This window comes from Eucyclogobius newberryi, unplaced genomic scaffold (genome assembly GCF_026437365.1).
Source record: "Eucyclogobius newberryi isolate DKJ021-1_F unplaced genomic scaffold, fEucNew1.0.hap1 SCAF_18, whole genome shotgun sequence".
Classification (NCBI taxonomy): domain Eukaryota; kingdom Metazoa; phylum Chordata; class Actinopteri; order Gobiiformes; family Gobiidae; genus Eucyclogobius; species Eucyclogobius newberryi.
Genome location: NW_027315812.1, coordinates 31,113,312 through 31,185,400, shown reverse-complemented (window position 1 = coordinate 31,185,400; position 72,089 = coordinate 31,113,312). Strand labels below are relative to the sequence as shown.

Genomic DNA, 72,089 nt, shown 5'->3' with positions numbered 1-72,089 from the left:
TCACCCTCTATGCTAATATTGTGGACCTGATTGTGAACCACTCTGAGGAAACCCTGGTCTGTGGTGGCGATTGGAATTTTTGTATCCAACCTACATTGGATGTGTCAAACTCGAGAGGCACTGGAGGAACAACGTGTAGGGAGTTGTAAACTAGTGAAGAATATAGATTGACATCTGGAGGAAGATGAACCCTAGTGCAGGCCGGTATACACATTTCTCTAATCCACATGCAATCTATTCCAGAATAGACTAAAGACAGATCTACAATCACAGAGGTAGATATAGACAAGTGCACTTAAGCAATCATGCTCCTATCTGCATTGCTGTAAACTTGGAGGAAAGATGAAGAAACACATTGGGAGCTGAGGTGGCAGTGTTGGAGATGCAGGGTGCAATCAGAGGATTAAAGAGCAATAAATCTTCAGGGAGTTACGGGTTCCTCTCGGAGTGGTACAGAGCTCTAAAAGACACATTTACGCTTTTGATATCTTTGAACTGGGCACTTAAAAAATATGCCAGGATTATTTTTGTATTTGTGTTTAGTTGATGTCCACAATATCAAATACTTTTTATGTTTGTTTCTAAATTGCTGGGGAACCACGGTCATGGTAGCATAAGGGGCCGGTCCAGTCCATCAAGTCCAGGGCCAATGTTTTTCTCCCAGTCCAGCCCTGCTTGCAGCATGTGAAAGGCTTTTAGTCCATATTTATGCATTAGCAGTATGGAACAGGCACTTGTAATATGATTTCTGATATGATGATATCAAAGACGTGTTGGGTGTTGCTACTCAAACTCAATATGAGCTGACTATTTTTTACAGTTCAAGCTGAATCAAATGAGTGCATTGTATTCACAGTTCTTCAGTCACATTAGTGTGGACACAGTCATGTTAATGCTTTATTACACTCTGACCTGGGTTTTTTACCTGTGGCTCCTGATCTGTCCAAGTTGCACTGGTTTGGAAGTTTTCGTCGCAGAAGTTTGTTTTCTTGTTGTTAGCTCAACTTAGCACAACTCTAACCACAAAGGATTCCACATAACAGTCTCCTTTCTTTCTTCCACATGATTCCCAAAGCCACACGTCCCCGCTCAGACCTCTCTGTTCAAGTCAAGTCTGTAAAGTTTTGTGTGAGTCGGCACTAGGCACTGAGGAGACGCTCCAGCAGCACAACAGAGCTGAGCAGCATGGTGGAGGGGCAGCTGCTGCAAATTATTTGCCAGAATTACAAGTTGTAGTTCTGGCGAATATTTTAAACAATGCTATATTTTGATCAGAAGTTAATAAATATAAATTAGAAATGTTTTGCGGGCCGGATTAAAAAGTCTGTGTGGCCCGATATGTCTGGGGGTCTAGTGACACCCCTGCTGAACTGTGTCTGTTGTGTGTAAAATTGTCTTTGGAATTTCACTAGAATTTTCTGTTTATAGCTGAGATAGCTGCATTGTTGCCATTGAGACAATTAACAACACAGCACCTGCAAGGACAATGCCACAGCAATAGGAAGAAGAGGAGGTGGAACAACATGTCTTTTCAGATTAAAAAAACCCTTCCCTTATAGTGCAGAATGTGGATGTGTGATCTGTGCTGATGTGTCCAGAGTCATAACAGCTACCAAAAAGAGCAGCAAAAAGGACTGGATGTCTAGAAGGGCCTCCCTACCCTGGGAGAGAGAAAATGGTGGGGGTTTTGTGTGGATGGTATAGGCCACATGTTCAAGGTTAGTCTGATTAGGTTTGCTAGGTCTTAACATCTTAACAAGTTTAGGGTTCTTATAGTCAGACCTGTAGTATTGTACCTACCTTGACATGTATGGGCTGCATCAAGGCCATCGAGATCCGGAAACATGCAAACCCAACTGTAAATGTGGGGACCCTCCAAGCACCTGCCCGTCTGCTACATGTCCACTACCCGAGCGCAAATGGCTGTGTCCTCCCTAGGGTCCCGATGTAGGTGGGACATCCCTTTATTTGGCTGGTTTTGATTTGTCCCAATAGGGGCCAGACAGGGGCCTGCATTTCAATCAGCGTTGCTTTTGTTTCTAGAATGATTGGCAATGACTAAATAACAGGCCTCCTGCAGTGTGCGTCAGAACCAGCGACTCTGTGGAGCAGGACTGAAGCCGGATGAAAAGTACATGCCTCATGAATGAGTTGTGTTCCCTGCTGTGTTTCAGAACTGCAGATGTTTGATCGTTTCCCTGTGCTGAGGCATCAAAGAAACGCTGTGGTACAGCACAACAAACCAGCACCTTAGACAGACTATTTTCACACAAACAAGTCCCAAATGCTCATGCAAAAGATGACTAGTTCAATAAATATAATAATTGTTAAAACTAACAAAAGCATGTTTTACTCTCATAACCGGTTCCAGCATTTTTATCCTTTCTTTTCTTCTATTTTGAAGTCATGTTACATAAAGTTTTATGTAACACGACAAGTGTGTGGCCGAAAGTTATCGCTGCTTTAAGTGTTTTCAGCATCTCACCACTGTAGATAAGGATCAAAGCCCAGAACTTAATAAATGATAATTATTATAGTGTATTTATATAGCAAGTGTCTTGGCTAAAGACACGATGATCCTGGTGGGTGGTTCCAGTGGACTCCCATCTAAGAGCTCAGGAGATTGGGCATTGGCAAGCGGATACATACAACTTGTCTTCTTGTAGTATCAATCCTTTTCATTTGTATTTCATGACCAAAATGGTCCCATCAATGCCATTTAGGCCTAAGGCTTTATTTGAGATAATTAGCATGTTAAACTGGCATCTGAGGTAAAGGTCAACTAACTTTAAGTGTAGATTTCTGATGTGCTTCTATTAAGAATCTAGTGACACTAAACATCTTCTTTACATCCTCTTTATTTACATGTTACTGGAGATAAATTACATAAATACCATGAAATAAACATGTTTTATACTTTAATGTGGGGATTGGCTTCACCGTTTACTTGAAAGACGTTCGTTCTGCATCTGCAAAGTGTAAGAGTTTAAGCAACGGGCAGAGAAAGAGAGAATTGTCTCCGTATGAGATGTTGTTACTTTAAAATGTTCCACAGTATGCCATTAAACGTATCAATTCACCTTATTCACCGAAATGGAGGTTTAAGATTTGCCCAGGGTATTCTGATGCTAATCAGGTACTCAGTGAGGAGGGAGCGGCCGTCAGTTTACAATAGGATGTTGATAGCCCATTACAGGGCTGTTCGTTAACAAAGAGAATAGTTTCAAGTGAAACCAAAAACACCCTTTATCAGGAGGTCCCGCCAGGTGGCAGGGCCTACACAGAGTAGGATAAATATCTGAGTTCCCGGTCCTGATTCGCAGATAGAGAATGACTCTTGGATGGGAGTCGAAATGTTTCGTTTTTCCAGAGTCCAGATGACTACAACTGACTTCCAATACACTTCCAATTACACTGTTGATTCACTAGTAGTATACTTCTAGTCCAAACCCCCTTGTCATGCAATGCCTATTGTTAAAGGATGACAAGATAGACAATTCACATAATATAAAATATTTAAATATTATTTAAACATATTCATGAATCAAAACTGTGAATTGAACCTGCTGGATTTATTATGGGTATTATGCTAATTTAAACTTATTCAGCTTTCTCTTATGTCATAAAGCATCAAAAACACGCCTGAAGTGATTTTTCTGATGATTCCTGCATGTGTGAGTGAAGACCTCCGCACATATCAGTGTCACATGGCCTCTTCATACACCCCTCTCCTCACAGAGCAGCAAGCAACAGACAGAGCAAGAGCCAAAAAACAAACTTGAAACTGTGTAGAAAGGGTTCTGAAGGTAGTGGAGCTGCCTGAGTTCCAAGGATTTATACAGTATATATTTATCTCCAAAACAGTGTCCTGATGCGATGCAAAACCTTTCCAATGTTGGAACACTCCTGCACAAATAAGGATTACACAAACTGAAATGTTGCATTCAAACAAAAGGTAACTGTTAACTGGTCATTGTTTTGCGGTAACAATTACTAATACCCCTTTTTAAATCTTTAGGTTCTTGTTTGCTGAACTGAATTTGTATCCTTAATTGTTGCACTTTTAAAAAAATGATTCTTCGAACGTTGTGTGCTTTTATTTCTGGGAATTTTGACAGCGCGTGGGCTACAAAAGAGCATACACACACACACGAAAATAACACATGAATAATTATATGAATATAGCAGCATTTCATATAACTAATTACATCTAAATCACATCGCCGTGTGAATTCATATTTTATATATAATTAATTATTTTCAGGCAGCCTATTGGTATGTTTTGGGAGTCACAAAATCCATCATTTGCAACTGAAAATGATGACTGAGAACCAATGTGCCACAACACTTACCACGCATTCCACCAGTGTTTTGAAATTTCCTTCTTCTGTCTCCTGTTCTCAGCTTTGTTTTCATTTGTATATATATATATATATATATATATATATATATATATATATATATATATACACTAATCCCCAAACTCTCCCTCACCCTCCGTGGGTGGTCTCTATTTATCCCCCTTCAAGCTCGGGTCCTGGGAGCTTGAGGGTTCTTCAGTATCTTTGCTGTTCCTGCACTGCACTTTTCTGGACTGAGATGTCTGATGTTTTTCCTGGGATCTGCTGTCGCCTCTCCTCCAGTTTGGGGGTCACTGCCCCAAGTGCTCTGGTCACTACGGGCACCACCGATACTTTCACGCTCCAGGCCTTCTCCAGCTCCTCTCTGAGGCCTTGGTATTTCTCTAGTTTCTCATGTTCCTTTTTCCGGATGTTTCCATCCCATGGCACTGCGATGTCCACCACCACGGCTTTCCTCTGACTCTTGTCAGAGAGAAGGCATGCAGTAAACTCAGTCAGGATTCGAACTCACGTCACTGCTGCCAGCTGCACTTGGAGCCTGACATATGTGGACTGGGCCTTTACCACTCGACCAGCTTTCAGTTGTTTTATTAATTATTAATTATACATTCAACCCCCCCCCCCAAAAAAAAAAAAAAAAAAACGAAAACACAGCAAAACAAAACAAGGCAAGAGAGAGGAGACATCAATCAAAATAAGCAGACATCCGACTAAATAACTTTAGCGGCATGTTACCAGGTGTATTTTGGTAAAAATATTAAGTGTCGCTACATGCTTAGCTCTTATAAATAGTCCTAGCAGAACAAAACACAATGCTCCTGGTCTGTATGGACTGTAGCCTTCTGCCTGAGGAAAGTGGTTCAAATATTCCATGTCCAGGGTGAGACGGGTCGGCTGTGATCCGACCTGCACGTCCCGGAGCCCTGGAGACGTACAGGTCCTGCAGAGATGGAAGTCTGCAGCCGATCACCTTCTCAGCAGAGCACACAATGGGCTGTAGTCTCTGTTTGTCCCTGGCTGTGGCTCCAGCATACCACACGGTGATGGAGGAGGTGAGGATGGACTCAGTGATGGCCGTATAGAACTGCACCATCATCTCCGCTGGCAGCTTGGATTTCCTCAGCTGCTACAAGAAGTATATCCTCTGCTGGGCCTTCAAGATGAGGGAGCTGATGGTGAGCTCCGTCTTGAAGTCCTGAGTGATGGTGGTGCTGAGGAAGGGGAAGGAGTCTACGGTGGTAATGGGGGAGTCCGTCAGGGCGAGGGAGGGCTGGGAGGCAGTGACTTTCCTGAAGTCCATGACCATCTCCACTGTCTTTGGGGCATTGAGCTCCAGGTTAATACCACTACACCAGAACACCAGTTCACCTCCCTTTTTCAGGCAGACTAATTCCCATCCAAGATCAGTCCGATGAGGGTGGTGTCGTCCGCAAACTTGATCAGTTTTACGGAGTCGTGGCTGGAGATGCAGCAGTTTGTGTACAGGGAAAAGAGCAGAGGAGAAAGTACACAGCCCTGTGGAGATCGAAAGGAAATCAGTGATCCACCTGCAAAGGGAGTCAAGCACGTTGAGCTGGGAGAGCTTGTCCTGGAGCAGAGCAGGAGGATGGTGTTGAATGCAGAGCTGAAGTCTTTAAACAAGATCCTGGCATAGGTTCCCGGGGAGTCCAGATGCTGCAAGATGAGGTAGAGTGCCAGGTTTATGGCGTCCTCTACAGACCTGGCTCTGTAGGTGAACTGGAGGGGGTCCAGCAGGGAGGAGGTAAAGAACTTGAGGTGGGGCAAGACCAGGCGCTCAAATTGCTTCATGACTACAGAAGTCAGTGCCACAGGTCTGTAGTCATTAAGTCCAGTGATCCGGGGCTTCTTAGGAGCAGAAACAAGGATGGATGACTTGAAGCAGCCTGGGACAGGGAAATGTTAAAAAGTCTGTGAAGATGGGAGTCAACTTCTTTGCACAGTGTCTCAGGGTGGAGGGGGAGACACCGCCCTGTCCAACAGCTTTTTGGGGTTTGTTTACATCCTTTCTCTGAATTAAGAGAGTGGTGAAAAAGTTGGGAGGGTCCGGGGTTGGGTTTGCAGAGGTAACAGTGGTGGCTACGGTGGGGGAGGGGGTCTCAATCTTTGTGTTAAAGGTGTTGAGTTCTTCTGCTTTCTACAAGTTTGTGGTCGTCTGAAGTATGGGTGGATTTGGGCTTGTAGTTAGTGGAGTTGGAGCCTTCTCAAAACAGAGGCGTGGTTGTTGTCAGAGAACCTCCCTGCTAAATCCATACTTTGTCTCTTTGTAGCACTCTGTGTCATCGGCCCTGTGCTCCTTCTGCTGCCATAACTGCCTCAGTTTTGGTGTGAACCAGGGTTTGTCATTGTTGAAGGTGACTTTGGTGTGTGTTGGTGTAATGCTGTCCTCAGAGAATTAAATAAACGTTACAGTGTCCGTGTCCTCATCCAAACTATCTGTTACAGCTCTGAAAATGTCCCAGTCTGTAATGTCCAAACATGCACGTAGCTCCTCCACTGCCTCATTGTTCCACTTCTTAGAAGTCCTCACTACAGGTTTGGAGAGGGGATCAAGTGAATCATGACATGTTCTGAAAAGCCCACAGCAGCGCAGCTCAGGCCACGGCGCGAAAGGCGTTACAAAGAGTTTGGTAACAGTGATCCAGCGTGTTTTTCTGGATCACTATTCTGGTCGGGACTTTAATAAACTGTCTGTACTTTGGTTGTTCATGGGACAAGTTTCCCTTGTTAAAACACCCCAGGATAATAAACAAGAAGTCCGGGAAGGTCAACTCCACAATCTGATCCACAAGCGTGTGCTGTGCCTTCTGCACATTTGTGCTTGTTGGAATGCAAACAATGACCAGAATGAATGAGGCCAACTCAGGTGGAGTAGAATAGTTTGCAGTTAAAGAAGAGATATTCCAGCGCAGTGTTTAGAGATCACAGTCACATCGGAACACTAGGTGTTGATGAAGAAACAAACGCTGTGTGTCTTTCAAAAGATGCACGAGAGCACCGGCTCGCTTTCATCGTCTGTAATGTCTTACTCTGTTGGCCAAAAAAACAGCTAAATCTGCAGCAGATGCTAAAAAACTGGGAGTAGATCTGTAGGAGTGGTTGATCTGATGTTTAAGAACTATTCACGGGTGTAAGAGCACGCTGACACATGATTTACACATTCAAACAGTGTAATTTTTCCTGGCCAAGAAGGAGGGTCTAAGGACAGGGGACCCTGGGACATCAACCCTCGTCCGTATGGACATGCGATTTTGGGCATTACAAAAATAAATTGTATTGAATTGAATTGAAACAGACAAAACCAGTCACACCTAAACACCAGGGCATCTGTCTGCGGAGCCATCTTGGATTGATGATTATCACAATTCAATCTACTTCATAGCATACTTTCCCCTCATTCTCCATTTAAGTGAACAGAGTTCTCGCTCGACCTGAAGTGGAATTACAATGCTGATCCATGGATCCAAGTGGAAAAAGTGAGTGGGGTGGAATAACGTCAATATCCAAGTTACAGGTCAGAGCCGTGGAGAGATTACATCATTTTTGGGTAATAATTGTCTAAATGCAAAAGTGATATGTTTAATGCCATACAGTGGATAATTCGTAGCATCTCCATGGAGATAAGCAGGTGTCGGACCCATCCATCAGAAACGTTACATATTGTAAATGTCATAATCTGAGATGGAAAGGCCCAGCAATCAGAGAGAATAGCCCAAAACAAACACTAAGACTCTGATTTAATTCTGTATTTTTTTAATTCAAAGGCTTATCTTTTTTTCTTCAGTTTTGTACAGTGTAAAAGGTCACAAAATACTCAAGAGAAAATGGATCCGACTCATATAAAACAAACACGTAGAACTCTCATGCGTGGAGACAAAGACATAAGGATTCTGACCATTTTTTCCCATCTAATGGAATGTGGTGTGATATATTTTCATGACCTGAGCAGCAATAGAAAGACACTTATAAAGATGAATCAGAACAAATAAATAAAACATTGTATATATTATAATATGATAAAGAGATGACAAACTACTGATAATACAGTCAATGCAGAAGAATTACATTTGGACGTCACACGCCATAAGAAAATACTCCATAGTCATGGAGACCACACATCAGGATTAGACATAGAACATATTCATATATATATTTCACATAGATATTGTACAATTCCCTTTTTTCATAATGGTAAATGAGTGGATTTTGAGTTATGAAGGACCAGCAGCGGCAAAACAGCTCATCTTAAAGTGCTGTTTCAATCCATTGAGTTTCTTTTCTATAACCTTTATAAAAATAGATTTGCTGGGGTCAACGGTTAATCTGGGTCACAAACAAAACCATGTTATTGCTACAAAAGAATGAATAATTGCACAGGCCTTTAAGTTCCTGCCGTGTCAACGCTAACTTGTAGTATACATGTTTTTAATCTGTTAGTTTCACACACACAAATGGACCTTGTGTCTTGGAGATAGAAAATAGCCTTATTTTTGTTTTTTTAGACTATTATTTTAATTTTTTTCTCTTATCTTCTTGCTCTCGAGTCTTGTTTTGTTTGTTTTCTGTATTATATTAAAAAAAGAAGGTTTCATTTCACGATGTAGCTATAATTGTGCCACGGTAGTTGAAGATAGGCCATACCAGCTTGTCAATGCCCCATCTCATCAGATCTTGGAAGCAAAGCTGCCGTTATGTCCTTGGGCAAGACACTTCACCCATCTTCCCTCGAGATCATCATGAACGAGAGCGTGTTTTGAGAGTGAATGTGGGACAACGGACGAAAATGAGCCCCTGGCAACAATCTGGCGTGTTTACAGCATGTATTTCATGTATGTTCATTAACATGCCCCGCCCTGACCTAATACTCATAATAAAATAATAGTAATAATAATACACATTTTTATTATTAGTTAAAATGTTAATGTGTAAATCAAATATTGACTTTACTGATATCAATTGTAATGCTGACTCGTCAAAGTTGTATTATTATTATCATTCTTTTTTTCTTTAAATAAAATTGCTCTGTTTACTTTTTTCAATACCAGCAGTTTTCTGAATGTTACTCATCTTTTACAGCACAAAATAAGCCTTTAGAGGGCAAATGTTTTCTTCTGAGGGCCATATTAAAATCAGTGGCAGAGGCAGGACCACGTGACAAAAGTGTAACAAATGTGTAACAATTATATCATCATCATAAGCACATTTCTGTAAAATATATTATTATGTATTATTATTTCATTAATTTCTTGAAATCTTTATTAAGGACATAAGTGCAGACCATAGCTAAGAAGTAGAAAGAGAAACTATTCTTTTCCAAGGGGGGGGAAGATTCAAACTGAGGGGAAAGTTTGGGTCTTAAACAACACAACGTCACAAAACTAAAGGTTTATCCCTGGTTTATTCTCGAGTGGAGACTTTAAAATGTGCCGATACAGCAAAAGCAGATCGCATGTAGAGTCCACGAGTCACTTCCTCATGTCACACACAGAGGGACATGGACAGGATGGACTCAGGTGATTGTCTGAAGTTCTCCATGGTCCACTGGATCCACAGGGGACGCCGGAGCACTGCATGGAATATACTACACCTTTAAGTTACCCTGAATATTATTTGGCATTTGAGGTGTCGTCTTTTCTTAGCCTGGCCAGCCAGCTTCACATACTTTTACTAATACTTTACCAAGTTTAGTCTGGAACGTGTCCTGATTTCTGATGGTCACGATTCCCAGAGAAACGCTCTGTGTCAAAACAAGCAAACAGACAGATAAACAGTGCTGATTTCTGCAGAATCAATGAAAGACGCACTTCTCAGGATATATGAGAAGAAATGTGAGCAACAAATGGCTTGCCAAGCAACATTTGACCACCATTCTATCTTCCCTTCCTTAAAATTCATGGAATATTCTTCTCTAGATACATATTAGTTTTTGGAGCTCCTTTTACTAAAGCTTCGCAACCAGATTTTTCAAATCTTTTTCTAACTCAAAACAGCATAGAACACAAAGATTGTAAAAATAAAATAAAATAAAAAATACAATAAATAACACGCCACAAAAATCTAAGTCTTTGTAGAAATACGTTTTCCACAATGCTGACAACCTTTAAAAGTCACACGAATGCATATTTTATATTATTATGTGCCAAGAAACAGAAAGGAGTCACACCAGGACAACATCTGGGGCGTTATAGGGCCATACTGTATATAAACTATAAGTAACGAGTCCATTAGCCTAACTCGAGACCTAGTGACACGGTTGTTCTTCCTGCACCATGTTGAAAATGAGACATTTGTCCAAACTTTGGTGTGAATCCTCCATGAGTCTGATTATGTGATGCAGGTCTGAGATGGGCTGGTTCACAGTGGTCAAGAGCCAGAGGAGATGCATAGATGGAGGAAGCAGTGTCCGGTGCCGGGGTCTTCAGGTCAGCAGACTGGGAACGCTCAGAAGAAGGGTGACCACCTGTCTCAGCCGTTTGGGCCTTTGTCCACTGTCCCACACAATGTAGATCAGACTTTTTCACATGTGATAATCAAATACATTTTTTTCGAAGGTTTGGAAACTTTTGGAAAAGTTTAGATGAAATATAACATGTTTAATCTTGTTGCCTCTGGACAGTTTGGTGACCAATGCAAATGAAGTCTCAGTTTAAGGTACTGTACGCAGCATATACTTTTAAAAGTTATTATACTTCAATAACACATATTCTGTATTATTTGTAATGTTTTTGTCATTTAAAGGTCCCATAACATGCAAAATCGACTTTTCAGAGCTTTTAACCTTCTTATATTGCTATTTGTGCTTCATATATGTCCAGAGTGTTTTTTGATTGATTCCCGCAGTGTTTAGCTATATTACAGACTATCTCCTTTCCTCGAATCTCCAAACTGACGGGCGGTGAGTGCAAGACCGCGTCATAAGGGCAGGCACGCGTCACCATCCCCCCTCCCCCTCTCTCCTCTCCACCACTCTCCCCCTCCCCTCCCGCCCCCTTCCCCCCAGCTCCGCGCTGCTCCAGGCTCCCGTGTCTCCACATACAAGCCCCGGAGTTTTTCTAGTTCGATTTACGAGGAAACACGGTTCAAAGAGGCCCAAAACTTCATTAATGATATCACACTCTTTACTATTATCACAATGGTGAAGGTTTATGTGGCACTTGATGCAGCAACCGGGAAAATAAACGGAGAGAAGTTCTATCCGATACCGAAAAACCAGGAAATAAGAGCGCGATGGACATAAGACTTTTATATATATATATATATATAGTATATAGATCTATAGATATATCTGTTCTGCGCACGCTGTAGAATTAACACCAGTTTTATTTAGTCTCAAAGTAGACTCTTTCTCACTCACTCGCGCGGAGCGGCGCACCGCGGAGCAGACAGCTGTGGGGCACACACGCTCTCTGAGACTACGTCACGGGGTGGGCGGGGGTCCAAGGTCTGGGTGATATTTCTTAACTATTATGTTAAGGGTGTTGCACAACCCTTATTATTATCAATTATACACTTAGGATAGACTACGAAACGTGAAAAAAAGCATGTTATGGCACCTTTAAACAAGCCCTTCATGACCTCTGCTTTGACATCATCTTGTGTTTTAGAACTTTATAATTAAAATGTTCTACACAAAGCGCATAATACTTCATATCAGTCAGGCGTTTCCCATGTCAGGAATTGAGTTAGAGCTCCATCTTACTTCGTCAGCCATAACGCTTAAGAACAAACTAAATTAGCGGTGGAGCTGAACAGTGCGGGTCAGTCACTGTCTTGTATCATTGTGTTGCAGCTGTTTGTGCTCCAAACCGAGACAAATTTCCCTCTGGAACAATAATGAGCGTTCAGATTCTGATGCACTCGCTGCAGAGGGAATTCCATGTGGGAGATACGCAAAGGCTCAGAACAAGTCTGACGATGATTTATGAACTTACAAACAATGCAGAAGATCTTAGAGCTCTACCTATGATGTCACAGACTTGAACATGTTTGTGTTTTCTGAGGCTCAGAGGGAGAGGACTTACACACAGATTAATCAAACCAGTATGAATGAAGCTAAGTACAACTCCGGACGGGAACAATGTCCTAATTAAGCTCAAAAAAGTCTAAATCATGATCGTAGAGTTTCTTTACACTGACTGTGCATTTAAAGAATGAAATAATCCAATTACATTTGAATAGACCATTTACTGTTGCAGCCTGAATCAATCAAATCTGAAAGTAAATGTTCTCGTTCATCCACACGTCACAAAGATCTAGTCCCACGTCTGTAGCTTGAAGAGGAGGTCACCCTGAGGTCTGGAGAACACGCAGGAGCAGACGGAAGGGGAGGGGCGCGGCTCAGTTCCGATAGCTTGACTGGACAGTGAAGAACGTGGACGTCCAATGGGTTTGCCACACTGCCGACTCCACGTCATGTGACCTCAGCGAAGGCGATGTGGTTCTGCAAGGCAAACGAAGACAACGTGTGAGCTGAGTCAAACGCACTGCACTTCAGAAGTAGAATTGTCTTTGAACAGTATGAGAGGAGGAGCACTGAAAATAGATCAAGAGGAAAAGGCTGATCCAGGACCAGGTTTTCTGCACATGCATTTCATTTCAAGCTGGAGGGGGGAGAAAAGAATGAAGGTAAAATTGTTTGTATTCAAGTTATTTTACAAAACTCATTGTTATTGGTATCGGATCAATACTGCGATACTTGCCAAAGATCTGCCTTTAAACAGCTAATTCTACCAAAGACTTCACTTGCTACTGTAGCTTAGGAAATGATGACTTATTAATGAATTTCATGACCCTGTATTTCCCACGTCATACATGTTGCTCTTCCTTCGGAGCGTTGCTATAGCTACGCCTCTGCTGTAGCATTGTTGTGGTTTCAGCCTGAGCCTGGAGCCCTGGAAGCCTCTAATGTCTTAATCGCTGCTGCCCGGCTGCTACAGATCATTTTAGCAGTGATATTAGCATTTAGATTGGAGGATTAGTGCTCAGATGGGCCGTGCCACCGTTTGGGCCGAGAGGAAGAGTCCAGTGTGCGATTAAAACCTCGTTATAAGCTCAGCGAAGGCACCAAAATGTGCTCATGCCCCTGTTTGGATGGTTAAGCCTTCACATTTCTCTGCTGGCTGTAATAAATACAGGATCACAGTGTGAGCTGCTGCTCTCAATGTGCACATATTTATAGACCCAATGCAAAGAGTACTTTTAATGGTGAAGCAACAAAACCAATGGTGATTGGCTACTCCAGCTGTACAGGTATTCTGACTCTAGATCGGCAGAGTCACAGAGCCACACAGAGTCACACAGAGCCACACAGAGTCACACGCAGAGTCACACAGAGTCACACACAGAGTCACAAACAGTCACACAGAGCCACAGTCACACAGAGTCACACACAGTCACACACAGTCACACAGTCACACAGTCAAACACAGTCACACACAGAGTCACACACAGAGTCACACAGTCACACAGTCACACACAGTCACACACAGAGTCACACACAGAGTCACACAGAGTCACAGTCACACAGAGTCACACACAGAGTCACACAGAGTCACAGAGTCACACAGAGTCACACACAGAGTCACACAGAGTCACAGAGTCACACAGAGTCACACAGAGTCACACACAGAGTCACACAGAGTCACACACAGAGTCACACACAGTCACACACAGAGTCACACACAGAGTCACACACAGAGTCACACACAGACTCACACAGAGTCACACACAGAGTCACACACAGTCACACAGAGTCACACACAGAGTCACACACAGTCACACACAGAGTCACACAGAGTCACACACAGAGTCACACACAGAGTCACACACAGACTCACACAGTCACACACAGAGTCACACAGAGTCACACACAGAGTCACACACAGAGTCACACACAGACTCACACAGAGTCACACACAGAGTCACACACAGTCACACAGAGTCACACACAGAGTCACACAGAGTCACACACAGAGTCACACACAGTCACACACAGAGTCACACAGAGTCACACACAGAGTCACACACAGAGCCACACAGAGTCACACACAGAGCCACAATCACACAGTCACACTGTCACACAGAGTCACACACAGAGTCACACACATAGTCACACAGAGTCACAGAGTCACACAGAGTCTCACACAGAGTCACACACAGTCACACAGAGTCACACAGAGTCACACACAGAGTCACACAGAGTCACACACAGAGTCACACACAGAGTCACACACAGAGTCACACACAGAGTCACACACAGAGTCACACAAAGCAAGGGTAGTTTGCCTTTTCCTCCTGAAACAGAAGAGCCAGTCCAGGCCCTTCAGCCAGTCCAGAAAGGTCATGACCTTCTCCTTCAGGTTCCAGCTCTGTGCATCTTCACTCTCCGTCTCCTAAGAACAGCCTCACTTTACATCTTACACATGGACAAGACTCACACACAGCAGAGCATCCACAAACCTGAACACAGATTAGGACTATTTTAAACACATCAAATACAGAACATTATCACACAGACACATACCATGTTTCCATCATTGTTACGTTTATAATCTCAGGTATTTTACATTTAGATTGGAGGATTAGTGCTCAGATGGGCCGTGCCACCGTTTGGGCCGAGAGGAAGAGTCCAGTGTGCGAGTCCAGAAACTCAGCGAAGGCACCAAAATGTGCTCATGCCCCTGTTTGGATGGTTAAGCCTTCACATTTCTTTGCTGGCTGTAATAAATACAGGATCACAGTGTGAGCTGCTGCTCTCAGTGTGCACATATTTATAGACCCAATGCAAAGAGTACTTTTAATGGTGAAGCAACAAAACCAATGGTGATTGGCTACTCCAGCTGTACAGGTATTCTGACTCTAGATCGGCAGAGTCACAGAGCCACACAGAGTCACACAGAGCCACACAGAGTCACACAGAGTCACACGCAGAGTCACACAGAGTCGCACACAGTCACAGAGTCACACACAGTCACAGAGTCACACAGACACACAGAGTCACACACAGAGTCACACACAGTCACACACAGTCACACAGAGCCACAGTCACACAGAGTCACACACAGTCACACAGAGTCACACACAGTCACACAGTCACACACAGAGTCACACACAGTCACACACAGAGTCACACACAGAGTCACACAGAGTCACAGTCACACAGAGTCACACACAGAGTCACACACAGAGTCACACACAGTCACACACAGTCACACAGTCACACACAGAGTCACACACAGTCACACACAGAGTCACACAGAGTCACACAGAGTCACAGTCACACAGAGTCACACACAGAGTCACACACAGAGTCACACACAGAGTCACACACAGAGTCACACACAGAGTCACACACAGTCACACAGAGTCACACACAGAGTCACACACAGAGTCACACACAGAGTCACACACAGTCACACAGAGTCACACACAGAGTCACACACAGTCACACAGTCACACACAGAGTCACACACAGTCACACACACAGTCACACACAGAGTCACACACAGAGTCACACAGAGTCACACAGAGTCACAGTCACACAGAGTCACACACAGAGTCACACACAGAGTCACACACAGAGTCACACACAGAGTCACACACAGTCACACAGAGTCACACACAGTCACACACAGAGTCACACACAGAGTCACACACAGAGTCACACAGAGTCACACACAGAGTCACACACAGTCACAGAGTCACACAGACACACAGAGTCACACACAGAGTCACACACAGTCACACAGAGCCACAGTCACACAGAGTCACACACAGTCACACACAGTCACACACAGTCACACAGTCACACACAGAGTCACACACAGTCACACACAGAGTCACACACAGTCACACAGTCACACACAGAGTCACACACACAGTCACACAGAGTCACACACAGAGTCACACACAGAGTCACACACAGAGTCACACACAGAGTCACACACAGAGTCACACAGAGCCACAGTCACACAGTCACACACAGAGTCACACAGAGAGTCACACAGAGTCACACAGAGCCACAGTCACACAGAGTCACACACAGTCACACAGAGTCACACACAGAGTCACACACAGAGTCACACACAGAGTCACACACAGAGTCACACAGAGCCACAGTCACACACAGAGTCACACACAGTCACACACAGAGTCACACACAGAGTCACACACAGAGTCACACAGAGTCACAGTCACACAGAGTCACACACAGAGTCACACACAGAGTCACACACAGAGTCACAGAGTCACACAGAGTCACACAGAGTCACACACAGAGTCACACAGAGTCACAGAGTCACACAGAGTCACACACAGTCATACACAGAGTCACACACAGAGTCACACACAGAGTCACACACAGAGTCACACACAGTCACAGAGTCACACAGACACACAGAGTCACACACAGAGTCACACAGAGCCACACAGAGTCACACGCAGAGTCACACAGAGTCACACTTAGTCACACAGAGCCACACAGAGTCACACACAGAGTCACACACAGTCACACACAGAGTCACACACAGTCACACACAGAGTCACACAGAGTCACACAGACACACAGTCACACACAGTCACAGAGTCACACAGACACACAGAGTCACACACAGAGTCACACAGAGCCACACAGAGTCACACGCAGAGTCACACAGAGTCACACTTAGTCACACAGAGCCACACAGAGTCACACACAGAGTCACACACAGTCACACACAGAGTCACACACAGTCACACACAGAGTCACACAGAGTCACACAGACACACAGAGTCACACACAGAGTCACACAGAGCCACAGTCACACAGTCACACACAGAGTCACACAGAGTCACACAGTCACACAGAGTCACACAGAGTCACACACAGAGTCACACACAGAGTCACACACAGAGTCACACACAGTGTGTGTGAGTGTGTTACACATGTCCTGGAGAGTGTGTGCGTGTCGTGCTGGCCTGAGTGTGTTACACATGTCCTGGAGAGTGTGTGCGTGTCGTGCTGGCCTGAGTGTGTTACACATGTCCTGGAGAGTGTGTGCGTGTCGTGCTGGCCTGAGTGTGTTACACATGTCCTGGAGAGTGTGTGCGTGTCGTGCTGGCCTGAGTGTGTTACACATGTCCTGGAGAGTGTGTGCGTGTCGTGCTGGCCTGAGTGTGTTACACATGTCCTGGAGAGTGTGTGCGTGTCGTGCTGGCCTGAGTGTGTTACACATGTCCTGGAGAGTGTGTGCGTGTCGTGCTGGCCTGAGTGTGTTACACATGTCCTGGAGAGTGTGTGCGTGTCGTGCTGGCCTGAGTGTGTTACACATGTCCTGGAGAGTGTGTGCGTGTCGTGCTGGCCTGAGTGTGTTACACATGTCCTGGAGAGTGTGTGCGTGTCGTGCTGGCCTGAGTGTGTTACACATGTCCTGGAGAGTGTGTGCGTGTCGTGCTGGCCTGAGTGTGTTACACATGTCCTGGAGAGTGTGTGCGTGTCGTGCTGGCCTGAGTGTGTTACACATGTCCTGGAGAGTGTGTGCGTGTCGTGCTGGCCTGAGTGTGTTACACATGTCCTGGAGAGTGTGTGCGTGTCGTGCTGGCCTGAGTGTGTTACACATGTCCTGGAGAGTGTGTGCGTGTCGTGCTGGCCTGAGTGTGTTACACATGTCCTGGAGAGTGTGTGCGTGTCGTGCTGGCCTGAGTGTGTTACACATGTCCTGGAGAGTGTGTGCGTGTCGTGCTGGCCTGAGTGTGTTACACATGTCCTGGAGAGTGTGTGCGTGTCGTGCTGGCCTGAGTGTGTTACACATGTCCTGGAGAGTGTGTGCGTGTCGTGCTGGCCTGAGTGTGTTACACATGTCCTGGAGAGTGTGTGCGTGTCGTGCTGGCCTGAGTGTGTTACACATGTCCTGGAGAGTGTGTGCGTGTCGTGCTGGCCTGAGTGTGTTACACATGTCCTGGAGAGTGTGTGCGTGTCGTGCTGGCCTGAGTGTGTTACACATGTCCTGGAGAGTGTGTGCGTGTCGTGCTGGCCTGAGTGTGTTACACATGTCCTGGAGAGTGTGTGCGTGTCGTGCTGGCCTGAGTGTGTTACACATGTCCTGGAGAGTGTGTGCGTGTCGTGCTGGCCTGAGTGTGTTACACATGTCCTGGAGAGTGTGTGCGTGTCGTGCTGGCCTGAGTGTGTTACACATGTCCTGGAGAGTGTGTGCGTGTCGTGCTGGCCTGAGTGTGTTACACATGTCCTGGAGAGTGTGTGCGTGTCGTGCTGGCCTGAGTGTGTTACACATGTCCTGGAGAGTGTGTGCGTGTCGTGCTGGCCTGAGTGTGTTACACATGTCCTGGAGAGTGTGTGCGTGTCGTGCTGGCCTGAGTGTGTTACACATGTCCTGGAGAGTGTGTGCGTGTCGTGCTGGCCTGAGTGTGTTACACATGTCCTGGAGAGTGTGTGCAGGGCCGAGTTCTCTCCATTATTCATCAGAACAGGCTTATTTCTGCCCTCCTGCTCGCTCCTGTTTTAGCAGCACATTTGTCTGTGTCGTTGATGCGGCTCTGACCTGGGAGGACATGTACTTCTCCATAGGACTCTCCATGCGTCCCAGGTTGAGCGCGGCGGGGCTGGAGGCCTGCTCGTGGATGGGCGGGTCCTCACCGAGAAGCAACTTCCCCTTGAAGTTATGCACCACACACACCACCTGAGGCACAAAGCACAGAGCCCACAGAGTTATATGTGCGACTAGAGAGAGGGAAAGATCCACACAAATGTACTTAGGTAATCGTCATCTTTTCTCTGCGCTTTACACAACGAGGATCTCATATTATACGAACAAAGGCCTTATTTCAATGCTTTTGCACATATTTAATCACCATAATGAAAAACAAAGGAAAAACTGAGCAAAAGTTTGTTTTACAAGAATGCGTTTCCACAAAATGCTGAAATTAAATGAAAATGACGGGTTTTCAAATGCCTTTGAAAAAGTATCTTTCTCAAGTAGAAAGTTGCAACATGGACATTTATGTTGGACACACACACATACACACATGAGCGTGCACACACACACACACACACACACAAACACACACAAACACACACACAAACACACACACACACAGACACACACACACACAGACACACACACAAACAAACACACACACACACACACACAAACACACACAAACACACACACACACACACACAAACAAACACACACACAAACACACACACACAAACACACACACACAAACACACACAAACAAACACACACACAAACACACACACACAAACACACACACACACAAACACACACACAAACACACACACACAAACACACACACACAAACACACACACAAACAAACAAACACACACACAAACACACACACACAAACACACACACACACACACAAACACACACACGCAAACACACACACGCAGAAGTTTCTACCACTATATTATAATATAAATAATATTATAATATGTGAGCTCTGTCATCAGCGCTGCACTTCTTGTGCAGTGTAGGCAGTGGCATGGTGGGACGAGCTCTCTCGTGTTTCTGCAGGCTCGAGTATTCGGTACGAGAGCACCTTTGCATTTAGGTGCGTCTTAATTTATATCCTCATTATGCTCTTTTTCCTCTGAATATCAATCAAATTGTTTTTAACATACATATAACATGTCTGTGCTGTTGCTGTATCTGCCCTCCTCCACGTCTGCTCTGCTCTTCTGCAGCGCTACTGTGTCTTTGGAGCGAGAGGGAGAGAGAGGGGACACAAAGGACAGACGCAATCGGTCTCAGTGAATGAGGGGCTGAACAAGGTTAATGCAAACGTTTCGTGTCAGAGATTCGAGTTAGGACGGGATTGCGCTTGTGTCCAGAACCTGGGGCTTCGGCTGTTTAATGTGAGTTTACAGTTCACTCTTGACTAAAGGTGTAATTATTAGACTCTAAGTAGCTCTGAGAGACGAAAACAGTCCTATGTACGAAATAAAGGCTCTGTTGTCATTCTTTTTTACCTTTCCAATTCCCAGGACTATTATTAACCTGGGGAAAGGATTTTTCATGCATAAAGTACTTAACACCTCGTTACATTGTGTGTGTGTGTGTTAGTGTGAGAGTGTGTGTGTGTCTGTGTGTATATGTATGTGTATGTGAATGAGAGAGAGAGAGAGAGAGAGAGAAAGAGAGAAAGAGAGAAAGAGAGAGAGAGAGAAAGAGAGAGAGAGAGAAAGAGAGAGAGAGAGAGAAAGAGAGAAAGAGAGAAAGAGAGAAAGAGAGAGAGAGAGAGAGAGAGAGAGAGAGAGAGAGAAGCGAGTCACATCCATAATGAATGAGCTCCTTCAGCACGAGTATTCAGAGTTTGGCAGGTTTTTGTGTCTAGAATCAATCATTTTAGTGGGACTACTTTACCCCTGTGCCTCCCTGTACGGCGCCACCGCCAAATCTTTCAGGGGTACGCAGCACCGGGCCGCCCCGGCTTACTTTCACCCCTGCAGCCTGTATACTTCCTGAGTTTGTGGTAATGAAGCGCTGGAATATGTCCACTCCTCTATTTTCTGTGTGTTTCCTGTGGCTGTGGTCCTAGAGTGTGCGTGTGATGTCTTCTGTGTTGTTGTTACCTTTTAATTGGTACAACAGCTAAAATCTCTATCATAAGTTCTTTATTATGTACTTCGCTTTTCTAAATCAATAAGTGGCGTAATGTAAAAGTAATTGACTCTGATGATTTAGCATGACTTAGAGGCCTCACTAATGATAACCAAAAGTCTGTTTCCAGGCCCTCATTACAGTCAGAGCAGCAGGAGTGTAGCCCTAGCAGCACAGAGCCTGCCCCAGAGGATTGTGGGTAGTGGAGGATGTAGGTCAAACTCCCCCATGGCTCTAACAAGCAGAGAATGTGCTAGAAGTCTGACATGTTGCTACTAACAAGATCAGAAGAGCAGAGCAGTGCACCATGGGAACTCTCCACCTGCTTTTGTCGAACCCAAACCAGGAGAGGACAGCAAGAAGCTCCGCCCAAATGTCAACGCTCGGTAACCGTGCAGTTATGTAGGTCATATAACATATTCTGCAGACATTCAAGTATGTCATCGGTGGTCTTTACACATTTGAAATGTTGTGTTTCTCTGTTTTAAGACCACTGCAGATGGCTCTGGTCAGAAGAACATCATCCGGACCATTTCCTCCTCAAGCTCCATGAGGTTCATGAGGAAGTCGCTCTATAATCTATAAATCCTGACAGATCAGGATAGTGATGATCAGAGGAGAGGAGAGAGGAGGAGAGAGGAGAGAGGAGGAGAGGAGGAGAGAGGAGCGAGGAGGAGAGGAGAGAGGAGGAAGGAGGAGGAGAGGAGAGAGGAGCGAGGAGGAGAGGAGAGGAGGAAAGAGGAGGAGAGGAGGTGCGGAGAGAGGAGGAGCGGAGAGGAGAGAGGAAGGGAGAGGAGAGAGGAGAGGAGAGAGGAGGGGGAGAGGAGAGAGGAGAGGAGGAGGAGAGGAGCGAGGAGGAGGAGAGAAGAAGAGAGAGAGGAGGGGAGAGAGGAGGAGGAGAGAGGAGGAGGAGAGGAGAGAGGAGGAAAGAGGAGGAGAGGAGGTGCGGAGAGAGGAGGAGCAGAGAGGAGAGAGGAAGGGAGAGGAGAGAGGAGGGGAGAGAGGAGAGGAGAGAGGAGGAGAGGAGAGAGGAGGAAAGGGGAGAGGAGGAAAGGGGAGAGGAGAGGAGGAGGAGAGGAGAGAGGAGGAGGAGAGGAGAGAAGAGGAGAGAGAGGAGGGGAGAGAGGAGGAGGAGAGGAGAGAGGAGGAGGAGAGGAGAGAAGAGGAGAGAGAGGAGGGGAGAGAGGAGGAGGAGAGGAGAGAGGAGGAGGAGGAGGAAAGAAGAGAGGAGAGGAGAGAGGAGGAGAGGCAGAGAGGAGGAGGAAAGGAAAGAGGAGGAGAGGAGAGAGGAGGAAAGAAGAGAGGAGAGAATACGCAAGAGGTCTATTTTTGTCTTTGCCTTAGAGTGAATTGTAACGTTCGTTTTTTTATGTTTTATAATTGCATAATGCACACGAGTTACCACAGCGGCTTAGCCTCCATCATGCCTTCAAACTTTAAATATTGCTGTGACAGTGCAGGGCGTGGCACTCTGAACAAGAGGCGGGGTTATGAGGGGGCGTGGTGAGGGGGCGTGGTGAGGGGGCGTGGTAAGGGGGCGTGGTGAGGTTGATGGCGGCGTCTTGGAAACAACAGGAGGAGGCGAAAAATCCTCGATTATTCCTTGAACAAAACAAATGACAATAAAACTGTTTGATTTTCCGTTTTTCAATTTGATCCTAAAATTGAAAAACAAGAAAACAACTTCCGAGTGTGGTTTCTTTAAAGAAAGTGGGGGCCGAGCTTGACCAGACCGGGCACTACCATCGGCCCCGGGACTGAGCGGGTCATCGGTGTGGAGCGTGGTGCATTCTGGACCAGGTTCTGGACCAGGTTCTAGACCAGGTTCTGGACCTGGTTCTGGACCTGGTTCTGGACCTGGTTCTGGACCAGGTTCTGGACCAGGTTCTGGACTTGGTTCTGGACCTGGGTCACTCTCAGTCCAGGCCCACGGACACACGCTCCTCTCCCCGGGGGTGAAACAGAGCTCTCCACATTGCACAAAACAAATAAAGGTGAAATGACAAAACCAATATTTGACTTCAAATCAACCTGTTTTATTGTAGTTCGTCTTGTGAATCACAACGAAAAACAAAAACGCTCCTTCTTTTTTTTCTTTTGAAATCGAGTTCAGCCTCTTCACACCAGAGTTAACGTCGTGAAAGTAGCAAAAGCCCGACCTGGAACGGCCCCCAGGCCAAGACTCCAGTCCAGGCAAAATACGGCCCTTCAAGTTTAACAACAAAACTGCAAAAGTGCAAATATATCAATTTATACACTTAATTTGAGTTGGTTTAACAGCTCCTTTGTAGCCTTTTTTGACACTTTCATTTTGCATTTCCAAAAGAACAATCGCAATATCATTTATGTATTTATCATTTTGCATCGTGTGTCGTGTTTCTGTGGTGATTTCCGTACCAGAAATGTGGCAATGGCCGTTCCGATGATGTACCCGGCGATCACGTCGGACCAGTGATTGCGGTACTCGGCCACGCGGTTGAGTCCGGTGAGGAAGGCCAGGCACATGAGCCCCAGAGACAGCAGCGGAGAGGCCAGACGTGTCCCTTTGGACTTCACCACACACGTCACGTACATCTGTGGACAGGGACACACTCGGCTCAGGGTGGGATAACATTGGATTAGTAGAACACATTTTGTTTATTTTTTGAGAGCAGCATTAAGTATTACAGCATTCAAAAGAGTGCAAACAAACAAAACACATTTACAGAAGTGTGGACAGATAAATCAAGCATCAATCCATCAAATGCTGAAATGAGCTTGTGCTTCCTCTTGTGGAGCATTAACTAACTGTAAAACTTTCCTTTTCCATTTGATACACAGCCCTTTGTACTTTGAAACAGTACATAGGATGTGTTTTATAAGAATAGAAAAAAGGACGTCATACTCAGACTTGATTAGATAAGTTTATTTCGGTCAGAGGTTTAAAGGTGTAGCCTTTATACCTCACCATCATATTGTGTGTGAACCCAGTCATCAGATGCAAATTACATTATAGCCACAGACTGAGAATACGTGTTATAACTGTGAAATGGAAAGAACATGGTGTGGGCCATCGTTGACCTTTCTGTGACATTATTTGCAGTATGTAGCTTATAGGTTCACTAAATTGTACAAATTCAATGTTTCAAGTTTTATAAATGGTGCATTACAAAAAAATGTTTTATTGCTCTTACTGTCTTTTCTGGCAAGGGGATTTTTTGTGTTAATCTTAGGCATTTCCCCAGCTGTAGCTGTCCATGGTCCTGAACACCCCCACTCCCCTAAGATGATTACTATTACGATAGTTTCAGGTTAAAATGTGATACCAAATGATCACTTTTTTACTTTTAAGCACATGCGTTCCAAAATGTCTACCGTATTTTCAGGACTATAAGTCAAGTATAAGTTGCACCACCCAAAAAATGCCTAATAATATTTTATCACTTGGTTTACGGATTTTTAAATGAAATATATTGAACAGGCGGGCGAAATATAAATATAATTTCAATTTCAAAATATGTTTTCTTCCCGGGTTTTCCCAAAATGCACCACGGGAGGCGAGGGGGGCGAGACGCGGCGAGTGTAACAGCAGATTTAGCGTGTTTTGCATTGGTAGAACTGACGCTTCTAAGTGTGCACCCTCAGTCACAGCAAAACGCGCTGGTGAAAATGTGGTAAACGGGTTTAAAATGTGTATTTGCAATATAAAAGGAGTTAGCGCTGTGCGTCGCAGACACGGAAACGGGCGCGCGCGTCTTCACATGTTCCCGGGGCCGCGCGCAGGGACGGACCCGCCCCGTCTCTCACTCCCACAGGATTTTGACAAAAAATTGCTTCACGCACTCTTATCTTTTGACTTAATACCACATTTTATATTTCATTTAAAGCTATTTTGCGTTGACAGCAGTACTTTATAAAAAAAAATATATAATAATTTATTGTATTTATATTGTAGAAATCAATAATCGAAGTGCGGCATATCCGTAAACCAAGTAATAAAATAACTGTGGCCTAAAGAATAAATTAAAACATATATAAGTTGCACTGGAGTAAGAAATAAGGTTGCAAGTGTGAAAATAACAAATAATATACTTGTACTCAAGAGTGACTTATATGTGATAATATTAGTATAAATTAAAGTCGCACGCCGACCAAAACGATGAAAAAAGGTGCGACTTATAGTCCGGAAAATACGGTATATATAGGAGCATAGAATGCACACAAAATATGAATTTGAAAATGTACTAAATCTTCTGCCGTGAGTGGGCTCCATGCTAAATGGGAGCCACATTTAGCATTGCCTAGTGTTTTAGCTCTAAGGACCATCACAAGATGTTGCTAAGCGCGCACAAGCAAAGAATCACCAGCACCATTTTGCAGCGTAGCTACTATTATTAACACAAGATATTTGGGTGTGGTCCTCAATGAAAATCTATCAATTGTTTTGGAGAAAAATTATACACCTCTTTTTAACTATAAAAAAAATAATAATTGAAAAATGGACTCTTATACCCTACTTAAGTCTAAGTCAAAAGATTGAAACTATAAAAATGGCTTCTCCATCTGTTCCAGACTCTTCCAGAATAAAACAATCTCAAGATTGGAAAAATATTGAGAGTAATGTTGTGCCGGGGATTCCTGTGCGGGCCTTACTGGCAGATGACGGTTGGATCAATTGGAGGAAATTGAGAATCTCTGGATAAAATCTGTGCTTACAACATGGAAAGTGCTAACAGCTAACAGGTATCAAATCATACAAACTAAATAAAGATGTCAACATCTTAAGCTGGTTGGCTCGTGACCAAAGTTTTGCACCAAACAATTTAAAGGAGACCCATATCCAAAATCGATTTTAAGGAGCTTTAACCCATATTATATTTGTTCCCACTTGTCAATAACTACTTTTTTACACAAGTTGTATTTACAATGATTCATACATAATAATCCTAATTCTCATGCAGATAAGACGCCACTCTTTACTTCGTTCTGTTTTTTTAATCTTAAAAGGTGAACAATTCCACAGCGTTGCGTAGCCATTTTGGCACAAACTAATAAAACTCCTCTGTTCGCTATCGTGAACTGCAGCTCTCTGAGGCAAATCAGTGCAGTGGTTTTCAACTTGGAAATAAGTGGACTTTTTTAAACATGTTGTTTTACATCAATAATATGATTTAAGATATCCAAAATGCAACATAATGATCCACATGCGTTGTAGATTAGAACTGCTTGGAAGACAAAATGCACAATAGGTCTCCGTCAAGGTCTAGATAACAAAAGGCATAAAGGTATTTTAACCAGATTGTTAAACACCATTGTAGAATGTTGTGATGTCACATCTCCCTCTTCAGGCTGTTCTTAGAGTTAAGACAAAAATAGAATTGGATTAAATTGAACTGGATTCTGTGCAAGGAGATAAAGCTAAATGATGTGTGCAGAAGCTGTTAAGGCACAGCGCTCCCATTCCTGTCTGTCACCCTCAGCACAGCCCCCCGGAGGATGGATGAGGGAGTGCTTTTGACCCGAGCGTTGGGTGAACCATATCTCATCTCCTCTCTCATCTGAGCCTCATAAATCCACTGTAACGGTCCACTGCAGATGTGCCTGAAGGAGCGAGGAGCAGAGGGAGCAGAGGGTGCAGAGGGCGCAGAGGGCGCAGAGGGCGCAGAGGGTGCGGAGGGTACAGAGGGAGCAGAGGTAGGAGAGGGTGCAGAGGGTGCGGAGGGTGCAGAGGGAGCAGAGGTAGGAGAGGGCGCAGAGGGTGCGGAGGGAGCGGAGGGTGCAGAGGGAGCAGAGGGAGCGGAGGGTACAGAGGGAGCAGAGGTAGGAGAGGGTGCAGAGGGCGCAGAGGGTGCGGAGGGTGCAGAGGGAGCAGAGGTAGGAGAGGGTGCAGAGGGCGCAGAGGGTGCGGAGGGAGCGGAGGGTGCAGAGGGAGCAGAGGGAGCGGAGGGTACAGAGGGAGCAGAGGTAGGAGAGGGTGCAGAGGGCGCAGAGGGTGCGGAGGGAGCGGAGGGTACAGAGGGAGCAGAGGTAGGAGAGGGTGCAGAGGGCGCAGAGGGAGCAGAGGGAGCGGAGGGTACAGAGGGAGCAGAGGTAGGAGAGGGCGCAGAGGGTGCAGAGGGAGCGGAGGGTGCAGAGGTAGGAGAGGGTGCAGAGGGTGCAGAGGGAGCGGAGGGTGCAGAGGGAGCGGAGGGTGCAGAGGGAGCAGAGGTAGGAGAGGGCGCAGAGGGTGCAGAGGGAGCGGAGGGTGCAGAGGTAGGAGAGGGTGCGGAGAGAGCCGAGGGAGCGGAGGGAGCAGGTACAGAGGAGAGGGGGCAGAGGGTGCATACTCATATTGATACTAAGAAAAGCATACACAGAACAAAATGTGGCTTTTCCAGTTTTAGAATTATCTTGAGTCAATTGTTATAAACTTTGACATAAATGAGAGCATTTTAGTTTGAAATGTTTGTATCGTGACAACACGAGCTTCTCTGATCTCGTTGGCAGAGTGCATTTACTAACTAATGAGGCTCCAGCTGAGTAAACTGGTGAACTGCTGATTGGATAAGAGGAACAGAAAGGGACTGTGAGCTGTCTCTTCTGACCACAGCACCACAATGGACCACAGGGATTAGCATAAGAGACACTTTGAACCACAAGACAGAGAGAGAGAGAGAGAGAGAGAGAGAGGAAAGAAGAGAGGAGGGCAGTGAGAGAGAGAAAAAAACAGAGTCAATGTAAGAGGAGGGGGTAGAGAAAAAGAGAACGGCAAAGAGAGCGAGAGAGAGCAAGAGTGAAGAAAAGACAGAAGGAAGAAAGAGAAAGAAAGACCCAAAAAGAGACAGAGGGGACAAGAAAGAGAGAGAGAGACGGGACAAGAAAGAGAGAGAGAGAGAGCGAGGAAAAGAGAAAGTGTAATTAACTTTCACAGTCACAGTGAGGGTGTCCAATCAGGAAACAGCATTAGACGAACATTTGGGGCCATTCACATCCAAACATACACAAACAGAAGCACTCAGAGTTTCATGTCATTCATTTATAGAATCATTGCATTTATGGTCTAAACGAGTCCTCATTTGAAAGCAGTTTGAACAGAAACACAGCTGCAGCGTTCTTTGGCACTGCGTTTCTGAACACCCACTCACTAACTACGTCTCCTGTGTAAAAAATACATTCAGTTCTTCGGCATCAATTAGTAAACTAAAGATGACAAGGCGTGGCTTCTGGTAACAGAAAATGGGCCAAACCAATGAGTTTGTGTATTGCTTCTTGAATACTTAACAACATTTCAACATCTGCACCAAACTCACATGTTCTGTTAAGTCTACACTGATAACATTGTGTGTGTCCTTATCTACCACAGAGCACAGGATTCTAGTGTGCACTTCAATAACAATCCAAGCCTCGTAAATCTCTTCATTTCCTGTCTGCCCTGCGGCCTTCAGCAGTGACAAAACCTCATATAAAAGAGGCTGAAGTAGGAAATGTGGTCAAGGAGCTCCAAAGATCAAAATTCACAATTTAACTAGACAAAATATATTTTATATCTATCCTAATTCAGCCTAGTTTATATGAGATCTTGTTTTGTCGCTGCTGAGGGCTGCAGGGCAGACAGGAAATGAAGACCTTCGCTGAGCTTAGATTGTTATTGAAGTCACACACACATTGAGGACGGTTACAAGTACCTTGCAATACCACAGGCAAATGGCAACCTCGAACAGGTAACAAGGACAGCGGCAACAGCCAAATACCCACAGCGAGTAAGTCCAGTCCTAAGAAGCCAGCTCAATGGCAAGAACAAGTCCCAGCTACGCCCTGCCAGTGATCAGATGCAGGAGTAATAAGGTGGCCAAAGGAAGAGATACAGAAGCGAAAGCTCCTGACCGTGCATGGAGGGTTCCATCCCAAATCCAGCACCCTGAGACAGGACACTAGCCGTAAGGAAGGAGGCCGGGACTAGTGAGTGTGAGAGCCACTATCCAGGACGAAACATCCAAGATCCACAAGTACATCAAGGACAAGGCTCCTACAGATGATGTGCTCAGTGAATGTCTCAGACACTGGGGAACAGAGGATGACGAGGTGCTGGAGGGACCATCATGGGAGGACAAGGGATGTACCACCGGAACATAACTGATGTGGCTGATATCTCGAAATCCTACCAATGGCTAGAAAGAGCCGGTCTGAAGGACAGAGGCCCTGATCATGGCAGCACAGGAGCAGGCCCTGAACACCAGAGCAATAGAGGCCCAGATCTACCACACCAGACAAGACAAAATGTGTAGGCTGTGCAGAGGGGGCCCTGAGACCATCCCACACATAACTGCAGGGTACAAGACGCTGGCAGGGACAGCAAACATGGAGCACCATAACCAGGAGCTGGCATAGTGTAAGAAACATCTGTGCAGAGTACGAGCTGGAGACCCCAAGGACAAAGTGGGAAACACCCCCAAAAGTGGTGGAGAAAGGCAGTGCAGGAACAGCAAAGATACTGCGATGGACCCTCAAGCTCCCAGGTAGAGGACCTGAGCTTAGAAAAAGGGACGAGACTACGCGCAGAGGGCGAGAAGGGAATAAATATATATATATATATATATATATATATATATATATATATATATATATATATATACATAACATAAGATAAGATAAACCTTTAATGTTAATTAATTAATTGTTTAATGTCACACATGGGGAAATGTCGTTGTTGCACTGCAGTAGAAACAGGAGGAAAGGACAGATTATAGGAAGTTTCAAAAACACACTCTTAATAGAACTCTTATGGACAAAACAAAAAACTCTTATTAACAAAACTCCTCTCCTATCTTAATAGGGAATGGAGGGGGGAAATAAAAAAAAAAAAGATAATAAAAATACAAAATAAAGATAAAAATCAGATAATAATAATAAAATAATGATAATAGAATAAAATAAAAATAAAATAAAGTAAAAATAACTAGCACAAGACTGGGTAATACTATTATCAGGTAAGTAAACCGTATAAATGTAACACCCCACCCCCCTACCCCCGCCCCCGCACTCGAGAGGAACAGCGGCTATTTAGGCACGTTTCGCTTCAAATGCTACTTCTCTTGTTCCAACGCTGCTGCCGCTGACATGCGCCGCTGTGTCATGTGCTATGTAGCGGCGCACGCCTCAGCCTCTGTTTACATTCCCACCTTCTCCACGCTGAGACTACGTCACGGCATGGGCGGGGAACGCACGCTCACGCTGAGACTACGTCACGGGGTGGGTGGGGACACACGCTCACGCTGAGACTACGTCACGGGGTGGGCGGGGACGGGGTGGGCGGGGAACGCACGCTCACGCTGAGACTACGTCATGGGGTGGGTGGGGACACACGCTCACGCTAAGACTACGTCATGGGGTGGGTGGGGACGCACGCTGAGACTGCGTCACGGGGCGGGCGGGGAACGCATGCTCACGCTGAGACTACGTCACGGGGTGGGTGGGGACACACGCTCACGCTGAGACTACGTCACGGGGTGGGCGGGGACGGGGTGGGCGGGGAACGCACGCTCACGCTGAGACTACGTCATGGGGTGGGTGGGGACACACGCTCACGCTAAGACTACGTCATGGGGTGGGTGGGGACGCACGCTGAGACTGCGTCACGGGGCGGGCGGGGAACGCATGCTCACGCTGAGACTACGTCACGGGGTGGGTGGGGACACACGCTCACGCTGAGACTACGTCACGGGGTGGGTGGGGACACACGCTCACGCTGAGACTACGTCACGGGGTGGGTGGGGACGCACGCTGAGACTGCGTCACGGGGCGGGCGGGGAACGCACGCTCACGCTGAGACTACGTCATGGGGTGGGTGGGGACACACGCTGAGACTGCGTCACGGGGCGGGCGGGGAACGCACGCTCACGCTGAGACTACGTCATGGGGTGGGTGGGGACACACGCTCACGCTGAGACTACGTCATGGGGTGGGTGGGGACACACGCTCACGCTGAGACTACGTCATGGGGTGGGTGGGGACGCACGCTGAGACTGCGTCACGGGGCGGGTGGGGACACACGCTCACGCTGAGACTACGTCACGGGGTGGGTGGGGACACACGCTCACGCTGAGACTACGTCATGGGGTGGGTGGGGACGCACGCTGAGACTGCGTCACGGGGCGGGCGGGGAACGCACACTCACGCTGAGACTACGTCATGGGGTGGGTGGGGACACACGCTCACGCTGAGACTACGTCATGGGGTGGGTGGGGACACACGCTCACGCTGAGACTACGTCATGGGGTGGGTGGGGACACACGCTCACGCTGAGACTACGTCACGGGGTGGGCGGGGAACGCACGCTCACGCTGAGACTACGTCATGGGGTGGGTGGGGACACACGCTCACGCTAAGACTACGTCATGGGGTAGGTGGGGACGCACGCTGAGACTGCGTCACGGGGTGGGCGGGGAACGCACGCTCACCCTGAAACTACGTCATGGGGTGGGCGGGGACGGGGTGGGCGGGGAACGCACGCTCACGCTGAGACTACGTCACGGCATGGGCGGGGAACGCATGCTCACGCTGAGACTACATCACGGGGTGGGTGGGGACACACGCTCACGCTGAGACTACGTCACGGGGTGGGCGGGGACGGGGTGGGCGGGGAACGCACGCTCACGCTGAGACTACGTCATGGGGTGGGTGGGGACGCACGCTGAGACTGCGTCACGGGGCGCGCGAGGAACGCATGCTCACGCTGAGACTACGTCACGGGATGGGCGGGAAGACTACGACACGGGGTGGGCGGGGAATGCACGCTCACGCTGAGACTACATCACGGGGTGGGTGGGGACACACGCTCACGCTGAGACTACGTCACGGCATGGGCGGGGAACACACGCTCACGCTGAGACTACGTCACGGGGTGGGCGGGGACGGGGTGGGCGGGGAACGCACGCTCACGCTGAGACTACGTCATGGGGTGGGTGGGGACGCACGCTGAGACTGCGTCACGGGGCGCGCGAGGAACGCATGCTCACGCTGAGACTACGTCACGGGATGGGCGGGGAACGCATGCTCACGCTGAGACTACGTCACGGGATGGGCGGGGAATGCATGCTCACGCTGAGACTACGTCACGGGGTGGGCGGGGAATGCACGCTCACGCTGAGACTGCGTCACGGGGTGGGTGGGGGAGGCATATTGCTCTTGTGTGGGGGTGAATCTCAAACTAAGCCATCTGCATTTCTGGGTTTGTGAGCGGGGTCCAAGATATGGGTGATATTTTTCTATTATTCAATTCAATTCAATTTATTTTTATAACGCCCATAACAGTTGCCTCTCTAATTATGTTACAGAGGCAACTGTAATGATTGTTGCACAACACTTATTATTATCATCAAATATACTCTTGGAGTAGACTACGAAACAGGAAAAAGAGCATGATATGGGATCTTTAACATTGAGACAGAAGGTGGGGACATCTGCAGGGCTTTGACTATTCCTCTCGTCCTTCATGTCCGCAGAAGTGCACACGGACACACACACACAAACACACACACACACACACACACATACACAAACACGCGCACACGGACACACACACACAAACACACACACACATACACAAACACGCGCACACGGACACACACACACAAACACACACACACATACACAAACACGCGCACACATACACAAACACGCACACACGGACACACACACACAAACACACACACACATACACAAACACGCGCACACAGACACAGACACACACACACACATACACAAACACGCACACACGGACACACACACACAAACACACACACACATACACAAACACGCGCACACAGACACAGACACACACACACACATACACAAACACGCGCACACGGACACACACACACAAACACACACACACAAACACGCGCACACGGACACACACACACACAAACACACACACACACATACACAAACACGCGCACACACACACACTTGCACTTGCACACTGCTCTTTGTGTGAACCACGCTCGAATCAAATCCTACATTAATTGGAGAGCACTGATGAACCAAAATAAATGTGTGATTAAGCTGCGTTAGTTCGATAAAATTGACACCAATGGTTAAAAGCAATATAGAGCTCCTGCAGTTTTCATCAAGTACTCCTGACATGCACGAACGCTCCACACTGGCATGGATGGTGGCAGGGAATTCTTACGGAAACTAACCGCGTAACGTTATCAGAGAGAGATTGTGGCTTATCTTTGCACACTGGGGTGTACAAAGGATCATGTGCCGAAGAAATTCGTAACAGGTTGCGTTCACGTGTCATAACATTTCATCAGCCAATAATATTTAATAAAGATAGTGGGCAGCTAAATTTAATATTTTGGTTGTAATACATTGAGTTCTTGGGTCTAGAGACCAAGAGAAAAAATCGTGCAAATCACGCTCATCTGGTCAAACATCCGTCCCCTCCTCCTGACCAGTATTCATGCACTGCTGCCTGATCCCCAGCATCTTCAGCATTACGGCAAACTCCTCTCCTGAGTAAGTCATGGCTCCTCATTAACTAGAAGCCAGTAGATAACTCATTCAAGCCCATAACTCATTTATGCTCAACTACCTCGCCAATCAGCGTGCTCATGTCTTCTGCTGGAATCTGAGCGCCAAAGAACATAATCATGCCATAAAGCTTTTTTCTGCCTGAGCCTCTCTAGGTTGAAATGGAGCCCAGGCAAAATTCAAGCATGGAAGACTATCTGAGGCTTCATCACTCAGTTATCACCTTGCCTCCTCACCGGGGGAGTGGCAGGTCACAGCTTGCTGTTCACATCCCAGTAGCCAATCAAAGCCCAGCTCACCTCATTTAAACCCCCCTCAACCAACTGCTCTCCAACTCCACTGCCAGCCCAGCATCTTCTTTATTCTCCTGGTCCTTCTCGACCACCACCAGTGTCCAGGTCCCAGGGACATCTCCTAAATACTCATCCATCCCAACCAAGACATCAGCGCTCATGTCTTCTACTGGAATCTGAGCACTAAGGAATTTAGTCATGGCATACAACTTTTGTTGTTGAAATTAGGATGGAATTATATTGAATTAAGGTGTGTGTTTTGTAGGTGGTATGGGGGTCCTCCCCCAGGACACTTTTGACAAATCACAAAACAATGTCCTGCATATTAAGGGCTTGGGGGCCCATGTCATTTCAGTGCCCCTCAGGTTCAACCTTCTCAACAACACTACAGTGTGATGCACTAAATGTATCTGTAATACCCAACAGACATACGACGTAATCCTTCTTTCGATTGTATTAGTTAACATAGAGCTGCCGACCTCGAGAGAGCAGACAAACGTGTCTGTAGACCGTAGTACATCACGCTGTCTTCATGCTGTATCTGAGACGTGTTTGAGAGGGAGGGATGGGCACGCCGTCTGCAGGATTATTGAGCAAATTGAAGTCAGAAAGTAATATTCAAGCTAATCGATGGCTTGAAAATGGACCGCTTGTGTGTGCAGACCGACGTAGAGGAGCGGGGGACCCACTGAGGGGGGAGAGAACGAAGCGATGCAGATGACAGTGAACTTTTCGAATGAAAACGGGATTGTGACATGAGAGCGCGATATTGGGCAACATATTTTTCTCTTAAGTTTTGAGTGTCAATCACCTGCTTCACACTCCAGGTCGGAGTCAGAAATGGCCCGTGTTGTAAGTAATTCATTGGAGGGTACTCGAGCCCCCTCCCCTTGAATTAACGCAGCAAAACACATGCAGCATTGAAAACATAATAACACAAGCATGAAGCCGTCATATCCACAGTTTTACTTCAAAACAATAAAGACTGATAGCACTCTTTACTGTCAAAATGTGTAGGATGCAGATTGGCAAGTTTAAAATTTCAGGCATTTTCAAGCACTTTTTCTGAAATTCAAGCACTTTCCCACCCTTGAAAACAACGTAGTAAAATTCAAGCATTTTCAACGATTTCAAGCACACATATGAATCCCACATATTTCTGCCAAAAATATGTCCCATAAACATCTACAGGGACACATTTGATTATATTAGAAGGTGGAATGTAAAGTAGATGTCCAGATATTTTTGAGGGTGCAATTTACGCGATCTAGAGGTATTCCTTGCCACGATAGACGTATAGGCTTTGGTATAATTGATGATAATGGTAAGGTAGGGACTCACGGCCAGGTAAAGAGCTCCATAGACGCTGAGTGCGGCCTCTTTGGAGGGAAAGCTTTTGCGCGCTCTGAGGATGTCGTCCTGGTTGCCTGTGCACGCCTCCTGGTGGCTGATGTAGCGCAGTGCCTGCTGACAGCCCAGTGCTGTGTAGTTGGGTTTGCACACGGTGAGGAAGTATGGGGCCAGGTTCCCGGTGACCACCTGTCCCGCGTTCACAAAGATGTCCACGGTGAAGATGCCGAACACGTACACACCTGGAACATAGAAACAGTGAATGCTGTGCTAAGTGTCTGCAAACACAGGGAGAAAGGACATTATGTCAGATTAAAAAGGAGCAACACTATTTAGGCATATTAAGTACATGTAGGAGTGGAGTTATCTTCAAGGAGGCATATTAACTTTTCACTTTTAAACGTGATAATTGTTTTCCTTCTCATTTACCGTGACTTGTACTTGGAGTGAGTCATGCACTTTACTCTAGTACGAGTACAAGTACACTTTATTCTACAGCATTCATGATGCCATTGCTCCTTATGTTCTACTAACCCCCAGAAATGACCCTGCGCTGTACTTATTGTCTTCTTCATTTAAAAAAATTAATCCCTGATTGGTGATACACGTAGGATTTAACAGAGTTGCTATGTGGTATATTTTTTTCTGCCAGTAAATAGTAGAACACTCTGGATCTTGTCCTAACGTATGGAATAGAGATTAGTGACCTCATTGTCTTCCCTCAAAACCCTATAATGTCAGATCATTTCCTAATTACCTTTCAGCATATTCTTAAAGATCATCCAGCCACACAGAATAAAGTTATAATGAAAAGGACAATATCTGAAAAATCTATCTCAAAATTCAAAGAAATAATAGAGCCAATATTCAGTGACATGTCATGTGATCATGTCATGTGATCATGTCATGTGATCATGTCATGTGATCATGTCATGTGATCATGTCATGTGATCCTGCTGAGGACAGTTTTAGTCCCAGTGTAAGTGGTCAATTTGTCGACTCGAAAGTCTGCTCTTGATGTTGCAGCGCCGTTAAAACAGAATGTCATTAGGCCAAAGCGCGCCTCCCCATGGTACAACCAAGAACTGCGTTCACATAAACAAAGAGTTAAAACATTAGAAGGATTATTTTGTCGCACCCACATAGAAGAACCCCTAAAAGCATGAAAAAGCTGCTACTGTCCTATCAGCAGGCTCTGTGTGAGGCCCAAACCAGATACTATTAAAAATTCTAATAGAAGTCAACAAAAGTAACACTAAATTTCTTTTCAGCACTGTAGCTAGGCTAACAAACTGTCAGAGCACAGTGAAGCCCTCAATCCCATCTTTTCTCAGCTCTGATGATTTCCTCTTATTTTTTAACAATAAAATAAAAACAATCAGAGATAAATTAGATGAAATTACCCCCGCTATTAGCCCTGAACTAGCTCAAGCTGTAAATCTAACGTCCCATATAAATCCACCTGTAAACTTAGAAAGGTTCACAGCTGTTGATCAAGAGGGATAACTTCAGCCATTATGTCCTCTAAAAGCTCAGCTTGTGTCCTAGACCCCATTCCAAGCTCCTCAAAGACATTCTCCCCCTAATTATAGACCCTATCCTTACTATAATAAATACTTCACTCGAAAGTGGCAATGTTCCACAGTCCTTCAAACATGCAGTCATTAAACCTCTTCTGAAAAAGCTTAATCTAGATCCCGACCTATTGGTAAACTACAGACCTATTTCAAATCTTCCCTTTGTCTCTAAAATCCTTGAAAAAGTTGTCGTAAAACAGCTTTGTCGCCACCTGCAGGACAATAACTTATTTGTAGTTTTCCAGTCAGGGTTCAGAGCCCACCACAGCACTGAAACTGCACTAGTTAAAGTCACAAATGATTTGTTATTAGCCGCTGACGATGGACTGGTCTCAATCCTGGTTCTGTTGGACCTCAGCGCAGCGTTTGACACCATCGACCACAACATTCTACTGCAGAGGTTAGAATGTGATGTAGGTGTTGGAGGAACAGCCCTCAGCTGGTTTAAATCCTATCTATCTGATAGGTACCAATTTGTTAATGTAAACCAGAGCTCCTCACCTTGCTCTAAAGTAAACTATGGTGTGCCACAGGGATCAGTACTTGATTCAATTCTGTTTACTCTTTATATGCCGCCGTTAGGCAACATTATCAGAAAGCATGGCATTAACTTCCACTGCTATGCAGATGACACTCAGCTGTATTTATCAATGAAACCTGATCAGAGCGATCAAGTAGACAGACTCAGTACTTGTGTGAAGGAGATAAAAACCTGGATGACACTAAACTACCTGCTTCTTAACCCTGAAAAAACCGAGGTCATTGTGCTGGTCCTAATCATCTACGAGACGCTCTATCTGAGCAAATAGTCACACTGGACAATGTCAGTGTAGCCTCCAGGAGCTCTAATTTAAAGCTCATATAAATCAAGCTTGTAAAACAGCCTATTTCCATTTGCGCAACAAGAGCCAACATCAGAAGAATCCTGCCTAAAAGCGATGCTGACTTATCCATGCATTTGTAACGACTAGATTAGACTACTGTAACTCCCTGCTCGCAGCGTGTCCTAAAAGCTCTATAAAAAGCTTTCAATTGGTTCAAAATGCAGCAGCAAGATTACTAACAGGAATTAAAAGAAGAGAGCACATTACGCCAGTGCTGAAGTCTCTTCACTGGCTCCTGTCGAGATAAGAATCAAATTTAAAATTCTACTCCTGACTTACAAAGCCATAAATGACATGGCCCCATCCTACCTCAAAGATGCTATAGTACCATATCATCCAAACAGAGCTCTTCGCTCTCAGAATGCCGGCCTTCTGGTGGTCCCAAGAGTCTCTAAAAGTACTGTAGGAGGTAGAGCCTTCTGGTGGTCCCAAGAGTCTCTAAAAGTACTGTAGGAGGTAGAGCGTTTAGCTCCCAAGCGCCTGTGTTATGGAATCAGCTCCTGGTCCATGTTAAATATGCTGACACAGTCTCTTCATTTAAGTCCAGGATTAAAACGTTCCTCTTTGAAATCGCTTATGGTCAGAGTAGTTAGGAACAGAAACATAAACCTACAGTTTCAGCTACGCTGCCCTAGGAGTAACTATGCTGGGGGAAGTATGGCAGCTTGAGCACTATCCTCTGCTTCTGACTTCTTATTCTATCAAACAATATTTTATATTTAATTTCATTGGCAATTTCCTTTTCTTTTCCCACTCCCTGCCACTCTGGGGGGAGTGGGACAGGATGACCTATGGACCCAGATGCTCCTCAAGTCCCTGGAGAAACAGTCTCTACTCCACATGAACGGTTCAACTGCCTGGAAGAACTGGTTCTCCTCCTGAAGAACTGGTTCTCCTCCTGAAGAACTAGTTTTCCTCCTGAGTGGGTCCAGCTCCACTGTCTCCCTTGCGTCCTTCTGTCCGTCTGTGGGAGTCGGATCCGTCCTTCACTCTGGAACTCCTCCAGGTTTCTACTTTTTCCCAAGGAGGTTTTTTGTAGTTTTCCCTGGCTGAGAAGGAGGGTCTAAGGACAGGGGACGCTGGGACATCGCCCTTCGTCCCTGTGGACATTGTTTTATCTGTTTTTTACTGTCGCCCTTCAAGACAACCACTGTTGTGATTTTGGGCGTTACAAAAATAAATTGAATTGAATAGTGATGGGTAGATGATGCATCAAGGTGTATGTCACACATTTTCAAAAAGTTTCAACAAGTAGACCTACTGCTTCTTCTGCAGACTCATTAACACTAAGTTAGATCTGTGTAAAGGCTACGGTAAGAATGCATGTTTTTTCAAATATTTTGAGCAATAGAAACATCTGTGATTGAATGAATGCAAGAGACAGTAGATAAGTAAAACTAACATTACTACTACAGTACTACAGTGTATTTATATAGCACTTTTTTTTAAAGACAAAAACTCTTCATCAGGACTAAACCGGGACCAGGACACGTGTGTGAACACAAACTCCGGTGGAAGTGCTTGGGGCACTGAACTGATCCTTCTGGTGGTCATTTACTACATAATCTGACAAATGTATTCAGTCGAACCCCTCTGACACATGCACGCGCTCTGTTAGAATAACGAACAGTCACCACAGCGGATCAATGTGTAGCACCATCCACACGCGCCTCAGTGTAAATCACTGGCCCGCTCTGTTGTCAGCTCAAACCTCCGATCGATACGTCGTACATCACTGCCCAAAAACAACCTGTGCGTGCAATCTGTTTTCATTTCCCCGACATGGCACTTCATGGGCAATCAGCAACACCAGGCATCGTTATACAAGGATGGAATCAATGGATGGTTTAGCAGTGTCAAAGAGTCTGGAAACAGTCACAGTAGGAAATTCAAAAATCACCAAAGGCAAACATAGAACTGTTGTATCCCTGGTGTCTGGACTGGAAGGGCATCTGGTGTATGCACTTAGAACTGTCACAATAATTACTATAGACCCTTCAAGGACACGTGTTTAGAAAAGCTGCACACAGCCTGATATAAATGTTCTCTCCCATTCATTTTAATGAGTCAGCAAAATAAAAAATGTCATTATGATGTTTGTTGACAGTGCAAATGGTTATGGTTTACATATGTTTGTTAAATTTGCCATTGATTAACACAACTCATGTTTAATTTTTAGCTCCAGTTTCTTAAGTTCAGTAATGAATGCAAGATTTATGGTTCTTAATGAAATAGAACCAAAATGTCCTTGTCAAACTTTTGGTCCACTATCATTGTGGTTCATTATTTTCCAACCTCAGATTAGATTTAAGAATTGTTTATTACCTGCTTGTTAAAATGTATGCAATTTTTTAACATGTATAATCTACACCAGGCTTGTCATAACTAGTATCAAAACTAGATACAATTTATAATCTTATGAAAGTTTATTAAAATATCTCCTGTAAAAATAGGAAGCTGAAACCCATGAATAAGAGTCAATTATAAAAGCTAGCTTGCCCTGACCTGCTGATGTAAGTGTGCCGTTGTAATGACTGTTTATGACAAAAATGGCACATCTCACATCACAAATATGGGAAATTGTAAAGTGATTGGTTTTGTGAGGCTCAGAAAAAGAGCAAAGAAGATGAGCTTGTAAAAAGGGTTAATGAGCGAGCATTAATTAAGCTAAAAACAGCTGTGTTTGATCACATTATAATGTAGTTAAATGTTCAAAATAGTCCTTTTCGCATAAGTGTGCTTTAAGGACTTGCCAATACTCCATATTAAACTTTACAAGAGCAGAGGCTGAAAATAGCACAGTTTTCCTTAAAACATAAATAGCAGATGATAAAACCAGATGATGATCCAAATGTGTTTTTTATCCATTTGTAAGACAGAATGGCTTCGTAAACGCTTCAGTAAATGTTCTGCCAGTAAATAGTAGTGATGGGTAGATGACGCATCGAGGTGTTACACATTTCCAATAGTGTTGACACAGTATTGACACTGTCTGTACACTCTATTGTGCCATCTGGTGGTCTGAAACAGGCTAATGTTCTTCTGCAGAAACATTAACACAACACTGGGCTGGTTCATTCAGATTTGTTTTGAGTATCAACAAATAAGAAATAACTTAGTAAGAAGGCAACTCCATCTCAGTATTTAAAGCCAATAACAGCCTATGGTACAATAACATAGGCTGCAATATAAGAAATACAGTGAGATCAAGATTATCCCTCAAAAAAGGTACCGGCAAATCTTTATCACCAATGAACCACAGAACAAGAGGAGACACAGCTCCAGCCTTGAGCCTCGTGCAGCAGCTCCAGCCTCTGACACGGACAACACCGCATGACAGCGTAAATGTGGTGGTCCCGTGACACACAGAGGGGCACAGCTCCACACATGGGGCACAGCTCCACACATGCGTCACTCTCTGAGCTCCACACATGTGTTCACGCCTCGACTCGATTGGCCCAGCACAAGAAAATAGCCTCATTACCTAAATGTGTACACCCAACTAGTATATTAAATATTATGGATATTGTGGAACCAATCACATCAAACTATTTATAAAGGACTTTTCATACAAAAATGTAACACAAAGGGCTTTACAGTAAACAAAAAAACAATCCGACATGCTCTCTCCCCATTTGTTTAAAAGAAAGAATGGGGGACAATGACAAAATATAAAGATATTTCTTCTTGCAGTGCATTGGAAATATGTAAAAATGTGGATGCAGAATTAAATTTTTTCTTAAAGGGGAGATAATATACACTGTTTGTATTGTTATTAGCCTTTAAACAATCTCTTTACCTTTAGTTTATTATGTCATGTTTTAGAAACCCCCAAAAAACAAACAACAAACCAAATGGATCTCTGCTGTTTAACCTGTGTTTTGGCCCTCTACTGGCTGCAGAGGGAATTACACACAGTTTAATATCAACATGTCAGGCTCGCCGGTTTACTCCCTGGTCTTAGCATGCAGTGGTACTGATCTTGATTAGAGGGGGGCAAATGATGATTTATGAATTTAAAAACAGCAGAGAAGATTCTCCGAGCCATGTCTCAGATCAAGAAAACGTCAGTTATCGAGGGGATTATGTTTTTGACACTCGGAGCAAGAGGACTTTCTAACCAGGATTGATCAAACTAGTGTGAATGAAGCTAAATGCTACTGCAGGTATGTTTTTGATGAGGGAATAATGTTAGAACAATGTTAAAAGCTCAAAAAAGTCCATTTTGGATAATAATGTGTCCTTGAGTGGCACTTATCTTAGATTGGTGTCTTTCAGCTTTTTACAACGCTTTGGTTGATTAGTTCTGTAAAATAAGAGGCAATCTCCACATTCTCTTATCTTAACAACACTCTGGCTATTATCTAGCAGAAAAAAATGTCTCTTTCTGCCTCTGAATGTGACGTCTGTAATGGCTGTGTGGAGTGAGCGTATACTTCTACTGAACAGATGTTTTTGCCGTTTGGGGCCATCATTACCACAATCAGCCTCGTCCAATGGAAAGCACAGAATGAGGAGCAGAGTCACATCATCTGCACTGAAGATGTCACACAGCGGAATCACATTATGGAGACAGAATGGTGAGAGAGGATTAACTGTGAGAAATGAACTGCTCCTTCTGACCAGAAGTGGATAATACTCAGTAAAATATATTGCAAAAGTGTATCTATATTGCAATACTGGCTAACACTATAATTGATATTGCAACAAAGTATATCGCAAAAACACCAAGGTCCTCCATCTGACAGAAATGTACTCTTGATTTTATCAGAGGTTCAAATACTCATCTGCAGCAATAACATACAAAGAAATTAGATTATCATTTCTGGATTTTTTTGGGGGGGAGATTCTGTCTCTCACAGTGGAAATGCACCTACGATGAACATTTCAGACTCCTCCATAAATTCTAAATAGGAGAACTTGCAAAATCACAGGGTGTTCAAATACTCATGCTCATTGTACATATTTGTTTAGATACAACTGAAATTACTGAGCCAAACGTTACTTTGTGAGTGTGCCAAATAACTCACACAACACATAGCACAGGGCCCCAGTTGCACAGGGCCCCTGTTACACTGGGCCCCTGTTACACTGTGTTACACTGGGCCCCTGTTACACTGTGTTACACTGGGCCCCTGTTACACTGGGCTTGTGGGCCCTTGCGGGCTCAGGTTGTACACAGTCTAGGGCTAGTGTGTCATTATTAGAAGTCGACAGCAGGCAGAACATGATGGGCCCATAACAGAATGCAGACTGCATTAAAAGCATAAATGACAGAAGGTGACAGTGCAGACAGAGCCACAAGAGTCATGAATTAAATGTTTAAATTAAATTAAATTAAAATTATTCTTTAAACATTGATTTAAATTATCTATAGGCACATTTAATTAATTAATTAATTAAACATTCAATTCATTAATGGCACATTTAATGTATTAATTGTTTCACATATCCATCTGAATGCAGCGATCTTTTCTTTAGTTTGTTTGAATACATAAACATTGACAGAATTAGCCATTAATGCTAGTTACGCTTTAGCTGCCACTGTCTAGTGACCTGTCCAGGCTCCGCCCACACTCGCTCAGGGTCACTGGGCTCTGTGTTGACCCTTAGGGTCTGGAAAAGAGGGAAAAGAGATATTCCCAATGCAAATGCCTTCTCCATTTAAATCTGGCAGTGTTTCACGTTTACTTCTGGCAACTGTCAATCAGCGATGTAGGGCCCGCCCCCGCACGCACGCTCCCCCTCCCCCTCAGGGAACTGCCCGCTGCAGAGCATTTTTCAAATTTTGCTCTCTGCCCATTAACTGATAAATCATAAATAAGATTTTAATGTATTATGTTCAAATTGTTAAGTATAGTAATATTAAAGTTCTACTAAAAAGTATTCTAGTAATATTATTTTAAAATTAAGTTATTCTATAAATTGATATTCTACAAATTGGGCTACACTACCCACATTGGCTTCTCTGCTCCTCTGACCTTGCCCTCTGCTCCTCAGACCCTGTCCTCTGCTCTTCTGACCCTGCCCTCTGCTCCTCAGCTCCTCTGACCCTGCCCTCTGCTCTTCTGACCTTGCCCTCTGCTCCTCTGACCTTGCCCTCTGCTCCTCTGACCCTGCCCTTTGCTCCTCTGACCTTGCCCTCTGCTCCTCAGACCCTGTCCTCTGCTCTTCTGACCCTGCCCTCTGCTCCTCAGCTCCTCTGACCCTGCCCTCTGCTCTTCTGACCCTGTCCTCTGCTCCTCTGACCTTGCCCTCTGCTCCTCTGACCCTGTCCTCTGCTCCTCTGACCCTGTATGTGGGTGGAATCTGTTGTGAATCTCTTGGTGAGTTTCTTTGTTCCATGTGATGAGCTTGGAGCCACTGCAGACTATATTTAGTAATATAATAATACACACATCAGCCGTATGAGTCATGGGGCAGAGCAGACTGTCCTGACCCAGAGGGGAAGGGGGAATAAACACACACAAACGCACACACAATTCAGGCTCTATCTTTCAAACCAAAGAATAGCATTAAATAATGTCAATTTTCCCCATTATAATCACGGCATCTGAGGTCAATGTCTTCTTCTCAAACTACTCCATGTACAAGTGGCCCTGATGGGAGAGATGGGCCGTGAATCTGTCTGTAGGGGTGTCCCCGAAATTGAAAGTATGTGGTGTTCAGACAGATATCTAGTAGTTTGCAGTAGAGTTCAGGTGTCAACTTGGCCCTTTACTGTAAGGTGGTGTTTTCGTGCAATCTCATCCTCACCGCTGCCAATGACCTCCTTTTCATGCACTCTTCCACTGGATGATACATTTGTGACAATCAAGAAACAAGAGCTTGAAGCCTTCTCAGAACACATCAATGCTGTGGACGGGTATGCAAGAGAAGACGCTAAGGAGAACCGCTTGGCCTTTCTTGATTGTTCCACTGGAAGCTCCAGATAGAATATATGAAACCTGCACACACGGATCAGTATCTGCTCTTTGGCTCTAACCACCCACTACAGCACAAGCTGGGGGTGATCAGGACATTGGAATGCTCTTTCAGCCTGTGGGTACACCGCTTGGGCTCTTAACAAAGTTAAAAGAGTCAAAAAAACAGTACAAAACGGACAAAAAAGAAACAGAATGAAGACGAAATGGTGTCTCCTATCCCTTATGTCTCGGGACTGTCTGAAAAACTGGTTCACCCTAAGGAAAATATGCTGACACAAAAATGAAGAGTAATGCAGTGTTTTCTATCTAATATAATGAAGAAAGTTGTAAAGAGTGCCACATAGTGAGACTAAACAGCCACTACACAAGAGGCTTTATCAGCACAGAAGACACTCGAGTTCAGGACCACAGAACGCCGTGCATCTTCATCTTAAAGCCACTAACCACTCTATCGAAGAAAGTGAGGAGAAAATTATGAGCAGGAGAAGAGATGGTTTGAAAGAAGAGTTACGGAGGCCATTTTTGTTCAAAAAGGTTCAATCTACCAGCAGTTTCCAGCAGCATTTTAAAGCCATGGGGCAGGATTAGCCCTGGCCATTGTGAAGCTAACAGTCCGCTAACTATGAGATTTATTTGGCCAAAGAAAATTAGTTTCAGGTGAAACTGTAAACAGGACTGGCTATTATCAGGGGGTTCCACACAATGGGCAGTGCTTAATAATGTTATTATTTAAAACCAACAATCCCTTAAAGGAGTGACGAAGATCAACAAAACCTGTGAGCACAATTTATATGAAGTCAATATAGCACTTTATAAAATAGGCAATAAATACAGCCTTTCGTGCAGTACACATAGCACACGCTCAGGATATACATGCAGTAGTATGTGAAATAGACCAGTTTCCTGTTGAATTAGACTTGTTGGATGTCTTGTGCTACTTGTTTCCTTGTTTGTTTGTTGTTCTGTTCAATGTGTTTAAAATTGGCCAATGCTTCACTTTACGCATTAGTTTAAGGACATTCATTCACACTATTTCGATGAATCGGATTTAGAAAATTCTCTCCCCTTTGAGAGACAAAAACTCTCTTCTGAATCTCCTCGATAACTGACGTTTTCTCCATCTGTGACATGGCTCTGATGTTCTGAATCTTCTCTGATGTTTTTTGTGTCCATAAATCATTGTCCGACTTCTAACGTCCAACAAAGGATCAGTACAACTGTGTTCTGAAACCAGGAAGCAAACCAGCTCGACATGGGCTGAATTGTTTACTTTAAACACACAAAATATAGATATGGTGACGTAATAAGTTGCCAAGTTCAACAATTATTAACCTTTAACTGCTGTATTAAAGCTGAATCAGCTGAGATGAAATGGTCAATTATTTATGGGACAATTGTAGTAATTAATAGTAAGAACATTGTGAAATTCCAATGCATTTTGTTAATCTATGATCAAAACATCAATTTAGTAAACTTTCAAAGCCAGTTTTAAAGCATATCCTTTTAGGTGTCAGGATACGTACGGTGGACCTATCATGATTCAAATTGCATCGCAAGATTATAGACAATACCCAGCCCTAGTGTGTGTGTGTGTGTGTGTGTGTGTGTGTGTGAGTGTGTGCACATGTGAGTGTGCGTGTGTATGTGTCCACGTGTGTGTGTGTGTGTATGTGAGTGTGTGCACGTGTGAGTGTGCGTGTGTGTGAGTGTGCGTGTGTGAGTGTGTGCACGTGAGTGTGTGCACATGTGTGTGTGTGTGTACGTGTGTGTGAGTGAGGGTGTGTGAGTGTGTGCACGTGTGAGTGTGCGTGTGTGAGTGCGCGTGAGTGTGTGCACATGTGTGTGAGCTAGTGTGTGTGTGTGTGTGTGTGAGTGTGTGTGAGTGTGTGCGTGTGTGTGTGTGTGAGTGTGCACATGTGTGTGTGAGTGTGTACTCTCACCCAGGAAGCGCACGGTGCGTCTGACCAGAGGATTGAGGTAACAACAGTCCCCGATGGCCACAGTCTTGTCGGAGCGGTCAAACTCTTTGGATGTGTACTGGATCAGGAACAGTGCTGTCTCTGTCACGGTGATCTGAGCACACAGGAAACACACAGGAAACACACAGGAAACACACAGGAAACACACAGGTCAGCGTGTGAGCAGGTGTAACCCAGCAGGACTAACTCAGAACTAAACCAAATGTAAAGCACCTCTGATGGACACTGACCACTGCTGACAATTGAACACTCCACATGAGCTCCACTCAGTATGAGCCCTTTTTATGTGATCCAGGTAGTGGACGAAACAAATACCTGTTATCATCCTGGACTAAAAGTTTCAAAGACAGGTAGATAATACTACAGGGCGATATGGAAACATGTTTTATCACATATATAAAATGTGCAATAACGATATAATTGACAATATAATTGACGCCAGACAAAATACTTTTCTGACATACATTAAAGCTTAACTTTCATACCAAAAGTTCATACGTTTAACAAATTATGACAATCTAGTGTATTTTTGTAACAGCTGTTAGTCTATAATGCAACATCTGTCTGATTTAAGCTTGATAAATTACTATGGCAGATTGACACTATAAAGAAGTACAAGTGGGCGGGGCAGTCTAAGGTGAATAGTTTAAAGGTTTACGTGTGGGTAAAGGAGTGATCCCTGCAGCACTGACTGTGGCTGCTCCTTGAACATGACACGGACTGTGAGAGATCTCAGTGACTTTTTAAACAGTTTTGTGATTTTTTTTTCCAACCTTTATTTAACCAGGAGAGTCCCATTGAGATGAAACGCCTCTTTCATGGGAGATCATGGGTTCGATTCCCGGGTCAGACCAACATCACATGATCTCTCTGGGTGGGTCTGCATGTCCTCCCCGTGTTACCGTGGGTTCTCTCCGGCTCCTCCCACCGTCCACACACACATGTGTTGGGTAAATGTGGAACTGTTAATTGGCCCCAGTGAATGAATATGAGAGTGAATGTTTGTCTGTGTGTCTCTGTCTCTGTGTTAACCCTGTGACGAGCTGGCCCCTGTCCAGGGTGAACCCCGCCTACGGCACAAAGTCACGGGGACAAGCTCCAGTCATCCGCAACTCGAATGGGTTGAAAATGAAAGCATGTGAACTGTAAACCACCACAGCCTCGGGTGAAGCCTCGTCATCTTTGGGCAGTGCAGCAAGTGGCTTTGACACGGTGGGCTCCACTGCAGCAGGGTCCAGGCACAGTAGAGTCTGCTACGTTACGAGTCAGTACTGGTCTTCTCATTCCTGCTCTTAGTTTTGGGCATTTTTATTACAGCTAAACTAAAAGTACAACAATTTCTGACCTTACTCTTATTTCTGTGTAAGCTCTGTGAGAGGAGTAACAGTAGCTCAATGAGTTCCACTTTTTGTTATCTGGTCCGAAACTGACAGCTGCTTTCAGAAGACACGCGCATGCGCACACGTGTACATGCGTGCGCACACACATGCACACGCACACATGTACACGCACACATGTACACGCACACATGTAACGCACACATGTACACGCACACACGCACACATGTACACGCACACATGTACACGCACACATGTACACGCACACACGTACACGCACACACGTACACGCACACATGTACACGCATGCGCACACACGCACACATGTACACGCATGCGCACACACACGCACACATGTACACGCACACATGTACACGCACACACGCACACATGTACACGCACACATGTAACGCACACATGTACACGCACACATGTAACGCACACATGTACACGCACACATGTACACGCACACATGTACACGCATGCGCACACACACACACATGTACACGCACACATGTACATGCATGCGCACACACACGCACACATGTACACGCATGCGCACACACACGCACACATGTACACGCATGCGCACACACACACATGTACACGCACACATGTACACGCACACATGTAACGCAAACATGTACACGCACACATGTACACGCACAAATGTACACGCATGCGCACACACACACATGTACACGCATGCGCACACACACGCACACATGTACACGCATGCGCACACACACACATGTACACGCACACACGCACACATGTACACGCACACATGTAACGCAAACATGTACACGCACACATGTACACGCACACATGTACACGCATGCGCACACACACACATGTACACACACACATGTACATGCACACATGTACATGCACACATGTACATGCACACATGTACACGCACACAAGTAGCAATTTGCCAGCTAGAAATAGTGACTCAGAAGTCAGAATACAAAGCTGTATTCCGCTCTTATCCAGACTCTGCTGTTGTAAACCTGTGCTGTAACATCAATAAAGAAACTTCAGAAAGATCTTGTGCCTCTGCGCCTGTTTTTGAACAGAAACCAACATTGTCAAAGCTCATTATATACCAGCTTTCACACACACAAAAATAGCTGGCTATTTAAAAGAATCTTCCGCAGCCCAGTGGGACAGGTGCTCACACTACAACGCCACCTCGAAACCGGTGTAACATCGCTGTTCGAAAAGAAAAACGTGTTGAAGCTTAGCACACCTGATCTCCTATAGCCCCATGAACACCCTGCCCACCTAGCTGACCCACTCTCACGATGACCAGGGGATTACAGCTGACCTGTCTGTGGGGGTTTGAACCGGGATTTTGACCTTGTTAGACCCTATTTACATTTTACACTCCACTGACACAAAAAATACTAGTTTAGGATTATGGTCGCACATTTACTACAATCAATCTTTATCTTACATACTGGTCATCACTAAAGGACTGATAAGTGGTCTGGCTGGTCTCTTGTCTGTGGTCTGGCTGGTTTCTTGTCTGTGGTCTGGCTGGTCTGTGGTCTGTGGTCTGGCTGGTCTCTTGTCTGTAGTCTGGCTGGTCTGTGGTCTGGCTGGTCTCTTGTCTGTGGTCTGGCTGGTCTCTTGTCTGTGGTCTGGCTGGTCTGTGGTCTGTGGTCTGGCTGGTCTCTTGTCTGTGGTCTGGCTGGTCTGTGGTCTGTGGTCTGGCTGGTCTCTTGTCTGTGGTCTAGCTGGTCTCTTGTCTGTGGTCTGGCTGGTCTGTGGTCTGTGGTCTGGCTGGTCTCTTGTCTGTAGTCTGGCTGGTCTGTGGTCTGGCTGGTCTCTTGTCTGTGGTCTGGCTGGTTTCTTGTCTGTGGTCTGGCTGGCCTCTTGTCTGTGGTCTGGCTGGTCTCTTGTCTGTGGTCTGGCTGGCCTCTTGTCTGTGGTCTGGCTGGTCTCTTGTCTGTGGTCTGGCTGGTCTGTGGTCTGGCTGGTCTCTTGTCTGTGGTCTGGCTGGTCTGTGGTCTGGCTGGCCTCTTGTCTGTAGTCTGGCTGGTCTCTTGTCTGTGGTCTGGCTGGTCTCTTGTCTGTGGTCTGGCTGGCCTCTTGTCTGTAGTCTGGCTGGTCTCTTGTCTGTGGTCTGGCTGGTCTCTTGTCTGTGGTCTGGCTGGTCTGTGGTCTGGCTGGCCTCTTGTCTGTGGTCTGGCTGGTCTCTTGTCTGTGGTCTGGCTGGTCTCTTGTCTGTGGTCTGGCTGGTCTCTTGTCTGTGGTCTGGCTGGTCTCTTGTCTGTGGTCTGGCTGGTCTCTTGTCTGTAGTCTGGCTGGCCTCTTGTCTGTGGTCTGGCTGGCCTCTTGTCTGTGGTCTGGCTGGTCTCTTGTCTGTGGTCTGGTTGGTTTGTGGTCTGTGGTCTGGCTGGTCTCTTGTCTGTGGTCTGGCTTGCCTCTTGTCTGTGGGCTGGCTGGTCTGTGGTCTGGCTGGTCTCTTGTCTGTGGTCTGGCTGGTCTCTTGTCTGTGGTCTGGCTGGTCTCTTGTCTGTGGTCTGGCTTGCCTCTTGTCTGTGGTCTGGCTGGTCTCTTGTCTGTGGTCTGGCTGGTCTCTTGTCTGTGGTTTGGCTGGCCTCTTGTCTGTGGTCTGGCTGGCCTCTTGTCTGTGGTCTGGCTGGTCTCTTGTCTGTGGTCTGGCTGGCTTCTTGTCTGTGGTCTGTCTGGTCTGTGGTCTGGCTGGTCTCTTGTCTGTGGTCTGGCTGGTCTCTTGTCTGTGGTCTGGCTGGTCTGTGGTCTGTGGTCTGGCTGGTCTCTTGTCTGTAGTCTGGCTGGTCTGTGGTCTGGCTGGTCTCTTGTCTGTGGTCTGGCTGGTTTCTTGTCTGTGGTCTGGCTGGTCTCTTGTCTGTGGTCTGGCTGGCCTCTTGTCTGTGGTCTGGCTGGCCTCTTGTCTGTGGTCTGGCTGGTCTCTTGTCTGTGGTCTGGCTGGTCTGTGGTCTGGCTGGTCTCTTGTCTGTGGTCTGGCTGGTCTGTGGTCTGGCTGGCCTCTTGTCTGTAGTCTGGCTGGTCTCTTGTCTGTGGTCTGGCTGGTCTCTTGTCTGTGGTCTGGCTGGTCTGTGGTCTGGCTGGCCTCTTGTCTGTGGTCTGGCTGGTCTCTTGTCTGTGGTCTGGCTGGTCTCTTGTCTGTGGTCTGGCTGGTCTCTTGTCTGTGGTCTGGCTGGTCTCTTGTCTGTGGTCTGGCTGGTCTCTTGTCTGTAGTCTGGCTGGCCTCTTGTCTGTGGTCTGGCTGGCCTCTTGTCTGTGGTCTGGCTGGTCTCTTGTCTGTGGTCTGGTTGGTTTGTGGTCTGTGGTCTGGCTGGTCTCTTGTCTGTGGTCTGGCTTGCCTCTTGTCTGTGGGCTGGCTGGTCTGTGGTCTGGCTGGTCTCTTGTCTGTGGTCTGGCTGGTCTCTTGTCTGTGGTCTGGCTGGTCTCTTGTCTGTGGTCTGGCTTGCCTCTTGTCTGTGGTCTGGCTGGTCTGTGGTCTGTGGTCTGGCTGGTTTCTTGTCTGTGGTCTGGCTGGCCTCTTGTCTGTGGTCTGGCTGGCCTCTTGTCTGTGGTCTGGCTGGCCTCTTGTCTGTGGTCTGTCTGGTCTCTGGTTCGACTGGCCGGGCCGGTCTGGAGTCGGGCTGGTCACTAATATGTGGTCCGTGGTCCAGTTGGTTTCACGGCAGTTCTTAAGTGCTTAGTCCACGTTAATGCGATGAATGAGATTATGCTGCTGAGATTCCTGTCAAAGGATTCCCGAGGTCAGCAAGAGCCAAAGATAAGACTGTACTTAACCAGCTTGGAGCCTCAGAGGGACTGAGGCCAGGGACCAGAGCAGACTGGACCTCTGGAGACAATTTGGGAGTACAGAGACGGAGAACTACGGTTTCTGTTGCTGCTGTATGCTGCAGGACTATAATACGGAATTATGTTCATGTGCTTATTCTGCTATTCAATAATTGAACAGAGGAGAGGCATATGGATAAAGTTTACCCAATATTTAGTCGAAGGGAACACTAGTGTGCCTTGAGGAATTTTTAGGTGTGCATAAGCAAATTTAGATCCATAAAATGTACAAAACGACGACTATTGCAAATTCAAGCAGAACCAGACAGATAGTGGACGACGTATGTCCTCAGAGGTCAGAACTCTCACTGATGTTTTCTCTGAGCCTCTGTGTTTCAGTTGTTTTAACGTTTTAAAAGAAACACATGCTCCTCTGCTTTTAACAACGTTTCACTGGGCACTTAAACAAAGTCAGACCTCTCCTGGTTGGAGAGAAACCATCATATCTTTAATACCTAAATAATGGAAGGACGGGCTTCGGGAAGAGTACAGCAAACAATCTACAGTCTTCAGCTGTCTTTTTGATGAAGCTTTACTCTTTACTTTGATGAATCTTTACTAGCTGCAGCATGTGGTTTGTGAGGGAACAGTGACTGTGATCACAGTTTGCATCCCTTTTGAGAGAAGCAGCAGCCACTCCCCTTGGTGCTAGACTCCATGGCAATGCTGTGTGTGTGTGTGTGTGTGTGAGAAGTAGACACACGCAAACTTTTAGACAAGGGTACTTCTGACTGAGTAGAGCTTATTGTGCAGCATGAAGTGGACTGAGGGAACAGTGAGGGCTAACGAGGATAATCAGAAAGACTAAAACAGTTCAATCAAGATGAAAACAATACAAATAATAGTAGAAAAAGCTTCAGTTGTAGTCATCTGGACTCAGTTTGAGTCAGCTTTTTCTACTATGGAACACGCCTGGACGAATGAGGGATTACACCGACAAATACAAATAAATGTTAAATGCTTGAGTGTTATTTCACTCTTGTTTGGAAATACGTATTTCTATTGCTAATGTTTCGGGCCAAGCTTTTTTCTCAATGTTTCTTGATTTTCTGACCCTGCTGCTCTTCCTGAGTGTCATGAAGCCTTGGAACAGTTTGAGCGACGAGTCCTCAGTGAACTCGCAAAGATTAAGAGTTAAAGGTGCGATGGATGATTTGTCGGCGATTTGAGAACGCAGGACTGATACAACACACACGTGCGTTTGTTTATTAGCACGATGGATCGCATCTCTCGTCTCCCGTAGATTTCCGTCTTCTTCTGAGTCAGCTCGAACTGTCTTTCTCCGTCTTCATTTTGTCCTGTACACTGAGGGAACTATATTATGATAGATCAATGCGCTTAGACACGCGGAAACGTGGGGACGAGCCGCATTCGGCTGCAGGTGAGCGGTAGGTGCGTTTTATGATTGATACGTGGCAGGACTAATCGGCAGTCCACGCCACGAGGAAATAAGACTCAGATTTGGGCCAAAAAAATCGTCCATTCAACCTTTAAGACGCTTGGACCCTTGCACTGTCCCACAGAATCCCTACCTTCTAAACGCCTTTGTCTTTGAGGCAGTTAGTCCAATTGCTTTAACTTTGATTAATGCATGACTTTCCTCTGGCTTTTTTGTTTGTTTTTTTGTGTTTGGATCCTAATGTTCTTACAAACTATAGGCCAACATCTAAACTTCCCTTCCTTTCTACAGTTTGGGAAAAGGTTGTCTATCACCAACTGCAGTCGCACCTTGCCTTTAATGACATTTCTGAAAAAAGCTTTAAGCAATGACATAGCACAGAAATTGCACTTTCACATGTTTTTAATGATCTTTTAACACTTGATTCTGGAAATCCTGCCGCCCTTCTGCTTTTAGATGTGTCCTGTTGTCTCGTTCATAACTGTCTGTTGGTGTTAAAGGCCGTGCACTTAACTGGTTCAGATCATATTTGTAAGAACAAACCTTCAGTCTAAAACTGCCCCTTTGAACTGCGTTGTACCTCAGGGTTCCATGTTAGGGCCAGTTCTCATCTGCATTTGTTTCTTGCCTTTAGGATCACTCATATAATATCTTGTTCCATTGCTTTGCTGATGACGTGCGCATTTACATTCCCTTACAGTCAAATACTTCATCATTTGAGGCCCTGATTCACTGGCACAGAGACATTACATACTGGATGACTCTTAATCTTCTACATTTAAATGAGAAGAAAACTGAAATAGTTGTTTTTGGTGCTTCAGATGTATTTGTAGGGGTGGATAGTGTCCGTGGTCCTCTGTCTTCTTTTAACCTCCCATTTGTGAGAAATCTAGGTGCGCTGATGGATTCATCTCTTAACCTGGACAAACAAGTCCATACAGTGGTCAAAAAAAGCTTTTTTCAGCTGAGGCTACTGGCTGAAGTAAAACATAATACAATGCGCCAAAGCCATTGATTACATCATGCTTAGATTACTGCAACTTTCTTTATTATGGTCTCGATTTTACCGCTCTTTAACGCTTGTAGTTAGTGCAGAATGCAGCGGCCCGGCTGCTCACAGGTACAAGGCGTCACCAACACATGACTCCGGTCCTGGATCACTGGCTCCAGTTATTCACAGAATCACATTTAAAATGTTGCTCATGGTCTTTAAATGGTCTGGCTCCCTGTTATTTGCAGTGCAGAGAGATCTGGGCGGCAGTCGACGTCAGGGGCCTCGACGACCAGATCGCCGGACAAAGAAACAAACTGGGGACTTGGCACGTCACCTTGCTGGGGGAAAGAGCCTGAGCTTGTGCGGGGAGGTTTGGAGGTGTTTTGGGCATGTCCCACCGGGAAGAGGCCCCGGTGAAGATCCAGGACATGCTGGAGGGACTATGTCTCTCGGCTGGCCTAGGAACACCTGAGGATCTCCCGGAGGAGTTGGAGGACGTGTGTGGGGAGAGGGAAGTCTGGGAGTCCCTGCTAAGACTGCGGCCCCTGTGACCCGGCCCAGGATAAGTGGAAGAAGATGGATAGATGCACTTTGCAGTACAGCACTTTGGCCTTTTAAAGTTGAAAGTGTGCTTTATAAATAAACCTTATTGATAATGAATTTGGTGCAAGTCATGTGCCCTTAGTCACGTGACTCAGGGTCCTTAAATTCCACACTGGTGTAACTTTTCCTCTCAGCCCTGAAGTAGTCAGTATTATGAGGTATTATGAGATGGACACATAATACAGGGCTTTTACTTTAAGAAAGAAAAAAGAGTACTTTGGACCTTCATGACTCATATATATTGCACATATGCACTGTTCTTTTTGATTGCTCGTCATTTTTCTCTGTCTCCATGTCATTCTGCCATGGCCCTTGATGAGCACCTGTCCACAACTACCTCCTTATTCTTACAAAAGGATCCTCAGATGCACTCGCCTTTCCCTTTTTAGTTGTTAAATCCACATTTGTTGAGTTCGGCCCCTCTCTCTCTGCGCTGCTTTTCCTTGAGTGCCCAGCTTTGACTCACTCCCGAGCTTGGCAGACCTTGGCAGCTCCATGCCTGTGCTGGGGGCCATTTGTCCCATTTTCCCCGCCGTGGCTAACCGGAGCTGACGGCTAACTGAAACTCACGGCTAACTGGCCCATCCCTCACTGGAATTACCACGGGGGACTTATTTACAGCTGCCTGAGCCCCAAACAACCCACTCGTCTGTTCTGATGTACCCCGAAGAACAGCCCTCTGACAGTATTTGGCTGAAGTCACAGGCTTTTTCACACATGTGAGTCTCAGCGTGGCCTCAGGGGGCAGCAGACAGCACAGAGAGGCTATTCTCCTCCGCTCTGGGATTGCACCATGTGTGGACCACAAGAGCTCAGATTTAGTATCAGCCAACATATTCAGAATATACAGAAACAAATATATTTTTTCAGTTTTCTTCTTTGAGTCTGAATGAATGTGTCCTTGACCTTAAAAGTCAGTTTCATAATTGCCTTTGGTTTGGATAGACAAGATTTACTCATTTCTCCAATTTCAAAAATGAGCTGGAGCACCACTGTGTGTTTAATAGAGGTCACTTGTTGGCAGCACTCAAATCAACTGCATTTTAAGAACTTGCACTTGCCGCTCGTGGTGGAGTGGATAACACATATGCCTGACGTGTGGAGCAGGCCGCAGTGTGGTGAGCTCAAATATTTGATGAATGTCCTTCCCCAGCCTCGTCCCCATTTCACGCTGCACTGTCTTGTTGAATACGGGCCAAAAAATAATTAACAAAAAAGTGCACTTGTTTGACTGGTGTACTGCACAATTGTTCCCATGGCGATGAAAGGTTTCTGATCGTGGGTGAAATCTTGAGTCGTGGCTCTAAAACGTGGGTGTTTTTAAGCTTTTTTTTCCTTATTCCATTATGATGCTTATTATAGGACAAAACAAATACAGGGCGGATTTTCTAGTTATATTTCCTATTATTGTATTATGGTTAATAATAATAATTACATAAACAAATGGATAAATAAATAATAACTATGTGATTAACACAGTTGAATTAATAAAAAGAAGTTCTGCACCAGAGACTGTCGGTCAAAGAGTATACAAACTGGTACTAAATCAGAACCAAACCAGGTCTCAACTGGGAGGACTGAGACTGATACTTAAGGAGTTTCTTAGCTTTAATAGAAAGGACAGTGTAGTGGGAAATAGGGATGAGAGAAGCCAGATTGGACACTGCGCACATGTGCAATCCACTCCACACCGAGCGGCACAGGCTGCTGTATTTGAATAGATAATATAATCACAAAAGTACAACTGATATTATACGCAAATTATGCACGAAATTTGGTAAATTCACATCTCGTTTCAGCCCCTTTCATTCATCTAAATATGGATTGCAGCATGACTTAAGTTTGGAGATGAGCTGGTCAAAACAGGTGAAACTGTGCAAGACACGTCCTCACCTCATGCAGAAGACACAAAACAAATAATCTGCTCCATAATCAATAATTAGGTCTATCAGTCTCCCCTCTTGTAGTTCCTCACAGGCACCAATCAAAAGCCAGCGCTGGTGTCAGACAGCTTCTCTTACAGCGGTCAGTCATAAGTTTAGCTGAGAGCTGCCAATCAGCACCTGTCAATCAGAGCGTCCGCCCCGCCCTCTTCCACACACAAGTGTAGCTGGGCGTGTTTTTATCACATGTGTCTAAAGAGCGATTTTTTTCTCGCTGCTCTGATTGGCTGAGCATCTCACACACTCAGTGGGTTAACAGACGCCAGAGATGGGCCCGCCCCTCTGAGAAGAGGACCAGTGCAACGAACAGACACTGCACTTAAAATGAAAACCTTTCAAGCTGTTACGTACTTTCAAAATTAAAACCACTTTCGCAGATGTTTAATACAGTTGAATGTCCACATTGATGACAATAGAAGACATTTTAGGGAAAGCTTAGCTTCTGTGTAGTCACTGGGGAATCCCCACTAGCACATGGAAGCACTTTGTGTATTTGAGGACGGGGAAGAAGCCTGCTTTTCTTTGACTGGATTTACAGTGTAATTTCTCAGTTCTGCCGTTGTGACACTTCGACCAATCAGATTCAAATATTCATCATGACGTTTCACCTTTTCCCTGTCTGACTGTCCAGACTGATGTTGTGTAGAACTCAATTCAGAGTGACACACAGATCAGTCTGGCAGAGTCAGGTTAATGGGTGATGGCATCATCATCACCAGGACCTCAAGTGGGAGCTCAGCTCCCTCATCTTGAAGGCCCAGCAGAGGATCTACTTCCTGCAGCAGCTGAGGAAAGCCAAGCTGCCAGTGGAGATGATGGTGCAGTTCCACACGGCCATCATTGAGTCCATCCTCACCTCCTCCATCACCGTGTGGTATGCTGGAGCCACAGCCAGGGACAAACAGAGACTACAGCACATTGTATGCTCTGCTGAGAAGGTGATCGGCTGCAGACTTCCATCTCTGCAGGACCTGTACGTCTCCAGGACTCTGGGACGAGCAGGTCGGATCACAGCCGACCCTTCTCACCCTGGAAACGGACTATTTGAGTCACTCCCCTCAGGCAGGAGGCCACTCCCCTCAGGGAGGAGGCCACTCCCCTCATACAGGAGGCCACTCCCGTCGGACAGGAGGCCACTCCCCCTCATAAAGGAGGCCACTCCCCTCAGGCAGGAGGCCACTCCCGTCAGACAGGAGGCTTTGACCAGAACTTCTCGCCACAAGAACAGTTTCTTTCCCTCTGCCGTTGGACTCATGAACACTTCTTAAACACTGTCACTTCGACCATAATTTAATCACTCACTGCACTGTTCACTTTCTGCACCACATCTGTAAAATCAGCTGTAAATTTTGTGTACATATAAACCCTATTTTTAATTTTTATCTTATAGCCCAGGGGTGTCCAAACTTTTTTCACCGAGAGCATTTTGAAACGTATACGGAGCAGAGGGCCACAAACTATGTCGAATTTGTCGAATGACAAAGTGAATCATTCGAAATGTTGGATTTCACATCGTTCCGAGGACTCCACCTTTAATAAGACTTGGAACATTAATATTAAGTCGGTATAACATCAAAATTCTTGAATTTGTTTTCAATTTTACAGTAAAACTTACTACTGTATGTTGTTTGGACCAACTAAGATAGAAGCCTGAGGGCCAACAAAAAATCGTCTGAGGGCCACATTTGGCCCTTAGTTTGGATATGTGACCAGAGTAAACACAAACATGTGACCAGAGTAAACACAAACATGTGACCAGAGTAAACACAAACATGTGACCAAAGTAAACACAAACATGTGACCAGAGTAAACACAAACATGTGACCAGAGTAAACACAAACATGTGACCAAAGTAAACACAAACATGTGACCAGAGTAAGCACAAACAGTGTTTCCAGTTAGTCGCATGTTTGTGTTTACTCTGGTCACATTTTAGTGTTTACATGTTTGTGTTTAGTCTGGTCACATGTTTGTGTTTACTTTGGTCACATGTTTGTGTTTACAGTCCAGTACGATCACAGTCTCTTGATGCTTATGGTTCAGGCTTTAGTTGACCTGACCTTGTTTGGTGGTTGAGGTATTGGACATTTATGAATTACATGTAACATTTAGAAAGTATGAGTACTACTATAGTACAAGTACTATGAATAAAACATACTCCTGGAGACGCAGAACACATTGTCCAGTGTGATTCCGGCTCAGTCTGCAGCGCTTTGCTGTGGGAGGTTATATAAGCCGAGCCCAGAGGAGGCGTCCGTGCTTCTGCCTGAGTGTGTGGCACATGGGCCTGTGCAACTCTCTCAATACTTGCACAAATGAGTATCTAGTTATGACATTAGCTTTTGGATTGATTACAATGTGATACTATGTGATTCAATACTTTTGACAACCTTGTTCTAGTCAGGATGATTGTATGATCACACAAAACTGCAGCAAAAAGGAACATTCAACATATTCATATTTTAAATAATTCCCGCTATAGGAAATTATTATTTTACACCTGCCCTGAGTTTACTGTGAATATACAGCATTATGGCTACACAGTGTGTTGGAGAGAATACTTTTTAAATGTATTTACAGAATACAGACTACCCGCATTAAAATGTATTCCGCTATATGGTCCAATCACAGTAATATAGTCTGAATACTTTGAATACTAGAATATTTTATTTGCAAAAACAGATTTAAAAAACTCTTTGCATAGAAATGTTTAAAAGTAACAAAAAGTGGGCAAGAGTGAGTAAATCCCAGTGGAGGAGCTCAAAGTCACAGGTCTGGACAGAAGTGTGTCGAAGTGTTCATTATTCACACGGAAACAGCGCCACCTGGAGGCAAACCACTGTCACGTGTTCCGGGACTGTCCTGTTGCTCACAAATATTGGACTGAAGTTCACAAAACACTGCAGACTGTTTTTGACATTTCCGTCGCTCTGAACTGTAGAACTATGAACTTGGGCCTCAAAACTCCTGCCATGGACACAATAAATGGATACGATCGAGGACTGGACTGACATAGGAACAGACATCAGGCAAATGGAAAAAAACTGACATTCAAACGTTATTTGTGTTCTTTTTGTTTTTGCTCTTTGGTCGTGTTGTTCTTGATCAATTAAATTAAATAAAAACAAAACAAAATGTCTTTTTCAAAACATATGAGATGGTTTAACCTTTGACCTCTAAAGAGCACAAACACAGCAGGATTAGACTAACCTTTCTCACACGTGGCCCTGGTGTGACCTACTTTTCATTTAGTCGTAGTGACTTGCACATATTCTGTACACAGAAGGATAAGCAGCAGATGTGTGGCAGTCGCTCCTGATGCACCATCACCATGACAACGCAAGTACACAACTGTCCATTTATTTCTATTCGAATCTATTTAAAGCATGTATCGAACTCCATCTATTGAAGCTCACAATTCACAAAGCTGCTCATCACTCTCCCTCGCTCTCTCCCTCCCTCGCTTCCTCCCTCTCTCTCCCCCTCTCTTCCCCTCTCTTCCTCCCTCTCTCCCTCCCTTCCTCCCTCTCTTCACCTTGCTCCCTCCTTCTCTTCCCCTCTCTTCCTCCCTCTCTCCCTCCCTCTCTCCACCTCGCTCCCTCCTTCTCTTCTCCTGTCTTCCTCCCTCTCTCCCCCTCGCTCCCTCCCTCTCTTCACCTCGCTCCCTCCTTCTCTTCTCCTCTCTCCCTCCCTCTCTTCCCCTCTCTTCCTCCCTCTCGCCACCTCGCTTCCTCCCTCTCTCCTTCCCTCTCTTCCTCCCTCGCTCCCTCCCTCTCTCCACCTCTCTCCCTCCCTCTCTTCCCCTCTCTCCTTCCCTGTCTTCCCCTCTCTTCCTCCCTCTCTCCACCTCCCTCCCTCTCTCCCTCCCTCCCTCTCTTCTCCTCGCTCACTCCTCTTCTCTTCTCCTCCCTCCCTCCTCCTTCCTCTCTCCCTCCCTCGCTTCCTCCCTCCCTCTCTCCACCTCGCTCCCTCCCTCTCTTCCCCTCCCTCCCTCGCTCCCATTAGATTGTTTTGAGTTTTAACTTGTTTTTTCCATTTGATCTTTGATTTAAAAATATTAAATTCAAAACAAATAGATACATTTTTTTAATCCAAGTTGGTTCTGTGGCGTGTATAACAACAGTGGGGCTCTGGCATGGATCTAATAATATTGGGCATGCATTTGATAATATGACCACGGCAGTGAGGGAACCGCCCGGGCCACAGCTCATCACCTCCAGCAGGCCTGCTGTTTGTCCCTTACCCATACTGGATCAACAAGAACAGACTGACAGAGCCTAGTCCCTGATTTGACGCTGGAGCCGACCATAATAGGCCATGTTCACATGAGAGGCACCGTGAGCTCGAGCCGAATTGTCTCTGGAGATTGGTGTGTATTTCTTTGCTGTGAAGGGCAATTGATTGGGAGCCATTTCAGGTTGGGAGCCCTTTCAGGTTGGAGGCTCTAGGCCCCCGCCTACCCTCTCCTAATGGTAGCACCGCCTCTGCAAAGAGCTCAAGATGGTTTAACACCCTCAGACAACACAGGACACTCATCACCAAACAGCGAAGTGAGAACAAGTGTAGAGGTCACTTCCACGACTGTCCCAGCTCTGTACCAGGAAAAGAGTCTGCTGATGGAGCCAGAGGCCCAAGGCTCATGGGTCAGCACCAGAAACAGTGTGTCTTTCACCACAGATTGTTTAAGTACAAGTGCTTGGACATGATTGTGTCCAAGAGGCTCTCTAGGAGAGCTAGTGACCGCGCCTCACTTTTCATTGCAGGAGGGAGAGGGTGGGTGAGTCTGTGGGCACTTACCTGCTTCACCTGAACCCTGACTCTTACCTGCATCAATGCTCCGCTTTGGCAAAGTAAAAAAATGTGAAACTTCCCTAACAGGATCAGACGTCCAGTTCGGTTCGGTGAGACTACGCATATGTGGGCCAAAAACGGCGAGTCAATCAAAATATAACAATAACAACAAACAGCACTTAGAGAGGTGTTCAAAGACCGATGGCTGCACGCTGCTTTAGCCAAGCCTCTCATCCCTTTACGCACTCGGCCGAGCAACAGGCTCTGCAGGTATAAATCCTACTGGAGCTGAGACTCTGCAGGTATAAATCCTACTGGAGCTGAGACTCTGCAGGTATAAATCCTACTGGAGCTGAGACTCTGCAGGTATAAATCCTACTGGAGCTGAGGCTCGGCCTACAGTCTGAGCACTGTCAGCAAGTTTGGTAATGTGGAGCGCACCGCCAGCACTGATACAGAGTAGGCATTCAAGAAGCCTTTTAACCTCTTTGGTCACCACAAAGCCATAATACGCATTGCACTGACAATAACACTCAGACACCGATTCAGGTGAAACAGAGCAGCCATTAGCACTCGTTTGATTATGCACTTGTATTGTGTCATTTGTACCTTGGTATGTCATGTAAATGTTTGATGTGTGTCTTTTCTGCAATATGGCATTCCCTTGGGAACTGGTACAATTGTGAATTGAGGACAATAAAGTAACTAACTAACTAACTCACTGCAAAGTGGTCCAAGCACCTGGGCAGAGTGTAGCGTTACACATCTGAGTCAATGCTTGTGCTTGAACAACTTGAACAGGCAAAGAAAGCTGCGACGTTTCTGGTATAAACATAGCATTAAGAGGACACATGCCACAATATTTATCCCAACTTTTGCATGATGCTCGCGCCTTGTAACTCAGTTGAAGTCAGTCACAGTCGCTTCGGACTCGTAGTGGAGCAGAACACGACTCACATTCAATCACAAAGTGTACACCATGGAAAGACACGACTAGACTCATTCAAACATATGTGAATTTTAAGCCTGTTTTTATACTCACTCTGGTACAAAAGATAGTTTATTGACACTACAGCGTACAAAGAGAGCTGTGGAAACCACATCTGGGCCATTTTCGTCTTCAGAGAAAGAACACACAAACAATGGCCCAGCACGTGCTTAATATTCCTGCTTAAACATCAGATTGTTAAAAGGGCAAACGCACTATTGTAACACAACCAGAGCTGAAGCGCTATAAACAAACCAAACCATTCATGAGGCCATTAGTGAGTTAGCATCACTGCAACGCCACAACTTGAGGTTTCCTGATTCTGAGTCTGATTCACTGTTTGGCTGCAGTTTAACACGTTTCACCGTTACGGGAAAAATAAATCCCTGTTAAATCCCTGCCTGGTCTTCCAGCCCAATGGTTCAAAAGATTTTTCAGGCGACCCAATTTTTCTAATTGGTCTACACAACCCAACCTATTTTTTCAAAAGTAGACAATAGGTTTGAAGAGGCTAATATTGACAAATAGGCTTTTCATCTGTACATTTAAGCTACTGTAATGCTGTTAGTCCTTGTCCACAGTGCTGTTATCAGTGCAGCGGGTGCAGCAGGGATCTCATTCCAAAGGGAAATGAGTACCCGGCGAGACAGAGGCAAGTTTGCATCTGCACAGCTCTTTCCCCTCGAATAAGCTCCATGTGAAACCCAGACAGGTTAATATCATAACCCTCAGTTTTCCACGCGGACCCACACTGTCAGCGCTGGGTCAAGTGCTTGGGCACGATCGTGTCCAGAGCATGCTGTCAAAACGCTTCCTGTATGTGAAGTCCACAGCCTATAGTCGATCCATGCAATCTCTGCTCAAAACGGAGCAGCCTATTCAGGTGGTAGACAGCCGGGAAGGCTGAGAGCACTGTGACCGCGCCTCTGCTACCTGTCCTGAGAGATGGAACTGTGGGTGCACAACACAATTACGATCTGCTACACACAATGCGCACCAGCACGTTGAGTTTTTCTCGGCTTTGGAGACGATCATGCAATCACTGGCATCTGTGTGCCAATAAACTTGGAGAGGTTAAGTTACTAAGTTATTTGCTCCGGTGCCTCCTCCCTCGCGCTCTATCAGCCGAGCAGAAGCCCCTTATTCACATAAGGCCAAACAATAGGCTCTGGTCCAAAGTCGTAGCGGAGCTGGAGAGTGGCCTGCAGTCTGAGGACCATGCCGGGTCATGCTGAGCTGACGGTGAGCTCTGAGTGGATTCAGAGTCCACGACTGCTCACTTTATCAGCTAACTGGCTCAGCGCTGCCCCAAACTGGGGTCCAGAGCTGGCCTGGAATAGTAAAGTGACCACCACAACCACCGGGTTGTTCAGGGATGAGCGTTCTGTGGAGGTGTTGTATAAGTGTTGTAAAAGTCATCTCCAGACAACCATGCAAAGATTAGCCATTTTTGCCCACAGTGACAATTTCAGGCACTTCACAAGACCAAGCCGGCCCATTATGTCCAAAAGGGGCCTGAAGATAAGGGAGGGATTTAACGGGCTGGTCTGTGCTGGTAACTAGGAAACATGCGTGAAGCCTCACTGAGCTTCAGCCAACAGAAACTTCATTTAGCCAATGATGTTAAGGGGATCAAAATAGCCAATTAGATTTTTTTTTTTTAAAAGATGAATTTCCAATTTTCTAGTTAAGGTTAAATGGAAAACCGGAAAAACAGTTGGTTTAAAAAAAAATCTTTTTTCAATTTTGACTCAAAATGGAATTACCAAAGAGCAAACCATACACAGATTTCTGATCAGAAATAAATCTAAACATTTCCCTGTTTGCATCCCATTTTAATAATCTTATAGCAAGAAACTGATAGTAATCAGATTTTGATTGCGCTTCTGCAGCCGCTGTTTAGATGGCATTTGATACACTGGAATTTCCCCAGTGTGGGACCAATGCAGCTTATCTTATTTTATCTCATGTCAATAATCTGATAGCTCCATAAATCAGATATTGATCAGATTTCGACAGGTGTCTGCAGCCTTCCTCAGGTCCAGTTCAGGTGCTCCCTGTGTGTGAGCTGTGCACGTGTCCCGCACTCACCAGCAGCGTGGGCAGACCAGCTACCAGGGCGTAGAGCAGCACGGGGGGCACGGCGCTGCTTTCCTCGGGGCCCAGGTAAGGCTTGGTGTAGGTGGTGTCGTAGCAGAAGAAGCCCTGCACGTGCACGCTGAAGGTGTCCGTGTACTCAAAGTAGTAGGCCAGCATGATAGTCCCGGCCATGATCACCATCTGGAAGTAAAGCATGGTAGAGCTGAGCAAGGGAGGGCAAGCCAGCGATCCCTACGCAGACGTGTGTGTCCCCGGGGCCCCTAGCCTCTCCTCCGTGGCTCCTCCGTCCTCCTCCCTCTGCCTGGTCCGTGTGAGAGCCGCATATTCCCGCTGTATGTGCTACTGCCTAGAGCTGCTACAATCTGTACCGCGTCGTGCTGTATGTCTGTCTGCTGCAGTGTGAGTGTGTGTGTAAGAGAGAGAGAGAGAGAGAGAGAGAGAGAGAGAGAGAGAGGAGAGAGAGAGAGCGAGGGGAGAGAGAGGAGTGAGTAAGACACCGGCCCCGCCCCCTACTCGACAGAGATGACAAGAGCAGGAGAGAGGGGGGAGGAAGAAATATGAATGGAAGTGAATGGAGGTGGATGCAGGAACGACACACGTGAGAAAGAGAGAGGAGGGAGAGCGAGGGGAGTGAGAGCGAGGGATGGAGAGCGAGGGGTGTGAGAGAACAGGGCTGGAGCGAGGGGGAGGGAGAGAGCAAGGGAGAAAAAGCGAGGGGAGGGAAAGAGAGTGGGGGAGGTAGAGAGAGGAGGGAGAGCGAGGGGAGTGAGAGAGGGAGGTGCAGCAAGGGGAGAGAGAGAGGGAGGTAAATCGAGGGGAGGGGAAGGAAGGGGAGTGAGAGAGCAGGGGGGAGAGCGAGTGAGGTAAAGCGATGGGAGGGAAAAGAGGGAGAGTGAGGGGAAGGAGAGAGCGAAGGAGGTAAAGCGAGGGAGGGAGAGCGAGGGGAAGGAGAGAGCGCTGGGAGGGAGCGCGAGGGAGGTTGTCTGACACACATCTCCTCTACAGTCCGTCCACACAGACGGGAAAAGCGTTGAACATGAGACGAACATGAGACGGAACATGAGACGGACATGAGACGAACATGAGACGGAACATGAGACGAAACATGAGACGAACATGAGACGAACATGAGACGAAACATGAGACGAACATGAGACGAACATGAGACGGAACATGAGACGAAACATGAGACGAACATGAGACGAACATGAGACGGAACATGAGACGAACATGAGACGAACATGAGACGAACATGAGACGGAACATGAGACGGACATGAGACGAACATGAGACGGAACATGAGACGAAACATGAGACGAACATGAGACGAACATGAGACGGAACATGAGACGGACATGAGACGAACATGAGACGGAACATGAGACGAAACATGAGACGAACATGAGACGGAACATGAGACGAACATGAGACGAACATGAGACGAACATGAGACGGAACATGAGACGGACATGAGACGAACATGAGACGGAACATGAGACGAAACATGAGACGAACATGAGACGAACATGAGACGAAACATGAGACGAACATGAGACGAACATGAGACGGAACATGAGACGAAACATGAGACGAACATGAGACGGAACATGAGACGAACATGAGACGGAACATGAGACGAAACATGAGACGAACATGAGACGAACATGAGACGGAACATGAGACGAAACATGAGACGAACATGAGACGAACATGAGACGGAACATGAGACGAACATGAGACGGAACATGAGACGAAACATGAGACGAACATGAGACGGAACATGGGACGAACATGAGACGAACATGAGACGAAACATGAGACGAACATGAGACGAACATGAGACGGAACATGAGACGAAACATGAGACGAACATGAGACGAACATGAGACGAAACATGAGACGAACATGAGACGAACATGAGACGGAACATGAGACGAAACATGAGACGAACATGAGACGAACATGAGACGAAACATGAGACAAACATGAGACGAACATGAGACGGAACATGAGACGGAACATGAGACGGACGTGAGACGGAACATGAGACGAACACGAGATGGACATGAGACCAAACATGAGACCAAACATGAGACGGAACATGGGACGAACACGAGACCGAACATGAGACGAAACATGAGACGAAACATGAGACGGAACATGGGACGAACATGAGACGAACATGAGACCAAACATGAGACGAACATGAGACAAACATGAGACGGGACATGAGACCAAACATGAGACCAAACATGAGACGAAACATGGGACGGAACATGGGACGAACATGAGACGAACATGAGACGAACATGGGACGGAACATGGGACGAACATGAGACGAACATGAGACGGAACATGAGACGGACATGAGACGAACATGAGACCGAACATGAGACCGAACATGAGACGAACATGAGACGGACATGAGACGAACATGAGACGGACATGAGACAAACATGAGACGGAACATGAGACAAACATGAGACGGAACATGAGACGGACATGAGACGAACATGAGACCGAACATGAGACGAACATGAGACGGAACATGAGACGGACATGAGACGGACATGAGACCAAACATGAGACGAAACATGAGACGGACATGAGACCGAACATGAGACCGAACATGAGACCAAACATGAGACGAACATGAGAGGAACATGAGACCAAACATGAGACGGAACATGAGACGAACATGACAAGACAAAAAATAGTTTTATTTACTTTTCCATTTAACACAAAAGAATAGTCAAATTTCATCTTCTAAAATCTGAACTCTGGACAAAACAGAATAAGAATATGATATTCTGATAATATTTTCATCAGTTACACTAATGTTTATTTAACTTTGGTTTTGCGCTCGCATGTGCTACCATAGTATTCATTGTACAATGGCTAGTGCAGATTAGCACAGAAGCTAGCAGTGATTAGCATGCTATGATCACTAATGCAGGGCCACATGTGCTAACAAGGCTACAGGGTTTCGCGGGCTTGAGTGGGCTGTCGGCGCTCAGCAGCTTCAGGATGACACGTATTATACCAACACAATGTTCTAACAATGTTCCCTCATCAGAAACATACTTGGAGTTGCACTTAGCTTCAATCACGCTAGTCAGGCCCCTCCCTAAATATGAACAGTGTATCGCACAAATGTAAACACAATTATTTGAGAAAGTATTTTTGACTACGGTCAAATCACAATCATTACAACTGCTCGCTTGCTTTCCTACTATTGAACTGCGTCCATGGAATAAGCCATTGAGACATGAGACATTGGAAGTCATTTGTTTTGTTTTTTTAAACCTCTAAGTCCTTGCAGCTTTTATCACCAACATGAAATGTCATGACATTGGTTTGTGCTCACCAATCTCCACATTTCAAAAGTAGAACCACGTACTTTCACACGGGTTGGTCAGCGTCTCTGGTCATTGCTGCGTGACGAGATGTGACGTCAAACATACTGCTCATTGTGTCAATCAAAATACATCCATAAGGTCTTTTTTAAATCTTTTGAAAACTATTTATCGATTTCAATCAAAATATATATGAACATAAATTTAAATTCATTTTTACAAAGTGTCTCTGAATACCGTATTTTCCGGACTATAAGTCGCACCAGCCAAAAAATGCATAATAGAGAAGAAAAAAACATATATAAGTCGCATTTTTGAGGGAAATTTATTTGATAAAATCCAATCATGGCTCATACACTAACTGTAGATGGTGTATGAGCGGCAGGTTGAGGAGAGGTCAAGTAGTCAGTGTAAGTGGCATTTCAAAACTCCATTATTTAACAATCTCAGTGTTGACAGGGGGGCGTTTACAAATGTGACCTGACGTTAAAAAGGGGAAAACTCTCTCAGACATTTGGGGAAATGAGGGACTTTGTGAATTTGGAGAAATAAAAAATCCACCTCCTTCTTTTTGTACCTTCAACTGCGGGCAGCCATGAAGACTTATGGTGTCCCCTGGAATGTTCATTTATACCTATTCACCCAATGCATACTGCGCTGACTGCTGGGTCAAAGAAAAGGAAAGTGGTTACCCAGGTCTACAGATCACTTCTTACCTCATCTAAGCTTTCTCTTCCCATTACCCAAGTTTGGGCTAAAGATTTGGAGTTAAACAATGTGTCACTGGAGTGGAACAGGATCTGGAACTCCATCGTGATGTCTTCTAAAAACCCTAACCATCAACTGATACACAACTATATTCACAGGACATATCTTACACCCAAGAAGGCAAATGGTATGAAACTGGTATCATCCCCAGTATATACTTTATGTGATGTCAGATTGGGACTCTTATGCATATGTATTGGGAGTGCAAAAATGTGAAATCTTTTTGGGAAATGGTCTGTGCAACAATGACTGCAGCCCTGGGTCTTTCAGTGCCATATTCTCCAAGTGTTGCTTTGGAATGATGCCACCATTAAAGCTAAAGACACCACAGACACTCCTCTTCTTATCCAGATTGACCGCAGCCAAAAAAATGCTGGCTTTACGATGTAAACCGCCTCAAACGTTGACCGAAAAGCAATGGATTACAACATTTATGGACATTGTTAACTTGGAGCTCTCTGTTGCAAGGATGCACGGAGCAAAAATGGGTAAAATAATCTTTTGGCAGAATTTGGCAGAAGAAATAAAATCACGGGTATGATTGGTGAATAAGGACACTTTATGTTTTCATGCATTATGTATGGCAATCTGGGTATATGCCTTTTGGAAGGTCAAGATGTTTGTTCAGAATGATACTACTATGAGGTAGAGACACCTGGGATCGGAGGAGGGGGTTTAGCCACAGAGGGCAGTTTAGGGACAATAATACATTTTGTTTGACTATGTTATAGTTGCTGTTGCTAAGTATTTGATAAGATAAGATAAGATAAGATATTCCTTTATTGTCCCACATGGGGAAATTTCATTGGTGCAACGCAGGTAGATACAGAGGATTACCCTAAATATGTATGTATATATATATGTATATATATATATGTATATATATATATATATATATATATATATATATATATATATATATATATATATACATATACATATTTAGGGTAATAATAATATATATGTTTATATATATATATATATTATATATATATATATATATATATATATATATATATATATACATATTTAGGGTAATAATAATATATATGTTTATATATATATATATATATATATATATATATATATGTAAACATATATATTTTTATTTTATTTATTTTTAATATATTGTTTTTGTGTATGTGTGTGCATGGGAGTACGTGTATATGTATATATAGATGTGTGTAGATGTGTATGTATGGATGTGTGTGTGTGTGTGTGTGTGTGTGTGTGTGTGTGTATATAGGTGTGTGTACATGTATGCATGTGTCTGTGAGGGGGTGAGAGGGTGGGGAGGGAGGTCGTGGGAGGGGAGGAGAGAACATCGGTCTTATTATTTTTATTATGTTATTATTTATTATACAATAAAAATTATATCACAAAAAAAGATGAGAGAACATGGTGAATAGGTGTACGCATGCTAACGCTAACACCTTCAGCTACATGACGTATGCTAACGCTAACACCTTCAGCTACATGACGTATGCTAATGCTAACACCTTCAGCTACATGACGTATGCTAACGCTAACACCTTCAGCTACATGACGTATGCTAACGCTAACACCTTCAGCTACATGCCGTATGCTAACGCTAACACCTTCAGCTACATGACGTATGCTAACGCTAACACCTTCAGCTACATGACGTATGCTAACGCTAACACCTTCAGCTACATGACGTATGCTAACGCTAACACCTTCAGCTACATGACGTATGCTAACGCTAACACCTTCAGCTACATGACGTATGCTAATGCTAACACCTTCAGCTACATGACGTATGCTAACGCTAACACCTTCAGCTACATGACGTATGCTAACGCTAACACCTTCAGCTACATGACGTATGCTAACGCTAACACCTTCAGCTACATGACGTATGCTAACGCTAACACCTTCAGCTACATGACATATGCTAACGCTAACACCTTCAGCTACATGACGTATGCTAACGCTAACACCTTCAGCTACATGACGTATGCTAACGCTAACACCTTCAGCTACATGAAGTATGCTAATGCTAACACCTTCAGCTACATGACGTATGCTAACGCTAACACCTTCAGCTACATGAGGCACAGACAGAACTGTGGTGTCTGGTATGTTAACGTAACATATGAACAGTTATTCAGATAACTATAGCATAAAGAACATGCTAACAAGTTTAGCAAAGCATCAGTTTTACCCCAAATCACTAAATCCATTGAATTCTTCTTCCTCTGTGTCACTTCTAAACAACTCCACAAACTCCGGAGGAAGAGGAAATGCAGATTCTTCTTCTCTCTTCTTCGCTTAGAGCCGAGAGCGCCCTCTTGCGGTTGTCAGTGTGAAAATAACCAACGCGTAAAAATAACGAATCCAAACTATGAAAAAATACGGTATTTGTTTCGTTTTAACACTGGGTTACAACTGCTCTTGGTTTGTCCAAACGCTGTCCTCTGTTCTCCACACGTCACTTCAAGGCTGTCTGAGCTAATATATTCTTTGTGTCTGTTTATTATTCCTTGCATGGCGCGTTGACCTCATTTCTGTGCGCATCGTGGAGCCTTGTCTTTGTGCAGTAATTCTGAGCCTGAACATATGCAGGCATAGTGCACACTGTAATACTATGAATGCACTCTCTTCCCTCTTACGTTTCAGGTACAACTCAACATGATTGACACCCTTGCTTGCTGGGGTCTATGTGCTCTAACACAGGGGTCTCCAACTGGTGAACCACAGTCTGGACCCCAAATCAGTCTTTAAATGAGTCAAATCTAGCCTGTTGAAGCGTAACAGTTGTTTAAAGGCGTGAGTTACGGTGACTCACACCCGCACAGCCCCGCCCCTGTCACGTCTCTCTGCACCAATCACATGTGAGAACAGTCTTTCCCTTTACGTGTTTTGAACATGAAAAAGCAGGATAAAAGTCCTGTTGCTAAAACATCATGACAGTGGAGGCTACTTTTCTATCAGTTTTTATTTTGTGCAATTTGATCCAGTAGTAGTCATGTGGTCAAGTAATGAGCGTGCAAAGTGTTAAACACGAGGGTGATGTTAGTCCTGACTCTGGCACCAGCAGGAGGCCGGTCCATGTTTAGTCCTGACTCTGGCACCAGCAGGAGGCCGGTCCATGTTTAGTCCTGACTCTGGCACCAGCAGGAGGCCGGTCCCTGTTTAGTCCTGACTCTGGCACCAGCAGGAGGCCGGTCCATGTTTAGTCCTGACTCTGGCACCAGCAGGAGGCCAGGCCATGTTTAGTCCTGACTCTGGCACCAGCAGGAGGCCGGTCCATGTTTAGTCCTGACTCTGGCACCAGCAGGAGGCCGGTCCATGTTTAGTCCTGACTCTGGCACCAGCAGGAGGCCAGGCCATGTTTAGTCCTGACTCTGGCACCAGCAGGAGGCCAGGCCATGTTTAGTCCTGACTCTGGAACCAGCAGGAGGCCGGTCCATGTTTAGTCCTGACTCTGGCACCAGCAGGAG

The 72,089-nt window shown here is 45.3% G+C and overlaps 1 protein-coding gene across 2 annotated transcripts; it reads right to left on the bottom strand.

The window, feature by feature from the left end:
* Positions 1–12,554: 12,554 nt before the first annotated feature.
* Positions 12,555–64,891, bottom strand: plppr5b (phospholipid phosphatase related 5b). 2 transcript variants are annotated; one of them, XM_072451223.1, is made up of 7 exons: positions 64,493–64,732; positions 46,465–46,597; positions 35,129–35,379; positions 23,397–23,573; positions 18,914–19,051; positions 14,664–14,770; positions 12,655–12,819 (listed from the first exon to the last, which is right to left on the bottom strand). In XM_072451223.1, exons 1-7 carry the CDS (start codon positions 64,694–64,696, stop codon positions 12,717–12,719), a joined length of 1,113 nt encoding a protein of 370 aa, XP_072307324.1. In that variant the 5' UTR covers positions 64,697–64,732; the 3' UTR covers positions 12,655–12,716. The 2 variants fall into 2 exon arrangements, with proteins under 2 accessions (XP_072307322.1, XP_072307324.1); XM_072451221.1 differs by lacking the exon at positions 14,664–14,770 and having other exon boundaries at positions 12,555–12,819; positions 64,493–64,891.
* Positions 64,892–72,089: the final 7,198 nt, after the last annotated feature.

What these genes read in the sequence shown, in the direction of transcription:
- plppr5b (XM_072451223.1), bottom strand. Translation starts at nt 64,696, where the DNA reads ATGCTTTACTTCCAGATGGTGATCATGGCCGGGACTATCATGCTGGCC. An exon ending in CTGGTCTGCCCACGCTGCTG is followed by an intron (nt 46,598 to 64,492) that starts GTGAGTGCGGGA and finishes CTGTGTGCTCAG; the next exon opens with ATCACCGTGACAGAGACAGC. An exon ending in ACGCACCGTGCGCTTCCTGG is followed by an intron (nt 35,380 to 46,464) that starts GTGAGAGTACAC and finishes TCTATGTTCCAG; the next exon opens with GTGTGTACGTGTTCGGCATC.